Source organism: Nicotiana attenuata, chromosome 3, assembly GCF_001879085.1.
Source record: "Nicotiana attenuata strain UT chromosome 3, NIATTr2, whole genome shotgun sequence".
NCBI lineage: Eukaryota > Viridiplantae > Streptophyta > Magnoliopsida > Solanales > Solanaceae > Nicotiana > Nicotiana attenuata.
In genome coordinates, this window is record NC_031991.1 from 15500822 (window position 1) to 15572910 (window position 72089).

Sequence of the window (72089 nt, forward strand, 5' to 3'; positions counted from 1 at the left end):
TTCGACTCCAAATCGAGGTCCAAATCTCACTTTTCACTCTCCAAAATCATAGACAAAATCCCTAAATATATCCTTAAAAAGTCATAATATATGTGTAATAATCCATGGGTAATCAAAATATAACGTTAAAATAAAGTAAAACTCATTTACCCTCTTAACTTATGTGAAAATACCCTTCAAAAATCGCCCCTCTCCATGTCATTGGCTCAAAATATAAATAATGGGTCTAATACCCAAAATTAAACAACTTATAATTCTTCCCAGTGATACACTACGTGAGGTTCGTGAGCGCTGCCCAAGCCTCACGTTCTCGAAGCACAAACTGACCTAAGCCCAAAATTTCTCTTCACGAATGTGGTCTGCCACCTGCGAACGCGGTGTTCAAAATCAACTGGCCTACATGAACGCAATCAATTCATTGTGAAAGCGAAGGCTTAGCCCCAGTCGGCTCCCAACCAAGCTCTCCTCTATGTGAACGTGAGCCCTTCGCCCACGAATACGAAGACTAAGTGCTCCAATACATCTCGAACGCGACGCCCTCTTTGTGAACACGAAGAACAATATTGCTTCTCCAAAATAAGTATTCGTGATTGTGAAACCTGCTCTGGTATTGGGAAGCACACCAGCAATCTTCAGCACTACAACAAGCTCAAAATGATCTGAAATCCATCTGAAACATTCCTGTGCCCCGCAGACCCCGTCCAAACATACAAACCAGTTCCAAAATATAACATGGACCTACTCGAGGTATCAAACACACAAAGTAACATTAAAACTATAATCACAACTCAATTCAAGCTTAATGAACTAATCGACTTCCTACTTTTAAAACTCATACCGAACGAAGCCAAACCAACTCGGAATAACTCCAAATTTTTCACACATGTCCCATATGACGTAACGAACCTATTCCAACTCCCGAAACAATAATCCAAACCAGATAAAATCAAAGTCAACTACCGGTCAAACCTATAAATCTTCCAAACCTTCAAATTTCTAACTTTCATCAAATAGAGGCAAATCAACCTAGGAGCCTCCAAATCTAAATCCGGACATATTCCTAACTTCATAAATCACAATACAAACCTATTGAAATCAAAAAATACCATTCCGAGACAGTTCACATAAAAGTCAAATCTTAGTCAATTTTTATAACTTAAGCTTCCAACTTTGGATCTAAGTGTTCCAATTAACTCTGAAACTTTCTCGAAAGAAGACCAGCCATCTCCGCAAGTCACAAAACAAAAAGAAGCATATGGGATGCATCAAATAGAGGAATGAGGCTCAAATATACAAAATGATTGGCCAGGTCGTTGCATCGATGCACCAGAACCTTAATTGCCAAATGACACCAAAATGCTCTGAAATCATACTAAAACACACCCGGGGATATCCTCCCGTGGTGGCTGTTAGGCCAGTAGTTGTGGCCACTATCTTTGAGGAGGATCAAAATTTGTTTGATCAGTTCAATTTGATGGGTCCTCCACGTTTGATGGTGATCCTTTGGCAGATGCACGGGATTTATTAGATGGTTCCCAGGAGATTCTGCAGAATCTTCGTTTGGTGGAGTCAAATGGGGTTGCATTCACTACTTTTTAGCTTTAGGGGCCAGCCAAGAGGTGGTGGCAGTCATATGAACGTATCAGGTTAGCAGGGTCACTTTCACTCCCATGGAGTCTGTTTCACATCTCTTCTTAGAGAAGTTTGTTCCCCTCACGAAAAGGGAGGAGATGTGTGGCCAGTTCGAGCACCTTAATCAGGATCGTGTGTTTGTGACCGAGTATGAGATGAGATTTACTGAGCTTTCATGTCATGCAACTTTTCTGATCCCTACCGAGGTTGAGAAGGAGACGAGGTTCATGGGGGGGGTTGAATTTCGGTATCAAGATTGCTATGGCTTGGGAGGCAGAGACTGGTACTACATTCCTTTATGTTGAGGATATAGCGCACAGGATTGAGCACATTCGGGGTCAAAATAGAGAGACCATAGTGATGACGATCAAGAAACCCCGATATAATGGCAGTTTTAGTGCTACCTCATTTGGAGGTAGGGATCATTCTGGGAGAGGCCATCCTAGCAGGACAATCCCTTCAAATTATTAGCCCGCACGTGGTGCTCCAGTTTAGTCACCATTCAGTGCATTACCAGCTCAGAGTTCCTACAGCACTCCATCAGCCCTTGGTTCTTCTAGTGGGTACTTAGGCTATTAGAGGCAGCCTCAGATTTAGTAGCCATTCTCAGCTTGAGGTTGTGAGTGTGGAGAGGTAGGGAATATCAAGAGGGATTTCCCAGGTGTGGTATAGGCGCAGCACCACAGGTTCTCATGCAGTAACTCCAGTTCTAGTAGTTACACTACCAGTGCCACCAGCTGGAGGGGCAGCTCAGGTAGTCATGGGACATCCCAGGGGCAGAGGTCAGTCGAGCGGATGTCAGGCCTGCTGTTATGCATTTCTGAGTAGGCCCAAGGTAGAGGCTTTCGATGTAGTTATTACAGGTATTGTTTCGGTATATCACGGAGATACATCAGTTCTATTTTATCCTAGTTCTACATATTCTTATGTGTCATTGTACTTTGCATTGCATATGGATTTGCCCCATAGTTCTCTTGATGTTTTTGTTCATGTATCTACACCTGTGGATCTGGTGTATCTGTCTTGTTTGGTTACCATCGAGGGCTATGAGACCAGTGTTGATCTCTTGTTGCTTAGTATGGTGGATTATGATGTGATTTTGGGTATGGTCTGGTTATCTCCATATCATGCTATTCTTGATTGACATTCTAAGATCGTGACATTGTCTATGCCGGGGTTGCCAAGTTTGGAATGGAAAGGTTCTCTTGGGCATACTTCTAGTAGGGTGGTTCCATTTCTGAAAGCTCAGCGGATGGTTGAGACGGGGCATTTGGCGTACATAGAATTTGTTAGGGATGCTAGTGTTGATACTCTTACAGTTGAGTCGGTTACAGTAGTGAGGGATTTTCTAGATGTGTTTCTAGCAGATCTACCATGCATGCCACCCAATAGGGGTATTGATTTTGGTATTAACTTGGTTACGAGCACTCAGCCCATTTATATCCATCGTATCGCATGGCTCCAGCAAAATTGAAGGAATTGAAAGAATAGTTGCAAGAGTTGTTGGATAAGGGATTTATCAGGCCTAGTGTATCACTATGGGATGCATCGGTGTTGTTTATAAAGAAGAAGTATTGTTTCATGAGAATGTGTATTGACAACAGGCAATGAACAAGGTTACTATCAAGAACAAGTATCCATTGCCTCGTATTGATGACTTATTTGATCAGCTTCAGGGTGCTAGGGTGTTCTCAAAGATTGGCTTGAGATCGAGGTATCACACTTGAAGATCAGGGCTTCGGACATTCCTAAGATGGCTTTTAGGACTCGTTTTGGGCATTATAAGTTTTTGGTTAGGTCTTTTAGTTTGACTATTGCCCCAGTAGCCTTCATGCATTTGATGAACATTGTGTTTCAGCCATACTTGGATTCTTTCTTCATTATGTTCATTGATAATATCATGGTATATTCCCGTAGTGTTGAGGAGCACAAGCAGCATTTGAGGGTTGTGCTTCAAATTTTGAGGGAGAAGATGATGTATGCTAAGTTCTCCAAGTGTGAGATTTGTATGGACTCAATGGCATTCTTGGGCCACATGGTATCTAGTGATGGGATTAAACTAGACCCAAAGAAGATTGAAGCAGTTCAGAGTTGGCCCAGACCTTCTACTACTATTAAGATCAGGAGTTTCTTAGGCTTGGCTAGGTATTATCGTTGCTTTATGGAGAGGTTTTCATCTATTGTAGCCCCATTGACTCAGTTGACCTAGAAGGTTGCTCCATTCAGGTGGTCAGACGAGTGTGAGGAGAGATTTCAAAAGCTCAAGACAACATTGACTACGGCTCCAGTTTTGGTACTGCCCTCAAGATCGGGGTCGTACACAGTCTATTGTGATTCTTCGAGGGTTGGACTTGGATCTTTGTTCATGCAGAACAATAGGGTAATTTCCTATATGTCACGCCAATTGAATCCCCATGAGAAGAACTATCCAGTACATGATTTGGAGTTAGTAGCTATTGTACACGCGCTCAAGCTTTGGAGGCAGTACATATATGGTGTGTCTTGTGAGGTGTATACGGATCACCATAGTCTCCAACATTTGTTTAAATAGAAAGATTTAAATTTGAGGCATGGTTGGAGTTGTTGAACGATTGTGATATCACTATTCTCTATCATCTAGGGAAGGCCCATGTGGTAGCTAACGCCTTGAGTATAAGGGCAGAGAGCATGGGGTGTTTGGCATTCATTTCAGTTGTGGAGAGACCATTAGCTATTGATAATCAGGCTCTGGCTAATAGATTTGTGAGATTGGATATTTCGGAGTCTAGTAGGGTTTTATCTAGTGTTTTATCATTGCCTTCCTCATTTGAGCGCATTAAGGCTCGCCAGTATGATGATCCCCACATGTTTGTCTTTAAAGACACGGTGTAACGAGGTGGTTCTAAGGAGGTGACTATTGGTGATGATGGGGTATTGAGGCTTCAAGGTTGGATCAGTGTTCCCAAGAAGGATGGTTTGAGGGAGTTGATTCTTCAGGGGGCTCACTGTTTATGGTATCCCACTCATCTAGGTGCTACAAAGATGTATCGTGATTTGAAGCAGCATTATTAGTGGAGAAGGATAAAGAAGGAAATTATTGGATATATTTACGGTGTTTGAATTGTCAACAGGTCAAGTATGAGAATTAAGATTAGGTGGTCTGCTTTAGAGTTTAGGTATACCTGAGTGGAAGTGGGAGCGTTTCACTATGTATTTTATGGCGGAGTTTCCATGGACCTTGAGGAGATTGATGATGTATGGGTCATGGTGGATAGACTGACCAAGTCTGCACATTTCATTCCGATCATGACTTCCTACACTTCTGAGCAGTTGGCTCGGATTTATCTTAGGTAGATTGTTCGCCTGTATAGTGTGCATGTGTCTATCATTTCGGATTGAGGTACTCAGTTTACATCGCATTTTTGAAGAGTGGTGCGGTGTGAGTTGGGCACATAGGTTAAGTTGAGTACTGTATTTCACCGTCAAATAGACGGGTAGTCCGAGTGGACCATTCAGATCTTGAGCTTGCGTTATTGTCTTTGGGGGCCAACGGGATCAGTTTCTACCGTTAGCAAATTTTGCATACAACAACAGATAGCAGTCGAGTATCTAGATGGTTCTGTATGAGGCCTTATATAGGAGGCGATGTCATTCTTTGGTTGGTTGGTTTGTGCGAAGGCTAGGTTGTTGGGCACCAATTTGGTTTGTAATGCTTTAAAGAAGCTAAAGTTGATCCAGGAGCAGCTTTGTATAGCACAGTCTAGGCAGAAGAGTTATGTTGATAGGAAGGTTCGCGATGTAGCTTTCATGGAGGGTGAGAGGGTCCTTCTTAGAGTTTCACCTATGAAGGGCCTGATGAGGTTTGGGAAGAAAGGCAAGTTTAGTCCTCGGTACATTAGTCCATTTGAGATTTTAAGGAGAGTGGGTGAGGTAGCTTACAGGCTTGCTTAACCACCCAGCTTGTCGGGAGTTCATCCGGTTTTTCATGTTTCCATGCTTTGGAAGTATCATGAGGATTAGTCACATGTGCTAGATCATAGTTTGGTGCAGTTTGATGATAATTTAGCTTATGAGGAGGAACCAGTGGCCATTCTGGATAGGCAGATTCGAAAGCTGAGGTTGAAGGACATTGAATCAGTGAAGGCTCAGTGGAGAGGTCAAACGGTCGAGGAGGTGACTTGGGAGATCAAGCATGATATGCGGAGCGGATAGCCTCCTCTTTTTGGCATTCCAGGTATGTTTTAAAACTCGTTCGAGGACAAACATATGTTTAAGAAAGGGAGAATGTAATGATTTGGCTGGTTATTTTATGTATTTAAGCCTCGTATCCCTATTTGATTCTTCCTGTATGTGTGCTTGTGGTTTTGTGACTCGAAAGGGTGGTTGGTTTGGCTTCCGGAAGGTTTGGGAGTGAATTGAGACACTTAGTCTCAATTTGGAAGCTTAAGTTATAAGAGTTGATCAAGGTTTGACTTTTGTGAAAATGAACTTGGAATAGTGTTTTGATGGTTCAAATATGTTCGTATGGTTATTTTGGATTATACGTATGTTCAGAATTGGATTTGGAGGTTCCTAGGATGTTTTGGTGCTATTTGGCGAAAGTTGGCAATTTGGAGTTTTGGAGAGTTCCTAAGTTTGACCGAGGGTTGACTTTGAGGTTATTGCATTTGGATTATTGTTTCGAAAGTTAGGATAGGTTCATTTTTTCATTTGGGACTTGTGTCCAAAGTTTGGGTTCATTTCGGATTGGTTAGGCTTGAATCGGACGCTTGGTTTGAAGTTTTGAATTTCATGAACTTTGAATCTCAACATGTATTTTGGTCGTCGATTCTTGGTTTTGTCATTTTCTTTGCGTTTGAACATTTGGATAAGTTTGGATTAGGTATTGAAACCTGATTGCATGATTAGACAGAGTCCCGTGGGTTCGAGTGTGGTTCGGGGTGGTTTCGCACCATTTTCCCCTTGTTTTGGATCGTTGGTTTCTGGTGCAGAGGGGATTCTTCGCGATCGCGGAGTGGAGATTTTGGCAGGAAAAGCTTCACCCCATCGCGTTCGCGGGAGAAGGTTCATGTTCACGGAGGGATAGGATATGCTGCTTTATGTTCGCGCTCAAGAGACATATTTGCGATGGCTTGTGGTTGGGCAGGAGGTTTGCCTTCGATCGTGGGTGTGAGGCCATGTTCGCGTAAGCTTAGCTGGTGGAGTGGTCACGTTTGCGGGGTGCTTTCACGTTTGCGAAGGGGAGTTTCCAGCTGAGTATTTTTGGCCCTCGTGATCGCGATGTTGGACCCCCGATCGTGATGCACGGGCCTGGGCAGACTACTTAAATGAGAATTTCGGGACTTTTACCCACTTTATCATATTTTGAGACCTAGACTTCGAGGGTGGGTGACTTTGAGAAGCTATTTAACTACATCATTGGAGGTGAGCAATTTACACTTTGATTTGACTTTATATCATGATTTTCCATGAATTTCTACACCTAAAAGCTTGGATTTTAAAGTAAAATTTGGGAACTTTTGGCAAAACTTTTGGAAAGTAAATAATTAAGATTTGAACCCCAACTTAGAGTCGATGTTGGATGAAACTTATATGTTTGGACTCGTATTGAATGGGAGCTCGAGATTTGTGAGTCTTGCCGGGTAGCGGGCTGGGTTGACATTTTTATTGACTTTGTGTATTTGATTAAATACACAATCTTTATTGTTTGGGTTCGATTTCAATTACTTTGTTTGATGTTGTTTGGTTGTATTTGACTAGATTCGAGCCGTTTGGAGTTGGATTTTTGAGGATTTCATATTTTGGTTATTTTTAGGCTACCAGGTGGAGGTATGTCTCTTGGCTAACCTTGTTAAGAGGGAAACCCCTAGTATTTGACTTAATTTCTATTTGTTTGAGATATTGGGGTGGTGGATATATGTGGTGGCGAGCGTATACGCACTTACCGAGTTTATATAATGACCAGAGTAGAATACGAATGTTGTATGCCTTATTTTGACTATGTGCCCATTCGATTCATGATTTATTTGACTTACGTAACTATGTTTCCTCTCTTATTCATCTTAGAAATCATGCCAAGGTTTATGATTAATTATGAAGGCATGGGAACTTATCCTTGATATGTTGAATTCTAAAATTGTCCATAGTCACATAAAGATTCCATTAGCACATATTCGTATGATGTCTATTAAGTCTTCGTGCATCTTTTATCTGTAATTCTTGAGAATATGCATACATTTTTAATAAGGACACTTGATTTGGACTGAGAATTTTGGCACGAAAGGTAAAGCGTGCAGATGAGATACAGTTATGGCACATTGTACATGATGATCAGATATTGATTTAAGAGTGATGCTATTATGCTCCTCTTTGTGCTTGGATTTGGATTCATCCCTCTGGAGTCAGGTGATAACCTATGTTACTTTGGTCCCTATAAGCATGGTCGGTGCATGGTTTTTGTACCGGGTCGATACATAGATTTTGTATCGGATTATGTTGATACATGGATGGTGTATCGGGGTACATGCATCTTGTACCGTTTTGAGCATGCATTCATATTATTGACTCACATAGAAAAATTCATTTAACTGTTAATTGTTACTTGACATCCTTATATACTAATTGGGAGTCACATTGCTCCGTGAATTGAGCATGCCATCTTTTATTACTATATCTGAGCAGCATTTTGGTTAATTTTGTACTGGAAAGCATGCTTAGTTCCTTCCAACTCTTGATATCTATGATTCTTATTATTTATGACATTATCTACTATTTCAGTTCTTAACCAGTGTGGTAAGTATTCGGAAGCATCAAGCCTCGCCACTACTTCTTTAAGATTAGACTTGATACTTACTAGGTACCGATTGTGGTGTATTATACTACGCTTCTGCACATCTTTTTGTGCAGATCTTCAGGTGGGTCCTAGAAGAGCTTCTTAATTGAGCTTGGGTGACCGCACGAAGACTTAGGATGAGCCGCACTTCATGGATCTACTTCTCAGTTCTCGAGTTCCTGTTCCTTTATTATTCATGTCTATTTATATTTCAACAGTTAGTTATGTATACAGAAGTGTTCTTATTTTCATAGTTTGCTCATGTACTTGTGCCACATAGGCTTGGGGGTTATACCGTATTCTCCATGTTTAGGCCATGTTTTGGTTGAATCGGCTATTATTACTATTTTGAGACTATTTCCATCTTTAATTGTTATATATCTCTGTTAATTAATGAAAATGGACTATATTTGTTGATTGTGAGTTGGCTTGTTTAGCAAGTTCGGCTAGGCTCCATCACAGCCTTGATGTGGGATTTTGGGTCGTAATATTTGTATAGGGTGGAGGATTGGCTAATTAAGAACTCACACGTTCAAGAGATAAAAGTAGCAAAAATGAGGATGTTGAGATAAATGTTCTGGAATACTATGAGAGATATGATTAGGAACAGAGGATATACAAGGCAAAGTGGGAGTGGACTCCATGGCGGACAGGATGAGAGAAGCAAGGCTGAGAAGGTTCAGCCATATAAATAGGAGATGCACAGATGCCCAGTGAGGAGGTGTAAGAGGTTGGCAATAATAGGTCTAACAAGAGGTAGAGGTAAGCTAAAAAAGTATTGGGGTAAGGTGATTAGACATGACATAGCACATCTTCAATTTACTAAGGACATGACCTTAGATAGAAGGGTATGAAGGTCGGAGATTATGATAGAATGTTAGTAGATAGTCGAGGATCGATGTATCACTTTCCTGTGGAGAGGCATGGTGACAGTTTGGAGCACCTTATCTGCTCCTCCTTCTACGTATCAGTAGTATTAATATTATTCTCGTACTATCCTATTCTGCAATTTCTTATATTACCTGTTATTTCTTTTATGTTGGCTATCTTATTATTGTGATGTCGTTATTGTTTCTTTTCTCCAGTATCTCTAACATAGCCTCTTCTCTACTATTTTTTTCCTCAAAGTCTCAAACTTGCTCTATTTTTTCTTTGAGCCGAGGATCTATCGAAAATAGCCTCTCTACCTCATACAAGATAGGAGTAAGTTCTGCATACACACTACCCTTTTTAGACCCTACTTGTGAGATTACACTGGGTATATTATTATTTTGTTATTGTACATTTCACAAATTAAAAGTAGAATTAGAGAAATAATCAAAGATGATATTTGGTATTAACTAGGATATAATTAACAAAATTTAATATTCATGTCAATCACAACCCCAGAGTTAGAGTACTTAGCCACTCATAGTCATGGAAAAATTCATACAAGTATTGAAAACCATAGAAGTGCTAGACAATATGCCTCCAGTGGTAGATCTCCCCCCAAAATTAGGTGTACAAACCCTTTTATACAAGTTACGGACATGTAGGACCAAGAAAACCTTCTCCAAGACGCTGTAGGACAAATTCCAGAATTGGGCACCACGGCCACTACCTTGTGCCAGCCTAGGTGATGGTATCATGTTGAGCCCCGCTGCCTCCAGCGCCACAGGTAGTGTATTGCGCTGTCTGGGCACTGGCCTTGTGCCTCACATTTCCTTCTCTATTTCCAGCAGTACATGTGGCGTGCATTGGGCTAGCCTGGGCCCTGAGATTCATCTTACTCCATTCTTCTTCTATTTTAGCTCCAACTCATGCGCATTCACTTTCATTTATTTCTAATTGACTTCCACATTTATAAATACCAGATTAAGCTCAAGTCGTCCCAATATACATTCAAATTAACAATAGTAGAGCACGATGTGAGACAATTTGCATACAAGAATATATTTTTTAGCCGAACATCAATACCTAAAATACTTTATGGTGACTCAATAACTGTAATCAACTTTATTGAGTTCCACGAGTTGTATTATGTTTAACCAGTATAAAATAGGATAAAACACCTATAATATTATACTAGCATGAATAAGAACTCAAATATTCATACAATTGTAAATCAAGTAAAACAAGTTAGACATGTGAAGTTTATCCCTCTACCCAACCACAGAGCATATGTCATACATATATACGTTTGTAAACTCGCACATATCATACCCCCAAATACGTAGCATATAGCAAACAAGAAAAGTTGGAAAAAATTTCTCCATTGAAGTTGAAGTTTCAACTTAGCTCTAACTAGGTAAGCTTCAACCTTTAAATACCGCTTTACTTTACTTTGAAGCCTCCAAACATGCACAATCTAGTCAAAAAGCTCTTAACGAGGTCAAATTTAGTCATAGAACTCAATTTCATAAAATAAAAAATTAGATTTTAGTCAAAGCTAACAAAAGTTAACCCCGGGTTCACGTGGTTAACCACCAAAACAAAAAGTTAAGTCTCGATGACCCATAAGCTTTCGAGTCCAAATATGTAATTAGATTCTCAATCCTAGTTTAAATCTATTTTTAATTCATCAAAAGTACTTTCTTATATTCCAAGTCAAAACCATCGTTTATACTTTCTGATTCCTTAATTCTAAGAAAAAAACTGAAGATAGATTAAATTTATAATTATAGCTCCGAATTAGGATTACTTACCCCCAATGGTGTTGATAAAAATCCACTAAAAATCTCCTCAATCCGAGCTTCCTCGCTCCCAAGATAATAAAATGATCTTATGATATGAAATAGGGTTATATAAACAAAGTGCTAAAAATGCAGAATCTAAAGTAGATGTGTAGGGCCCTCACAATGCGAGCCCCATCACGTTCTCCCCTAGGTTGTCGCCATTCCATGTAACGGAAACCCCTACTGGTCTGCACATATAGTGTAGTTGTTTGCTGGTTTTTCAATTTAAAACCTCTCCCGAATACCTCAAAATTTACTTGAGCCCCTAGGACCCCTCCAGACCATCACGACTAGTCCAAATACACTACATGGACGTATTCAAAGGCTCAAAGCATGAAGGAAAATGCAACAACACAGATTTGAGGACTCATATTAAACTTAAGAATCTTAAGGTTCTAACTTTCATGCAATAGTGCCAAAATGCTCCTGAGCCCCTCGGATCCGAACATACGTACAAGTCCAATAACATCATATAAATTTATTAGAAGCTTCAAACCATGAACCGAAGTGCATATAATGCAATTGAGGGGTAAGGTTGCTATTTTTAGCTTTTAAACCTTCTAAATGGCCAATTGTGATCCAAAACCTTCTCGAACCCTTCCGGACCCCCCGCAGTCACAAAATACCAAATGATCCTACTAAAAATCTTAACTTAGGTAATAGAGTTTAAAATTAAGAACGACAGGTTAGGTCATTACATTTCTAAACCTGAGGACCAAATAGCTGGAGTGTTTACTAAAACATTAAACAAGGTTCATTTTGAGAAGAATAGGCTGAAAGTATGGTTGATTAAAGATCACATGAGTGATCATATTTCCTTTCCTTACTGCTTGGCTAGTATGAGCTGAATAGGAATTTTATTAATAATGAATTAAAATGTCATTTCTAGTCATCTACTGTAAAAGGGATGCACTGAGACCAACGTATAATATTTTTCACAAAGGTCTAATAATGCTATCCTTATTATCAGAAATGGATATTCATTACGAGCTGGAAAGAAACGAACAGAGAAATCAAGTTCACGATTGTTTAAGTAAGCACTTACTCACTTTAGAATGTATTTATGTTTTATTTTATGAAAACTGTGAAGATCAATTTAAAGCCACCTGAACCGGGTAATTGTTCGACCTAACGCGTATAGATAGCATTAGCTGTGTGCTGACTTTCACTGTCTGATTAATAAACTTTACATATAGAACATTGGCTGGGGTGTTTGATTTTAACTCCTTTTTTGGTCATTGTTCTTTCTTAAAAAAATCTTATATACTATACTTATGCTAAATAACCTAAATCTGCCCATGAAAATTTTGTATAACTAATTCAAACCCATGAATAAACCATACGATAAATTAAAAGAATCAAGAGAACTCAACCATTTTAATCGTTATTCTGATCATAAGATACTGCAAATATTATGCAACTTAATTCCAAAGTTGCTCCATACCAAGACCATCAATATGTGAAAAGAAGAACAAAATAATACTCCATCCGCTTCGATTTAAGTAAACATATTTGACTGAGCACGATGTTTAAGAAAGACATAAACTTTTAAAAAGTTATGGTCCTAAACAAACGATAAAATTTGTATGGTTATAAAAGCTTCACATTGTGAGTAGAGAAGTTTAAGCTAAATTATTTTTAAATTTAGAAAGGGGTCATTCTTTTTTGAACGGACAAAAAAATAATAATAAGTTCATATAAACTGAAAATAAAGTACTAGTAAGCAATAGCAACGCTTGACTTCACTTACACGGTTCAAAGAAAGCAAATATGAGGCGTAGGGTCTAGGTAATGTTATTGCTGCCTCCGTTATCTGAAAATACATGTCTAATTGACCAACCCAGATATGATGTACTCACTTTTGAGAATTTAAATGCAAATTGAGGAGCTCCTAATAGAATTGCCTTCCTATAGTAGAATCATACGGAAAACACGAGAACAGCATTTATAAACAGATTCTCGAGTGAACAATAGGGACTAATTTCACACCCACCTACCCACTAACCACGCGCCCCACCCAGGGAGAAGGGGAGGGAGAGGGGGAGAGGGAGAGAGGGAGAGAGGGAGAGGGAGAGAGAGGCCTTGCAAATCATGGGTAAGAAATATACAATTGTGACCAACTTTGCTGCCATCTGACCCATTAAAAATACATATTTTGCTAGTATTAGTCACTTGAATAAACATTTTCTATTTGTTAGCTTGTCCCAGACACATTAGCTGCAGAAACCTTAGGTGGATAATTTGTCAAGTCAACATCAATGAGAGAGAGATCATGGGACAATGAGACACTTGATGTATCTATCAGCAATGAAGAATTCACTGCCTCTGATCTCCCAGTTTGACAGCCAATCCCAGCATTTTCGGAAGTACTGCTAGCAGAAGAAGAGAGACTAGACAATTGTAAATATTCCAATTTGTTTGCAGATATCTTCTTGTTTTTCCTAGCAGTATCCATCTCTGTGCCAGTTGGGACAAAAGTCCTCGCCCTGTATTTTTTTGCTCCCTCATCACCCTCGTTATGATTATAGAGCACGTAATCATGATAAGTAGGAGCAAACTGCATTAGTGGAAGAACATAAATTTGTGAAGATACATTTGGTTATACAGTAGAAGGCAAAACGGAAAATGAGCATGTTGCCTGGTTTACCTGGTGGACAGTGTCATGGTAAAAGTCATTAAGTTTAAGGGCATGGCCAAGGCTAGCCCAAAAACCATGAGAAGGACCAACATTAGCCCCAGCATACTCCTTGTATGGAAAGGCAAAAAGATGGCCGGCAGCAGCAATAAGCATCTCAACACAAATTATAAAATTCTGAAATTCTGCAGCTTCCTCGGTGTCTTTAATAAATCGAGCCTTCGCAGCAAGAAACACCAGAACTCCCTGGGAGTCAGTTACGAAGAAGGATATGAGAACTTGAAGCTTGAAAAGGACAACTTTTAAACACAAGAATATATTCCGTGAACCAAGAGCCAGTACTTCTCTATCTAGGATTTCAATATAAGCTCTGTTACACACCATTGCATGACCAAAAAACAAAAGGAAAACCAGCCCTTTAAAAATACATGACTTATCCAAGTTAAGTTAAAAAGGTAATCCTCGCTTTGTCAGCAAGCAAACTACCACATTTCAAAAGCAGAAAAGGTAAAAGCAACCATTCCTCCTTAATAAAGATTTGTTATTTTATTTTATTACATAGGGGGGTAGGGGCAGCGGAAATGGGGGAGGAGATTACAAGGTGAGGAATCGAACCCTCACCAATAAGGTAAAAGTTCAGGTAGCCAACCAACTGAGCTACTAAGATTTCCCCTTTAATAAGACTTCACTTGAAAGGAAAATTAATAAGAGAATTTCATAATTATATCAAGATATGACTAAAAAGAATAATTACAACAAGTTACATTTGCAACTCACCTATGTAACACAAACCTCACCACAGTCAAACAAGAACAACAACAATAACATATCCAGTGTATTCCCACAATGTGAGATTTGGGGAGGGTATGTGTACGCAAACCTTACCCCTACCTTGTAGAGGTAGAGAGATTGTTTCCGATAGACCCTCGGCGCAAGAAAAGCATTTCTCAGCACGTTTGAACAAGAAAAACAATAGTGAAGAAGCCATGTTGAAAATACCGAAGACAAGAACAGCAACATCGAAATAACAAAGCAATAAAAAAAAATGGAAGCAAGTGAAACAGCAAGGTAGTAATAGAAATCGAAAAATAAGATAATACGAGAATGATAATAATACTGATATGGAAAATATGGATTAGATACGGTGTCCCAAACTCGATTACCTACTAATATTCTACCATTTTCCTCGACCTCCATATCCTTCTATCTAGGGTCATGTCCTCGCTACGCTAAAGAAGTGTCATGTCCTGTCTAATCACTTTTCCCCAATACTTTTCAGCCTACCTCTACCTCTCCTTAGACCCACAATTGTCAACCTCTCATACCTACTCACTGTGGCATCTGTGCATCTCCTCTTCACATGCCCGAACCATCCTAGTCTCGCTTCCCTCATCTTGTCAACCACGGAGCCCACTCCCACCTTGTCACGAATATTTTAATTAATCATATCTCTCCTATTATGTCCCCACATCCATCTCAACATCCTCATTTTCACTACTTTCATTTTCTGAGCATGAGAGTTCTTGATTGGCCAACACTATGCCCCATATAACATAGCTGGTCTAACAACCACTGTGTCTTTGTGGGACCTTCTTATCGCACTAGACACCGGATGCGAAACCACAGTCAAACGAGAATCAAGCAAAAATGGCCATCTAGTGAACAGCATAACAATTCTAGGTGTAACAGCATTCCCAATGGGCATCAATAAGCAGTTAAGGAAAGATAACCACTCACGAAAAAACACAATTATGTGAAGAAATACGTGTGCACCAATAAGCAGTTAGTAATAATAGTTCTGGAGTTTAATTGTTTTGCTGGACAATGGTTAAACGATACTAGGACAGAACCACTACTTGTGAAAGCAAATATTTAGCTAACAGAGCCAATGAAGCGAAAAGCATCAAACCATGCCAGATTTGGTGAAATAAGGCCAGTGATAAAAGATTATGGAAGGTTTCTTCACCAAACAATACAGAGGGTAAATAAATGTAATTAAGCACAATTTAATTTCAGTGGTGGATACAGAATGTGATTATATAAATTTATAGAAAGATGGACGATCCTACCTGCCAGTAAGTAAGGAATACAACAGATTTGATTATGATAAACTTTGGAACTGGATTAAATGGCTGGAGCAAATCTCTGCATGCCACGTAAAACAAGACCAAGGCATAAAGTGCCGTCGAGTATGAGATAGTATAGATAATTGTGAGGTAGAGGTAGGATTGCTTTGGACTGAAATTTCCATCCTCATATTTCTGTTTTGCATAAAGTATGAATGTGACTGCCACTAATATGGGCTTGAGGATCACAAACTGCAAACATCCCTGCTTGCACCTACGAATAAAGCGCCTGCATAGCTTTGACATCAACAGAAATGCAGTTTACCAAATATAAAACATGAGATGAAATCTTGAATGATCTAACAAAATTTATAGCATTTCTGCAATACCTATGCCATTAACTAAACAGGACAACATGGTGAAAAATAATCTGGTGGCAAGGATCAAGGGGGTCGTTAAGTGGCTCAAGACTACTGAAAATCCATTGACGGCCAAATATTAGATACAAAATAAAAAGGTCCAAATAATTAATTTGCATTTATATTGGAGAGAGAATACTATTTATTGACAAATTGCAAAGAAATGTGGCTTCCTGCAAGAGTATCTTACCCATCCAAAGGAATTGGAGGAAAGCAGCACATCATCAGATACCAATTAGGCTTTAGAACTCGGCCACTCAGATTTAGAACAACAGCTCCTGGGCCACCTACCCATGCCAGGCAGAGTGATAGAAAATTATATATGACCCAAGCCTCATATCTGAAATGGAAATTAGAAATATTAAATCCAAAAAGTTTATTATTTCGCTTCAAAGAGAGAGTTTTACGCACCATCTCAGTTCAAAGGATACATCGTATACAAATTTATAACCAAAACCCCCTTTACCCTAAAAACTATTTCTTTTGGCATGCTTGAATAGGATGGAAATTGACAAAGAAAAGATTGACTCAATTACACGTGAAATATGTACAAATGAGCTAAAAATGTCAAACAATGAAGGCAAAACAACAAACAAATATAAACCAGACTCTCCCATATTGATGTAAATTTTTGAAGATAATAGGAGTAGAAGGGCTATGAGTGAGCCAAATATGTGAAATCCAGATCCCGCCATCCCGGGGAGCCCATGCATGAAGACATAACTTATTCAATGTGTTTAATGTAAATTTGGGACAAAACATTGTGTTAATACACAATATTTATTTCTGTATAATTGAGCAATTGAGCCAATGAAATCTACCAGGGTTAGAGAGTTCCAACTAAATAGGTACACAAGGCATTTAGCTTTGAGAGTATGGATAGGAGTCGAAATGCCATCAAAACATCTGTGATTCCTTTCTTGCCAAAGGCACCAAAAAATGCTTGTTGGGATCATCTTCCAGACCTTCTTGATGGTTCTGTCAACTTTCCAGCTGCTCCAACCCTCCACTGCCTCCCTGATACCTTGTGGTTGTGTCCAGCTTATACCCAGTATAGGTTGAAACATATACCACATGTCTGCTGCCACTGGACAATGCAAAAATAGGTGATTGATTGATTCAAAGTTTTACTGACACACGTAGCATCTATTGACCAGCTGAAAACTTATTTTACAGAGATTGTCTTGGGTGAGGCAAGTTTCTTTGAGTGCAGTCCAAGTGAAGCAGTTAACTTTTGTAGGGAGCTTTGTCCTCTAAATAAGCTTCCAAAGCCAAGAGTCAATGATTCCATTGTGCTCGCACAGCGCCTGTAGCCTGACTTCACTGTATATGGGCCTGTACCACACCCTATGCAACTAAGCCTCTCTTGGGTTTGCTCATTTATGGTAGAATTTCCTAATCTACCAAGCAGAACAAGTAGACTATCCAGCTCCCAGTCATGCATGTTCCTTCTGAAAAGTGGAACCCAAGAGTTTCCTGATCTATATTGACGTACTGTGGAGCTTCTGTCACTAGCAATTTGGAATAGCAGTGGAAAACTCTCTTTCAAGGGGCAGTTGTCTAACCAACTATCTTCCCGGAATCTTACATGCAACCCATTCCCAACCTTGAAAGAAATATTCTGACAAAATTCCTCCCAAAGGCTGCTGATGTATTTCCATGGCCCAACACCATGGGGGGTCTACTGAGTTTGGTACACCAGTGGCTCGGTTGACCATGCTTGGCTATCACCACCTTCTTCCACAGGCTAGTGTCTTCCTCACCAAATCTCCGTACCCATTTCATTAACATGCTTTTGTTGTGCTTTGCTAGGTCTTTAATTCCAAGTCCACCAAGGTCTTTAGGTTGAGTCACTTTGGCCCATTTAACCAGGTGAAACTTATGTCCCCCACTGTCCCCCTTCCATAGAAAATTCTTCCCGAGTTTGTCCAGCTGCTTCAGCACTTTGCTAGGCATAGGATATAATGACATGAAATAGGTTGGGATATTGTCAATTACGCTGCTAATAAAAGTTAGCCTACCACCCATGGAGAGATACTGCATCTGCCATGTCGCCAATCTCTTCTCCACCTTCTCTAACACCCCATTCCACACTTTCAGCATATATGAATTTGGCTCCCAATGGTAGGCCAAGGTATGTGGCAACGAAGGAGCCAATACCACAGCATAGAATATCAGCTAGAGCCTCTAAGTAGGGAACTTCATTAACTTGGTATATTATGCTTTTTGCCATGCTGATGTGAAGTCCTGGTATAGCTTCAAAAATGCGCAGAGTTGGATTAAGATATTGAACCTGAGATTTTTCAGCACCACAGAAAACTAATGTGTCATCTGCATGGAGCAAATGTGAGACTGAGATTGGATTCCCTTGAGGACTTCCAACACTAAAACCATCTAACCAAAGTAACTGTTTTGCTTTGTCCAACATCTTGCTAAGACCCTCCATAGCTAGGATGAACAAGAATGGGGACAAGGGCCCCCCTGCGTTAAACCCTTTTGGGTTGAGAAGAATCCTACTGGGCTCATATTTATGAGAATTGAATATTTGACCGTAGTCAAGCTGTATTTAATCCACCTGATCCACCTGCTACCAAATCTCATTTTCCTTAGCATTGAAAACATGTATGACCAGTTAACTTGGTCGAATGCTTTCTCAATATCCAGTTTGCACAAGATACCTGCACTTTTTCAGCACCCGAAAGCTAGTTGTATCCTCATTTCCAACTGTGACGGAATCATCTCATCCTTTCATTGTACTTTTTTACATAAGCTACACCATATGATTGAGTGGTCTGGTTGGGTCCTCTGCCGCTCCTCGTCTCTTCCTAACTTCATCCAGAACCTTTAGAGGGAATTACATTGTTTCCCAATTTAGAAGATGGTTTTTTTTTCCCCCACATACACCATAAGAAGCTTCTTGTAAAGTTTTCCAACCGTTGTGCCAACGTAAATGGCTTGGGTAGACAAAAATGTAGTATTTCAGCATGCTAGAGAGACGATAGAGTGCTCTTTCTCAAACGGGAATGACTCCACTCTCAGTCCCAGTGTGGCTTAGACTAGTAGAAGGCGTAAGGATGCTAGACCGCTGCTCAATACTGGATAATCCACGTTCATCGGTCTGCAGCAAGCACTGACTTTTAGGGGGCGGCAACTAAAGAGGTAGCGAGACTAAGCGCAATTTCAGGAACCTTTAACAGATACCTCTTTGGTCATCCAGCAAGTGTCTTTTCAACTCTCTCAACAAGTGGTTCTCTACGATAAGTCAGTCAGTTACACCCACAGGTAGTTCCAAATAAGTCACATGGATGGAGCCAACTCTGCTCCGTGGATTTGAATTTATGGAAGGATGTGGTCTATTTGAATTTCAATTATCCTACATCTCAACAAGAGCCTAGCTAAACAGTTTTACCTTTCTTTAATGAACTTTAAGGCCTTTCCAGCTGTCCCACGTACTCCTAGTCGAAGCTTCTTGAGAAGCTTTCGCTTTGTTGACCTAATATGTTGTTGGAGGCTTTAAAGTTGGACCGCTAACTTGGTAGTTCAACAACTATAGCACCTACAACAGCATATCAGCTAATTTCCGTTATATTAGTTATTATTACTTTGAATGTCTTCATGTTTGGTTGACCCAATGCGTTAAAGAATGATTTTACGTCTTTGATATGGAAGAAGCATCCATAATCCTTTTGCAGTAAATTCAAGTTTAGCTTAAATGTTATATATCATAACATATTGTCTGTTAAGGTATTATATATGTTTCAAAGCTGAAAAGCAAGTATAGACATAGTAACCCGTGTCATGCCTGCTCATCCGTTGGCTCAATAAACACATTTCAGAAAATCAAGGGCATTGCAATTTTAAACCCTAACTCTGCACTCAAGTCAATAATAGCTTCCTAGCCCATTAACAAAGGATACAATGTAGAGTATTCAACGTAATCAGTACCAGTCTCATGAGACCAAAACTATAGGAATCAAAAGTTCATTGTATTTAACTATACATGCATGGGATTTAAAGAACTAGGAAGAGCCAACAACCAGAGAGAGTAGGCTTGTGAAAAAGAACTTGCTATAGTGAACAACTATGATTATGTACATAACTAAGCTATTCACTATTAATATCATCCCATCTAGCCTTCATGGTTGCTACTAGTTGCAAAATTTATAATCAGATTGGCAAAAATAGCAGCAAAATAATAGGAACAAACAGCATGTGATCTTATTATAGTAACATGAAGAATAAGTATGTACATCAAACCCACTAAATACTAAATTGAACCGTACTTACATTTCCCGTATGGAATTAAAATAAATGGCGTTCTTATTTAGAACGAGTGACAAGAATGACATCAGCGCATAAACCTGCCAGGGAGACAAGGAGAACAGCTTTAATTTATCAAAGTGATAGCAAAAATTGCTGGATGGAATGTAACTATAAATTTCTTAAGGATTTCAGAAGTCAAGCTTGTTAGTTAGCACCTAAGTACTGGGAACATTCATTTGTTACCAACATTAACACCATTGTGTCCAGATATAAATAAATAGGATGACCTTCTGGAAATAAATGCAAAATTTGTGGGCTAATGCAACATACTCTAACAAGTCCATAAAGCTAGAGTACTCACTGTGAATAATAGCACCTTGAATTTATAGATTTGAGGGAACACAATAATATCCTCTACGCAATAAAGCACAAAATCCTACAACTAATTCTGCCAAATTAGGCCCTTTAGCATGAGATGGAGGAGAAATTTGTCCCATTTGACCATAGTGTCAAGATCACCAAAAACTCAAAGGAGTGACTCTAAACATGCTACTCAGGAACACAATCATCTCAGTATATCAGCCATGCACTCTTACATTTCAAAATCAAATTTGTAGTCCTAGCTTTCAGTGCCCCGAGAACTTCCTTGCCCCAGATTGGACGCCAGGTACTAACCTACTAAATAGGATATGTTAACACTTTCTTGTTAGTTGAAGGCCTGACGTACCCGGCCCCAAGGTGTACCCCTTTTTATAATTGCAAAAGTACAATAAATTGCTTATTCTAATTGGGACTTTTTATCTCTCAAGCTTATTGCAGTCAATATCAATGCTCGAGAACCTAAATGATTATCCACTTGCGTAGCACATAACTTCACACGTTGTAGCTGTTTTATAGTATTTTGTACCTTGCTTGAGAAGTAGAGAAACCCTCCCTAGGAGGTGTGCTTCTTACTTCTCAGTAAAGGCATAGTGGAATCTGGTAGTTCATTCCTAGATAGCTGTCTGAGGCAGCCACAGCTAAGTTCCCTCTTGTTCTTTCTTTCGAATGGATGGAAAGGCCGGTCCATGTATGAAAATAGAGTAAGAATACTCTGAGAAAGTTAGCTTATTGTAGTGCAAAAGTTTTATGAGTTATAAACAGCTAAAGTTGGTTATACACTACTTGATGATTAATAAAAAAGTTTAATTACCAGAAACTTCACAAGCTTAACACTGATTTTTGGCCCAAAAACTTCAACTGGCCCGAGAGCTCAGTGAATTTTGGCACAAAGCAAAATAGTTATAATAGAATACAAATGGCCTTCTGACATATAATGGTGCATCATTATAAGTGATGAATCTCAAAGGCAAAAGACATGTTCTGATGAATGAGGTGTATCAAACAAGCATAGAGGCAAAGATAAAGCTCAAGAATATGTGAGTCATTTGCTAAAGATTAATTCATGTGGGAATTAAACTAGAATACTTGTCGTATAAATTATATGGAGCCCAAGTCAAGCAACAACTTTGATTACTAAATTACACTAGTATCTTTAGCATATCATAGCAGACTGAATAATAAATAAAAAGAAGTAGTCTACAGTTGCATGATGCTCAAGAGTACATTAACGTATTACTTTAAAGGTGATATTGAGAAGAAGTTACATAATCTCAAACTACATAAACATACTAATTTCAAAGCTACTTTTTTTAACTTTAAAGGTACTTATCAAAGAAAATATTACTTTATAGGAGAGATTGAGGAGAAGACTAAGAGTCAGGAAACACTTACAGGAACCATAAAGATGATCCGGACAATGTATCTTTGATAAGTTGGCTCAGTGTAATTCAATAGGTGCCTGTATATGTGCACAAGTGCCAGCGCTATGGCACCAATGGTGCAAGGCAATGCAATAAGGATGTAATATATAGGGCCCATTTGCTCAGCTGATTACCAAGCATCAAAAAACACCCTCCTCTGAAACCTCAGGAGATAACAAAAATGCAATAGTAAAACTGGTTGATCAAACAAAGAAAGAAACTAGAGAATATTATATGTTTGGTGATGGCTGGATAATATTTTCAACGAAGAATAATTTTAGAGTAGTTGGTTAGCACAAAAGAAAACATCTTTTGCCAAAAGGGAGAAATGACTTCCTTTACCAATAGGCACAAGTCATTTCCTTTACAAATATCACAACTCTCACTCCATATCACTTGCAATCTTATCCCATCACACTTGCTTCAACCAACAGGTAGGGCAGCCCGATGCACTAAGCTGTCGCTATGCGCGGGTCCGGGCAAGGGCCGGACCAGAAATATTTTCAATCTTTTAAACTACAAATCATAACGGGACTATTCTCATACCCTATCTTCCATCTTGCATATGTCACCAAACATACACCGGAAAATATGCAGAAGATGATATAGTAGTAAAACATTTCTACTGGAAACGTTTTCTTCCACAAAAAGAGCTCACGATTACAAACCTAAAGAAACAACAGCTGTTCTCTTTTTCACTTGATGGGGTTACAATTCAAGTCTTGATTGGAGATACCACTGCCGTCAGAAAAAAGGAAAACCCAATCCCCCAAGGGTGATTCCCTGTAGCAAAAAGTCAGAAGTGAGGAAAGTGTTTGATAGAATTACAAAGTTTATTCCGCTCTTTTTGTGCTCCAATACCCAAAGTTTGTCTAGAGTACAAGCAATTGGACAACATAAATTAAAATTGCAAACTAGTTAGAAGTCCAACTAACCTTGTCAATGCAATTGGGGAAGAAAACTGAGTTAGAGTCCAATCGCTCGAAGAAGACAGTAGAAGGATAGATCTAATTGTTTGGTTTAAGGAAAATATCAACAAAGTGTCGAGCAAAAGTTAATTTGCTGGTTCTCCATGTGGACAGAGGAGGAGGCACATTTGCAAATGATTTGACTGCAGGAGGGCATTTATTCGGGCAAGCCGCTGGGCGGCGTTGCTAAGAGGAGTTCAATTTCAATAGTGTGACAATGAAAACATATTTTGTTTCACTTGCAAAATAATAAATGTCATGAATATTTATACGGTAGAGACTATAGAGATTTTAGGGTTTGTTACTTAGTGGCTAAGTCATTTTCTATTTTATTGTAATTGATTCCAAAATCAATAATAATTCTCTCTCCTTACTTTTCTTTGCAATACTCTTCTTCTTTTATTGTTTTATAACATGTTATCAGCACGAGACTCTAACCAATTGAGTACAAGCTTTGGGATTGAGCATAATGATTGTCAATTGTTCCATAAACTTCCTTCATGATTAAATTCTGGATTTAAGGTAAGTATTTTACTTTATTTTTCTCTTTTAAATTCTTGATATTCTATAATTTGATTTTAAATGCAAGCAAAGACAATAAATTTTGATTGTAACTCTAATGGAGTTTGAAAGAAATTATAACCACCCAAAGTGGTAAAATTTCTATGTCTTGTCATGATCAAATTCATGTATGATTATGGGCACAAAAAGTGAAAACACGTCCCATTGACTTTGCTCATTCTCATTCCCTTAAGAGAATGTGATAGCAGTATGTGATAAGTCTGAAAGAAGACAAAATTACTACTATGAATGTATCAATGGATGTGGACGTGGCCATAGATGAAATTATAATAGTCATCATTGTGGTAATGAGAACAATAAAGATTCTCAAAATAATCTTTCACTTTGTGAAAGTAATATTTGTCATCGATTTGACATAAGATTTTGTATAGCACATATAGATGATTATGGTCCATTCATGATGTGAATGTGACAACATGTAATTTATGAATACATATTCATTCTTGAAAGAATATGAATGTGCTAGTGGGAATATACCACACTTACCTTTAAAAGGAGGTTTGAGATAAAATAAGAAAATAATTTTATTATTATGGCATGAATGGTCATTGATCACGTACATATTGTGATTATGCCAAAAAATTTTGGCACTGTGATTATTAAAGGACAACAGTAATGCAAGAAACAAATCTAGCATATAATTTTGACCATGACCATAAATGTATAACTTCTCTTTGAGAGAGATATTCACCGTACAAATGTTGATGAATATATGGTAGTACAAAATTAATTGAGAGCTCTAGAAGAGCCAATTATACTATTTTGGAGAAATTGATTATCAATAAGACGGCGTGTTGTAGTAAGTCTAAAAGAAACTTATTTGAGTTTCTAAAGTATTCGTGAAAAGATTGGTTATATTGAGACTATAAATAAAGGAAAATTTAATATCTTCTAATACTACAACTTGTAGCGGGGTTATATGTATGTGAAAGCTACCCGCTTTATTCTCCAATTTGTACTACACAAACAAAAAAATGCCACAATAAGTGGAAGTTTATCGATATAAAAACCCATATCATAATAAACTTGGAGTTTATTAACAATTGCACATGTCATGGTGTTAACCTGATGTTTATCAATATTGATAGTTTCTCCAATTGACATAATTGGTTTAGCCATTAATTTAAGTATGATGTGCAAAATAAAAGAGAATTCACATGGGTAAATATTAAAGAACTAGAAAGTTCTTTACAAATTCTCTTATGTTGCATGTTCTCATTAATTAATATACCACCTAAAATTGGGATTGAATCTCATGAATGTTGGAAATATCAAAGGTGAATATGGGCCCATTCATCTGCCATGTATACCACATAAGATGCATCTATGAGATGGTTACATGTGCGATTATTAATAACCCGCAACTTGGCCGATGTTTGCGAGGTAACTTGCACAATAATTTAATTTCGAGCATAATTTCTAGATTTTCAATTCAAGACAGTTCATCTTGATAAGTTGGTTTACAACACAATTGTTTTAGCAAAATGATTTATTGAGTGCCTCCACTTAATAGCTAAACTATTTCTTATGAGAACAAAGTTATATATATCAGTTTGATATACGGTATATACGAAAGTAATATTAATTTCTCCCCTCACAAGTAGTTCGGGGTCAGGAAAAATAATTCCATCTTATTATTATTGATGTGCAGTGTATATTTTGATTAACACCATAATGCACAAAGGTGGGTTCTCAAAGTTGAGGAAACAAGTTAGTTATTCTAACATGAGGGGAAGACATGATAAACAATTGAGAAAAAGTTACGTGGAATGAATTATCATGTGTACATCTAGATCCTCGAATAAAATAATGTGAACTTGAAGTTCATAAAATAATAATTCATTTGCAATATATTGCAAAGCATGCCAGACGCATTTGCTGACCCAAAGAAAGTAACTATATTCTCATTGCAAATGCTCATATTAAGTCCTAGAAGGACACAGTCTATGGTACGCTTAAAGCATATAGACAAATTGGTTTCAAATAAACTTCTTAATAAAGAAGATGAGCAAATGATCAAAAGATGATCATAATAAGGAGGCAAGTGTTGATACCCAATTTTTCCCTAAGTATTTTTATGTACTCAAAATATCCTCAAAATAGCATATACATGCCTATATAAGCATTCCCAAGAGTTTTGGTATTTTTCCTTATTTTAAATCAATTTATTGTCTATTTTAACACTACAAAATCCAATAATTATTCCCAAAATTATCATTTTTGTGAATAACTTATTTTATTCTCGTATTTACACATAATATAATTAAGGTAATTTTTTGTATATTTTTACAAATTTCTTTGGTATTTTTAAAGTTAATTGCATATAAAGGCAATTATAGCCTATTTTACGATTAATAATGTTTTATAATTGTAAAATTAGTTCTAATATTTTTAAATTAATACATATATATTATTAATTGGTTCATCATCTTCAATTTTCTTTTAAAATTATTTTCACTATTTTTATAAAATAACAGGGGAAAACTGGCTATTTCAATTTTGGCCACATTTTATTTCAATTATAGCCTCAATTTCATTTTAATCTTAAACCCAATTGGCCCCAATCCTAATGCCCAATTGGGCCAGCCCAATTCCAATTTAACCCAACCCCTGACCCATTAAACTAAACCCGCCCGGGATCCCTTTAAATCCAGGCCGTTGATCCTTTTGATCAACGGCCACAAATAACCCTTTCCTTTTTAATTCCAAATGACCTAACCCTAACCCTCATTTCTCTCAGACAGCCGCCCCCAAACTCTCTCCTTCTCTCAAACGCTCCCTAGCACTCGAAACCCTAATCGCCTCCGCCTTCTTCTCCGAGCAATCTCATCGGAGTCCATGGCTTCTCCGGCCATGGACATCCTGTGCTTACCTTCCTTTCCCCCAAACCGTGGTTGTTCGAGATTTCGAGGCCTGACCTCGATAAAGTCAGTTCAGATCCGTTGTAGATCTATGGTTCTATGGCTTCTCCGGCCATGTCCCGGTGTGTTCGAGCTTTAAGAGCCTAGCTATGGCTCAGATCTGTTCGAGACCAGACCCTTTCCACGCCTTCTCATTTCTAGGGTTTCTCAGAAACCCTAAACTATTCGAGGTTCTTTCTTTGTTTATTTGCCTAGATCTGTGTTGAACCTATGCTATATTTGACGTTTCTGAGTGTTTTCCCCAAATTTCCTTTTCAAAATCGTTGGTTTTTCAAAATTAGGGTTTCTGAAAGTCTTTCGATTCTTGTTGTTCTTTTCTTTTAGAAGTTTGTCTGTATTATGCTCGTATGTTTTCCTCCTCTATTACGTATGTATTGTCTTTCTACTTTTATATGTATGCTCACATGATTAGTCTGTTTTTCTCACTCTTCTACCATGCATATTTACTACTGAGTTTCTTGATGTTTTGCTTTCCTGAACTATGTTGTGTTCTTGTTAAGCATGTTTTCTTAAATGCGAAAGTTTTTCTGAGTATGTTCTTCATGCCTTAAAGTGGTTTCCTTTCTTTGATTGTTTCAAGCCCGCCATTGTATTTGCCTGATTCTCATGAGACTCCTTGAGTCTGTTCACTTGCCTTCTCGTTTCTGTGTTTGATTCGATGGGGAAACCCTAGAATTTGGGGGTTTTTCTTGGTAAATTGAATTAGGGTTCCACTTTGGGGACCCTGTACCTTCAGACTCACTATGAGTCTCTGGTTGAACTCGTATTCTTTTGTTCACGATTCTAAACACTTCAATGTTAAACTCTTCTGTATGAATTATTTGCTTTATATGCAAGAAGCTCCTCTTCCAAGGTTTTTGGTGATTGCTTGATTGATTTTGGATCCCTTTGATAGGGTCTTGATTGATTGCCACTGATTTTCTTTGGTTAAGCCCTCTTTACCTATTTCTGGTTTGGTTCATTCGATTTAAACTTAGTACTTTGATTTTGTTAATTGTTTGATTGATTCCCTTTCCTTTCTCTTTACAAATCAAGTACTATTGAAACCTTTCCTTAAATATACCTCGTGTATTTTCCCTTCTTATGCTACTGTGAAGGATTTTATTCAAATTTCCTTTCCTTGTTTACACTTTTCCGTTTGAAATTAAATCCCTTGACTAAAGGGAGAATATTTGAGACTGATTTTTTTTAAAAGGGTTTTCTTACCTTTCTTGTTTGCTTCTCTACACTATAAAGGAGGCTACCCTTCTACACTTTTACACACGAACACAGAATACCATCTGAGTTCACAATTCCCTTTCACTCTCTCTTTCTGATACTCACACTGCTGTGGACTTTGCTCGCTTTCTTCTGCATTCTTTACTTCTATACCGGTATGTTTCAATTAGTTTATACGCCCCAAGAACAATGTGTTTAATTCTGTCCACATGTTTTCTAGCATATTATAACGTGTTTCCCCTTCTCTTACAGTCCAGCATTTAAATAATCTGTGCAGTTGTTTGTTTGTTGTGAATATGATGCTTTATGAATTCCCTTACCCCTTTTACCCCTTTGTATGTGAGTTTATTGTTCAGGGCATAGCAGCACCCCAATATTGCTGTCTATGATCCCGAACTGTGTTCATTGAACTCCTTAACTCAATCAACTCCCACTTCCCATTTTTCCCACTATGTGCTTGAGCCTTGACTTAGGTTTGATAGTGTCCTAATCACTATCCAGACCTTTGTCTGACCATCAAAAGGTCTTCTCCTAACTTGTTCATCTAGCAAGTGGTCAGGGGTGTGCCAGCCTACCTTATGGCTAGGTATGACCACCACTTGTCATCTCCCCCTTAATTCCCTTTCACTTTGCACTTACTCCTAGCTCTAAGTTCTGCCCCCCTCTTGCAAGCCATGCTTTGGGACCCCTGAGCTCCCTCTGAACTTGGATGCCTGAGGGTTGGCTATTCCATACTGCACCATCCTGTTCATAATGGCATCCTGGGTGTAAGCAATGCCTGGAATCCCTGAGGTTCCTTGAAACTTTGAAACACCCTGGATAATGAGAAGGCTTTGGAGATCTGGACCCCGGAGTTGGTTAAATACATATTATTGGACATTAAGATTGAATCAGGCTGCTTGGATCTAGCTGTTAGTTTTTGATGTATTTCTATTATTTCAGTTGATTCATTGGGTTGTAATAACTTGTATAGAACTCGGGGAATCTAGTAAAAGGGTGTGGGAGGGGTTTTACTTTCTTGCATCAATAAAGGGTAGATATCATGACTTTAGGACTTTAATTTTTTCACTAGAAATACTGCACATAAGATGGTTCGATGTTTCTGATTCAAGTCACCTAGATACCATGCCTATAGGGTTTAACGTTTAACTATGATATAAGTCATCTAGAAATCCTGCCTATAGGACCTTAACGTTCATGTAATCAGTGCATATAGAAATCATGCCTATAGGGAATGCATATGCATTAGGCAAACTGTAGGGTAATTAAATAATTACCTCTTCTTACCAGTTCTTAACAGNGAAAAGGAAAATAAATTTCATTTCACTCTGCCCTCTGTGCATCAGTGTTTTCGACGATTACCAAATGCCTGAGTAGTTTATAAGAATTCACACATAAAACTAGACAATAATTATTTCCAAAATTATCATTTTGTGAATAACTTATTTTATTCTCATATTTACACCAAAATAATTAAGGTAATTTTTGTATATTTTTACAAATTTGTTTGGTATTTTTAAAGCTAATTGCATATAAAGGCAATTATAGCCTATTTTACGATTAATAGTGTTTTATAATTGTAAAATTAGTTCTAATATTTTTAAATTAATACATATGTATTATTAATTGGTTCAGCATCTTCAATTTTCTTTTAAAATCATTTTCACTATTTTTATAAAATAACAGGGGGAAAATTGGCTATTTCAGTTTTTGCCACATTTTATTTCAATTATAGCCTCAATTTCATTTTAATCTTAAACCCAATTGGCCCCAATCCTAATGCCCAATTGGGCCAGCCCAATTCCAATTTAACCCAACCCCTGACCCATTAAACTAAACCCGCCCGGGATCCTTTTAAATCCAGGCCATTGATCCTTTTGATCAACGGCCACAAATAACCTTTCCTTTTAATTCCAAACGACCTAACCCTAACCCTCATTTCTCTCAGACAGCCGCCCCCAAACTCTCTCCTTCTCTCAAACGCTCCCTAGCACTCGAAACCCTAATCGCCTCCGCCGTCTTCTCCGAGCAATCTCATCGGAGTCCATGGCTTCTCCGGCCATGGACATCCTGTGCTTACCTTCCTTTCCCCCAAACCGTGGTTGTTCGAGATTTCGAGGCCTGACCTCGATAAAGTCCGTTCAGATCCGTTGTAGATCTGTGGTTCTATGGCTTCTCCGGCCATGTCCCGGTGTGTTCGAGCTTTAAGAGCCTAGCTATGGCTCAGATCTGTTCGAGACCAGACCCTTTCCACGCCTTCTCATTTCTAGGGTTTCTCAGAAACCCTAAACTATTCGAGGTTCTTTCTTTGTTTATTTGCTTAGATCTGTGTTGAACCTATGCTATATTTGACGTTTGTGTGTTTTCCCCAGATTTCCTTTTCAAAATGGTTGGTTTTTCAAAATTAGGGTTTCTGAAAGTCTTTCGATTCTTGTTGTTCTTTTCTTTTAGATGTTTGCCTGTATTATGCTCGTATGTCTTCCTCCTCTATTACGCATGTATTGTCTTTCTACTTTTATATGTATGCTCACATGATTAGTCTGTTTTTCTCACTCTTCTACCATGCGTATTTACTACTGAGTTTCTTGATGTTTTGCTTTCCTGAACTATGTTCGTGTTCTTGTTAAGCATGTTTTCTTAAATGCCAAAGTTTTTCTGAGCATGTTCTTCATGCCTTAAAGTGGTTTCCTTTATTTGATTGTTTCAAGCCCGCCATTGTATTTGCCTGATTCTCATGAGACTCCTTGAGTCTGTTCACTTGCCTTCTCATTTCTGTGTTTGATTCGATGGGGAATCCCTAGAATTTGGGAATTTTTCTTGGTAAATTGAATTAGGGTTCCACCTTGGGGACCCTGTACCTTCAGACTCACTATGAGTCTCTGGTTGAACTCGTATTCTTTTGTTTACGATTCTAAACACTTTAATGTTAAACTCTTCTGTATGAATTGTTTGCTTTATATGCAAGAAGCTCCTCTTCCAAGGTTTTTGGTGATTGCTTGATTGATTTTGGATTCCTTTGATAGGGTCTTGATTGATTGCCACTGATTTTCTTTGGTTAAGCCATCTTTACCTATTTCTGGTTTGGTTCATTCGATTTAAACTTAGTACTTTGATTTTGTTAATTGTTTGATTGATTCCATTTCCTTTCTCTTTACNTTTCAGATTGTTCGCACTAAGTACTTGACTTCTTCCTACTTGCACTTTTAACTAAACTGCTCCTTCCCTAAAATTCAGCACTTTTTTAACCTTTTGTGCTCCTTATTTGTAATAGTTTTCTCGTATTTGCAATGCTTGCTTGTTTACTTGTTTGTTTGCATTCAAAGTCACAATTGTAGCATGGCCGGGAACCACACTAGTGGATCTTGAGGGGTGCCTAACACCCTTCCCCTCGAGATAATTTCTAGCCCTTACCCAAACTCTGGTTCTTCATCTCAAATTCTTCCTTAAAGTGTCCTAATGCACTATAATCATTAGGTGGCGACTCTTCAAACTAAAAAACCCAATTCTCGCAAGGGAATAGAGTTGTCCTCCCGAATGTCGTATACCCGATTCCGAACTCCGTTTTGGAAGAAAAAGGGGGCGTCGACAGCAAGTGATCTAGAAGATCACATGACATAACACTTCATAAAATCTCATGAGAGATTCAGGTACCTGAAAATATGAATGAAGAGATCTCTATGTTATGTCTTTATGGAAAAGTATTAGAACTGATATAAAATGTTCGTCGACGACATCTATCATAGCGCTAAGTATATATGAGGACCTCAAGTATGTCCAATACAAACACAAAAATATTGGCCAAATAGAAGAGACACAATTCAAGTAGAATTGGTTTCATATGAAAGACATGCAGTTTTGGGCCTGCAGTTCAAATACTTGAAAGTATAAAGTCAATGGTATGGACAATCAGTTTTGGATATCTTATTTGTCTAGCATGACACGAAAATTTGATATGCATCTAATTAAAGTCTGTTTATATGGCTTATATGACTTAACTTATATGACAATCCCCGAAGGATATTGCTTAAAGCATATAGAATTCTTGGTCATGAAGTACTACATCCTAAGTGCAATTTGTACATATTTGTATCGTGCTATAATTATAAGCATGATAATGTGATAGCGAGAATTTGCAAGGTGGAACAATTCATTGGAGTTAATATGGGCGATTTATTCACCAAATCTCTGTCGACGTCAACCTTCAAGAAGCTAGCACAAGATTGGGATGCGAAGGCTCAAGAATGTAAATTGATGCTCTCATCATGGGGAATTAATACGCGTTGTACTCTATTTCCCTTACAAGGTTTTGTCCCACTGGGTTTTCCTTGCAAGGTTTTTAACGAGGCAACCAAAAGGCGTATTGTTAGATATGTGTAATCTTTTTCCTTTACTAGAATTTTTTCCCATTAGGTTTTTATTTTAGTTAAGGTTTTAACGAGGCACATTATATGTTGAATAGACATTTAAGGGGGAGTGTTATGAATAGAATTTTAAGGTGAATGTCTATATTCTAGAGAGATTCTAGGGTTTGTTACTTGGTGGCTAAGTCATTTTTCCCCTATAAATAGAGCGGCTCTATTCTATTGTAATTGACTCCAAAACCAATAAGAATTCTCTCTCCCTACTTTTCTTTGCAATACTCTTCTTCTTCTTTTATTGTTTTATAACAGGTTTAATTGTTAATAGCATAACATTTGAATATTGTCATACACGGTATAGAATTTATGTTGGAATGCGGATGTCCACTACTCCCACTACTTTTACTACTCATCACTATTATGTTTGTAACTCACACACCTCTATAACCCTTCCCCATCATCTTCTCCCATGATTTCAATTGTTAACGTTATGTTTAACACAATCCTTCTGTAACATTCTATGTAATAGTATAAATAGAGGCGTGAAATGTGATATGGGACACACTTGCACACTTGATGAAATAAGAAATGTATCTCTTCTTCTCTTATTCCATTACTTATCTTCTTATTTTATATTATTACTTTGAGCTATATTTTCTAATACGTTATCAGCACGAAGTTTTTAACCTCAAGGTTAAACTTTAATCTTCTCCAAGTTAAGTTCCCACTCTTGTATCCGCAAGGTATATACTTTTAACTAATCATGTTCATATTTCATTTAGTTTCCATAACTTTCTTTTACACTCAAATATCTATATATTTAAATGATGATTGGTTATACTAGTCGGTCCTATTTTTGCATCTTAAACTTTTGCATATTTACTGTTTTATTTTTTCGAATGACCTAAAAATCATTTACTTAATAAAATAGATACAACATGCTTTATACTAAAAGTTTGTCAAAAATAATGTGAAGTTCTTATAAGCCTAACTAGCCTATTAGGATATTACTTGTGCAGAAACTGTTTGTTAAAAAGAAATTTTTTTCTTTTTAGAATTGTTAATCATATAGTTTATATAGGTCACACTTTTATAATTAAGTCAAATTATTTCGTTATTCTAATGATTTCTAATATAATTATTTTCTTTGATAGTTTTCACTATGTCGAATTTGTCAAAGCATGAGTTTGTGGCACTTCACATTTCTGGAGAGAATTATCTATCATGGATTCTCAATGCTAAGATTCACTTAGCCGCTAAAGGTTTTAGTGACACCATTACTCAGCGTAATAAGGCATCACGCCAAGACAAAGCGAAGGCCATGATTTTCCTTTGTCATCATCTGGATGAAGGTTGAAGGTTGCATATCTGACAGTGAAAGATCCACTTGAATTTTGGATTGGCCTGAAGGAAGGGTATGATCACCTTTAGGTTACGGTATTGCCAAGGGCTCGATATGAGTGGATGCACTTACCGTTGCAATATTTTAAGACCATAAGTGAGTATAACTCTGTTGTATTTCGAATAACTACCCAATTAAAATTATGTGGGGATATTATGAATGATGAGGATTTGTTGGAAAAGACACTTGCGACTTTTCATGCCTCAAATATGTATTATAGCAGCAATACCGTGAAAGCGGTTTCAAAAAGTGTTCTGAATTGATCTCATGCCTTCTGGTGGCTGAGCAACATAATACCCTTTTGATGAAAAATCATGAAGCCCATCCCACAAGGTCAGCTTCAATTCCTAAAGCGAATATGGTAGCGAGACGTGATAAGTTTTGAAAAAGATATAATAATTATCATAGCCATATAAATGTATGTGGGCATGGCAATGGCAAAAGACGATATAATAATCATCATCGTGGTGGTCATGGCAAATGAGAGAACAATATGGGTTCTCAAACAATCCTTCAAGAGGCAAAAGCGGTAACTGCCACCGTTGTGGCATGAAAGGTCATTGAAAAATTGAATGTCGTGCACCTGAACGTTTTGTCAGGCTTTATCAAAACTCCATCAAAAGAAAGGCAAATAATGTTGGAGCATCTTCTCATATTGTCCCAATGGAGTCTCACTTGACCTTTAAAAATAATTTTGAGGTAGGGCCTTCAAACAAAAATGATGATAATGCCAAGGGAAATCTTGCTTTGAATGATGATGATTTTAAAGGCCTCGGTGATCTTACTCATTTGGAAGTTGAAGATTTCTTTGGGGATCAAAACTAAAGTTTGATCATTTTACTGGGGAATGCAATTATGTTGCTATTTTTATTTTCAGTATTTTTTTTGTCTCGTTCTAAAGTTATTTTTATTTTTAAGTAGTATTAAAGTTGTCTTATGTTGTTGTTGGTGTTGTTCATTTTTTCGTATTTCTTGTGGTGTACTTTTATTTTTTTATGAAGAAAATAAAATTTTCCAGTCTTCAATCGGATACAAGATGACTAGTGAAAATTTATGCCTTTTGGATAGTGCTACAACTCACACAGTATTAAGAGAAAAGAAATTTTTCTCTTACATGATTATGAAAAAGGCCTATGTTAATACAATATATGGTAGTATAAAATTAATTGACGGCTTTGGAAGAGCGGCCTTATTGCTACCTGGAGGAACAATATTGACTATTAATAATGCATAGTATTGTAGTAAGTCTAAAAAAACTTGTTAAGTTTCAAAGCTATTCGCCAAAATGGCTACCATGTTGAGACCTCTAACGAAGAAAAGGCTGAATACCTTTATATTACTGCAATAAAAGCAGGAAAAATGTGTGTATGAAAAATTACCCGCACACGCGTTTTAGCCCCCTTATCTGTAACGACCCGAGCAGTCGTTTTGACCTTTAACGTTCCATTCGGTAGTTTGAGATTTTGAGTAGCTTCATATTATGTATTATGACTTGCGTGTATTATTGGTTTTGATTTTCGAGCAGTTCGGGATTGATTTGGAAGATAGATTCTCGTTTAGAAGTTTTAAATTGGAAAAGTTGACCAATGTTTGACTTTTGGGTAAACGGACTCGGAATCTAGTTTTGATTATTCCTATCGGTTATTTCAACCTACCATTCCTCGGTGACTAACGATACTCCTAAAAATGTTTATCAAACAAAGGATTTACAACTCATTCCATAATCTTTTACACGTCTTTTTATTTCATTGGCACTAGTGTCCACAACGTAATATCATTCTTGGCACGTTGGCCGTATTTCATATTTCATGCTCACCTCTTTCACTTTCAAACATCATCATGGATTATCAATGACAAGGCATTTCTATTTAAGACATTAAGTACACATGTGAGCAAATAATAGTCTTAGGCACATTGAGATTTCTTACACAATTTGGCAAACTAGCTTGCAATGGAAACATGACTTTAAATCGCAACACCTTCAATACATAGGTCATACTTGATTTCGTTTCCGGTGGGAATCATGATATGATAGGAACATTTGAAACACATTTTGAGTACACACATCCTTCAACACAACACTTAATTAGAATAGTCAAATTTATTAGGAAGGACTCAGAACATGAGAAATAAGAACTTGAGCCAATCACAATCGCAATATATGAGGACATCATAGAATTCAATTCTACAAGAGGAGTTTAGCCAACTTACCTTGCTTGAGTTTTCTTTAATTTACTACAACGTTCCGAATCTCCCAGCGACTTCAATCTAATTAAAGACATGACAAAAGTTAACTATAATTAGGAAGATTCTCGAGGGTTCAGCTCATTTGAGCATTTATCAAGCACTAGGTGTGCAGTAAGGGTTGAAGGTCCTCCTATGGTGGATTCCTTTACCCGACAATCAATCCCCACTTCAATAGGCCACTTACAAATACTCCACAACCTCCCAACAACCTTTATTAGTACATGCATGCATAAATAACAACTCTTATTCTCAAAACCTTCCTCCCCATTTTCTATTCCTAACCCAAATTTTGAAATTGAAGGTTGGGGCTAGAATCTTACCTCTTGGCTGAAGACCTTGTGAGTTATTCTTGTGAATGCTTCAAGACTTGGGCAAAGATTGATGAACAAATGGCTTAGGAATTCCTCTTCTCACTCTAGACCACTTTCCTCTCTCTAAAATATCAGTTAGAACCAGCCAAAGTAAACCCCAAGTTGTTTTCATAAAAATGGGCTCGGGTGAAATTTTCCAAAACATAAACTCTACGAAGCTAGGTCTGCGTTCGCAGACCGGACCACCAAACAGGTATGCAAAGGGGACCATAGAAGGGTCCTGAAAACTGGGCAGGGCTTGACAGGTCTGCGATAGATCTGAGGTCCGCAGATCAGTTCTGCGATCGCATAATGGACTGCGGAACCTCCTTCCAAAGGTTTCTCATGTTGGTTCTGCGATGGATTGTGCGGCCCGCGAAATGGTTATGCGGATGCATAATGGACCATATAATGGGTCCTCAAAATTATCTCAAGTCTTGCTTCACTCCGCGGCCGATCTACGCCCAGAAAGTAGTTCTACGGTCGCATAGTGGACCGCAGAAATGCCATGGTCTACAAAATGGTTCCTTTAACTCCCCGACCTAATGCACAACCCACAAAGTCCGTAATTTCTACAATCATCAAACACATTGTAATATAAGGTCTGAAGGAGAAGGTTAGTTACCGTCTAGATTCTCTGCTTGCTCTTCAAAGAGATGGGGATATCTGGACTTCATATCTTCTTCGGCTTCCCACATAGCCTCTTCAACCTTTTGATTCCTCCAAAGCACTTTCACTGAAGCAATTTCCTTAGTTCTGAGCTTGCGGATTTGGCGATCAAGGATAGCCATTGGAATTTCTTCGTAAGTCAGGTTGTCTTTAACCCTTATAGTCTCCGTAGGAACCACAAGAGAAGGGTCTCCCGTGAATTTCTTTAACATAGACACGTGAAATACTGGGTGTACAACAGCAAATTCTTGTGGCAATTCTAACTCATAAGCCACCTGCCTGATCCTTCGCAGGATTCTATATGGCCCAATATAGCGGGGACTAAGCTTCCCCTTTTTCCCAAATCTCATAACGCCTTTCATAGGCGAAAATTTTAGAAATACCCAATCATCCACTTGAAACTCTAAGTCTCTACGCCGCACGTCCGAATAGGACTTTTGGCGACTTTGAGCTGTCTTCAAATGCTCTTGAATCAACTTGACTTTCTCCATCGCCTGATAGACCAAATCGGGTCCTAACAACTCCGCTTCGCTAACTTCGAACCAACCAATTGGTGATCTACACCTTCGCCTATACAGAGCTTCGTACGGTGCCATCTTTATACTAGAGTGATAGCTGTTATTATAATCAAACTCAATGAGGGGTAGATGATCATCCCAATTACCCTTATAATCGATAACACATGCCCTCAACATATCCTCAAGAGTCTGAATGGTGCGTTCCTCCTGGCCATCTATCTAAGGATGAAAAGCGGTGCTGATGTTCACCCTTGTGCCCAATCCCTTCTGAAAGGATTCCAAAAGTTCGCTGTGAACTGAGCACCACGATCTGAGATGATGGACAAAGGAGTCCCATGCAATCGGACAATTTCTTGGATATACAACATGGCATAATCCTCTGCAGAATCTATAGCCTTTACTGGCAAGAAGTGAGCTGACTTGGTAAGTCGGTCTACAATCAACCAAATCGAATCATGCTTCCAAAACGAGCGAGGTAGACCTGTTATGAAGTCCATGTTTATCATCTCACATTTCCAAACGGGAATTTCTATACTCTGAGTTAAACCACCAGGCATGCTGACAATTTGGACACTTAGCCACAAAATTCGCTATGTTCGTTTTCATATCGTTCCACCAATAAATCTCTTTAAGATCATGATACGTCTTTCTGGAACCTAGGTGAATAGAATACCTGGAATTGTGAGCTTCTGACATAACCCGCTCTCTGAGCCCGTCTACGTCTAGAACCCATAGTCTGCCTCTATACCTCAAAGTACCATCATCTCCCCTTGTTCAAAGGTCGTAGTCTTATGTTTGTGAATTACCTCCTTCAGCTGCAATAACTAGGGATCACTGAACTGTTTTTCCTTCACTTCGGCTACTATGCATAATTCAGCCCTGTTATGAAGAACAACGCCACCATCTTTGGAGTCCAAAAGCCGAACTCCTAAACATGCTAAGCGGTGGACTTCCTTCATCATAGTTTGCTTGTCTACCTCAACATGAGCTAAGCTTCCCATAGAACGCCGACTGAGAGCATCGGCTACAACATTGGCTTTCCCCGGATGATACAGGATATCAACATCATAATCTTTAAGTAATTCGAGCCACCTCCTCTGACGTAGATTCAATTATCTTTGCTTGAAGATGTAATGGAGACTCTTGTGATCTGTAAAAATGTCAACATGCACCCCATACAAATAATGGAGCCAGATTTTAAGCGCAAATACCACAACTGCTAATTCAAGATCATGAGTCGGATAATTCTTCTCGTGAGACTTGAGTTGTCTCGATGCGTGGGCTATGACTTTACCATGATGCATTAATACACACCCAAGACCAACCCCTGAAGCATCACAATAAACAACGAACCCTTCGGTTCCTTCCGGTAATGTCAAGACTGGAGCTGAAGTCAACCTCTTCTTTAGCTCCTCAAATCTTTTCTCGCAAGCGTCCAACCATTGAAACTTGACTTTATTCTAAGTTAATCTAGTCAAAGAGGACGAGATAGAAGATAATCCCTCTACAAAACGCCTATAATATCCTGCTAGACCCAAGAAACTTCTTATATCAGATACTGAGGTGGGTCTAGGCCAATTCTTCACTGCCTCTATTTTCTGAAAGTCCACCTTCACGCCTTCCCCTGAGATGACATGGCCCAAAAACGCTACTGATTTCAACCAGAATTCACACTTAGAAAATTTTGCATATAGCTTGTGATCCTGCAGTGTCTACAACACAATTCTGAGATGTTCTGCATGGTCTGTCTCGCTACGGGAATAAATCAAGATGTCATCAATAAACACAATAACAAACAAATCAAGATAGGGCTTGAAGACCCTATCCATAAGGTCCATAAAAGCTGCTGGTGCATTCGTTAAACCAAATGACATTACCAAAAATTCGAAATGCCCATACTGAGTCCTGAAAGCTATTTTTGGGATATCGATTTCTTTAACCTTCAACTGATAGTATCCCGGTCTAAGGTCAATCTTGGAATAACATTGGGCACCCTGAAGTTGATCAAATAAATAATCTATTTTGGGAAGAGGGTACTTGTTCTTGATGGTGAATTTATTCAACTGACGATAGTCAATGCACATGCGTAAAGACCCATCCTTCTTTCGGACAAACAAGACCGGTGCGCCCCAAGGTGAGACACTTGGCCTTATGAATCCCTTATCTAGAAGATCTTTCAACTGTACTTTTAGCTCTTTCAACTCTGTTGGAGCCATTCTATAAGGTGGAATAGATATAGGCTTAGTGCCGGGAGTAGATCAATTCCAAAGTCAATCTCTCTAGCGGGAGGGACTCCGGGAAGATCTTCGGGAAACACTTCTGGGAACTCATTTACAATTGGTATCGACTGGAGAGTGGGAATCTGAGCATCTGTATCCTTAACTCGAACCAGGTGATAGATATACCCTTTGGAGATCATCTTTCTTGCTTTAAGATAGGAATTAAAACTACCCCTAGGTGTTACTGCATCACCCTTCCATTCTAAGACTGGTTCACCGGGAAATTCAAAACTTACTATTTTGGTTCTACAACCCACTGTGGCATAACGTGACTCTAACCAATCCATGCCCATGATCACATCGAAGTCTACCATCTCCAATTCTACTAAGTCTGCTACAGTAAGATGATGATACACTTTTACTGGACGTCCCCTATAGATACATCTTGTTATAAATGATTCTCCAACTGGACTGGATACTTCAAAAGGTTCACACAACTATTTTTGGTTCTATCCCAAATTTCTTAGCAATATATGGAGTTACATAAGATAGGGTGGATCCCGGATCTATGAGAGCGTAGATATCAAAAGTGAATATTGTTAGCATACCTGTGACAACATCTCCACGAGCCTCCGTATCCTGACAGACTGCTAGTGCATATAAGCGGTTCGACCACAACCTGCATTACTAGACTTTGCTGCACCACGCCCTTGTTGGGCCTGAGAGTTATGAGGGGTTGCTGAATTAGTGGACTGAGCTACATTGCCTCCATTGTTCTGCTTTGCTGATGGACAATCCCTCAAGAAGTGGCCCTGCTTACCGCACCCGAAGCAACCATTTGTGCCCAAACGACACACCCCCGGATTCTTCTTACCACACGTGTTGCAAGTAGGGTACTTAAGGCCTCTGTATCCCGCACTAGTCTGTGACTGTGAGCCTGATGCTATGAAATTTTGGTTTTTCTTGTTAAAATTGGACCTCTGAACTGGTGCACTAGCTGAAGATGGAGCAGGTCCTGATTTTGATTTCATGAAGAACTGACGATTTCCACCTGCTTGAGATCCCCCATGGCTGAAATTTCCTGCAGACTTAGCTCTCTTGCTGAATTCTCTGTCCTTCTCTCTCTGTAGCCGCTCTTCTTCCTTCAACCTGTCTTTGTTCCCTTGAACAAAGGCAACCATCTTAGTAATGGTCATGTCATTGTTCTGAGCAGCTATATTAGCATCAGCAAACAAGTCATCTGAAAGCCCCAAAACAAACCGCCTAACTCTGGCCCTCATATCACGTACCATTTCCGGAGCATACTTAGCCAGAGAGACGAACTTGAGGTAGTACTCATTCACACTCATATCATTCTGTCTCAGTCTCACAAACTCCAAAGCCTTAGCTTCCAAGACCTCAATGAGTAGAAAATGCTCAAGAAACGCATCTGCAAACTCCTTCCAAGTTGCAGGAGCCGCATCCTCCCCTCGGGACTCTTCCCATGTTTCATACTAAGTGTTAGCAACCTCCTTCAGCTGGTACGCAACAAGATCTATTGCCTTAGTGTTTGTAGCATGCATCACTCGAAATATCTTCTGAACCTCATCAATGAAGTTTTGCGGATCCTCATCCTTTTTGGACCCTATGAAGACTGAGGTTTCATGTTGAGGAATTCCCTGGACCTGGAACTACCCGTCTCATGAACATCACTTGTCCCCTGCCTTTGAGCTTGAGTAGCAACAATATGGGTGAGCAAATGGATAGCTCCCCTAACATCCATGTCTGAAGCACTGGGCACTGAGCCCGATGCAACCCCTTGGGCCGGAGTGTCCTCCTCCTGAGCAGAATTAGTTGTAGCCCCTTGGCTAGTAGCTGAGGCCCTCCTGGTGTACTTTCTTTTTGCAGGCATTTTTCTGAAACACATTCGCATGAGTTAGAAAGATTCCTGAAAGCATAGCTCTAACTGCACGATCTAGAGTACGAAAGAAATGGAACAATCCTAGATGTCTTGGTGGTCAACTGTTTACACGTGTGGCGCACGCACACATATAAAAGTGACCCCACTGGACACAACTTCATATACTTCCTAAGACTCTTGAACCTAGGCTCTGATACCAAGCTTTTTCACGCCCCGAACCATGTCCTGGGCGTAACACGACACTCGATGCCTGACTGCATGTGACCGAGCGAACCAACTGTATGGCTGGATCAACATGTGGTATAATTGTAAGCTAGATGTAAACGTATAACATGATGATTTACTAAAGAGTCTGACTGAAATATCATAGATGAGAAAAATACTGAAAATTCTGCAAGTATAAACGAGTAGCCGACAAGGCTAACACATAAAAGCCTGCTAACATCTGACTAACTGAACTATAGTCTATGAAGCCTCTAAAGAATACTGAAATGCTAACTTTTTACCGAGACAAGGTCTCCGGTATACCTTATTAACTGAAATACTATAATGACTGAAAAGGGGAGGGATAATGCCTCGAAAGACTGGGGCTCACCAATAGCTGATACGAGATGTCCTAGTAAGCAGAGTCGTCAACCTGTAAATAGTTACCTGTATCGCGAGTGCAGGCCCCGGGCAAAAAGGGACGTCAGTACATTTGAGTTGCACTGGTATGTAATAAACAACTGAAGGAAAGAACTGTAAATACTGAAACTAATAACTAAACTAAACATAGGAAGTAAGGTTATGAATAATCCCTCTTCTGAATGATGGACAACTTGTTTATCTGATAATACGGCCTCAGGCCCAAGTATACATATACATAACTACGGCCTCAGTCCCAATGATGCATAAAGCATAAATTACGGCCTCAAGCCCAAATACAGGTGTTCGACATTCAGGATTTAAAATAAGGAACTGAGAATCATGATGCAATACATGATACTGAAATACTGAAACATACTAACTTACATGATACTAAACTGCTGGATAGGACTCATCTGGAATGTGTATTCGTAATAAAGTGATATGTCATAACTGAGACTCATTGAATTACGAAACCACGTCATCTAGAGAATAGAAGTTCTACAACTATTCATGGAACTAAGGCATAATTACTTTCTGAGTAAACTAGTAGTAGTCATAATGGATGGGACGTAGGGAGAATCATTAACATTCCCAAACATAGAGAGTTAGCCTCACTTACCTCAATTTCGCCCCTTAGTGATACTACAATGATCCACAACACTAAGAACCTTCAATCCACAATAGCAATATCCAACGGAACCAATATTAGTAACAAATTCCATAACTTAAGCCATTTAGGCATATTATCAAACACCTTGTTGGCATAAATCTCTACATCCCATCACCATATATTTAGTTCATCCAACTACCACAATTCATCAACAATTTATCCCACCATCATGATTAACCTATTTATAACTTCCAACATCACATATATGACCATCCATCCACACCCAACCAACAAAGTTCCATTAAATAATCATCTATTCTATCTCTATAATAGTTACGTAATTAAATTGGGAATTTATGGTTTCCAATCACCATATCAAGAGTTCTATTACTTATTCATACTCATATTCCCTTAATAAATCCATACATTTAAGTTTAAGGGTGTAGGATTACCTTTTTGGAAGAAATCTTGCAAAGCCCTCCTTTGAGTTCTTGAAGAAATCTCTTGAAGATCTAAGTATTTTATGTGTAGATTTCATCAATAATAGTGTAGAAAATATGGAATTTCACACCAAGATAATGGGGATTTCTTACCTTGAAGATGGTAGGAGTTGGAGGTCTTGAGAGAGTGGAGGAAAACCCTAAGATTTGTCCCAAAAAAAAGGGAAAATGGACCCCGAAATTGTGTTTATAGGCCCAGATTTCGGATGCAGCCTCGGATGCTTCGCATCCCCAGTTCACTCCTCTCAGGAGCTCGGATGCTGACCCGGATGCTATGGCAGCACTTTACTGCCAGCCCCTCTTTTCGGACATGGCCTCGGATGCTTCGCATACGCACACTCCTCCGCCGTCCTTTGGTAATTTGGTCATAACTTCTTGTAGGAATGTCCAAATCACAAACGGTTTGAAGCGTTAGAAACTAGACTCAAAGAACTTTCATTTGATAGGTTGTGCATCACCTAAAACCTTATATATATATGTAGATATGCTCGTCCAAAGTGTGGTCTTGTGCTTACTGATTTGGAATTTTAGTCTATCATGTAATTTTCCAACTTGGCTTAGACTTAGGTCTCTCCTTGGACCCCAAATCACTTATGATATGCCTCGTACACTTATTATCATAACCAATTGATTACCATCACGTTAATACTCATTTAATGCATCCACAACAGATTCAAATTTACGGGGTGTTACACCATTATGGGAACCCCGTGCAGTAGGCTCACTGAAAGATGGTTGTCCGATACGAGTACTCTAGGGTCCTTGGCTAGCTGGAGCACTACGGGTAACCTGAAGTGCAGACTAAAATGGCCGACTGACAAAGCCCTCACCCTAATGGGTCAGAGCCGAAGAATAGAATCCACTAAATCCTCCAGGACCTCGAGGCCTCTTGGCCTCCCTATCCTCCTTCTCCTGATCATGAATATGCTCTAACCTCCTAGCAATCTCCACAACCTACTGGAATGGAGTATCAGTCTGCAACTCCCATGCCATCCCAAGTCTGAGACCATAATTGAGCCCCTCGATAAATCTGCGGACTCTTTCTCTAATAGTAGAAACCAAAGCAGGTGCATGACGAGATAGATAACTGAACCTCATAGCATACTCGGACACGGTCATAGTCCCCTACCGCAACTGCTCAAACTCAGTGCACCACACATCCCTGAGGGTCTGTGGACAAACTCCCTCAAAAACATATAAGAGAACTATGTCCAAGTAAGTGGTGTTGCGTCAACTGGCCTACTCTCCTCATAATCCTTCCACTATATATATGTTGACCCTGTCAGCTGGAAAGTAGTAAGATCAACCTCGCTCACCTCTACTATGCCCATAGTGCGCAGAATATGATGACGCTGATCCAGAAAGCCATGCGCATCCTCAGAAGTTGCACCACTAAAAGTAGGAAGATAATACTTCTTGAACCTCTCTAACCTCTTCTACTCCGCCTCTGACGCTGCTGGCCTGACCTTAGGCTGAACTGCGACCACTAGCTGTACTGACACGGCAATCGAACCCTGATTAACATGAGCCCGTTGCTCTTGAGTATGGGCGGCCGGAGTCTGAGCTCCTCCCCTAGCTTGTGAAATAGCTGGTGCAACTGGGATCAATCCCGCCTGATCCAATGTACCAAACATGCTCAGGAAGTGCGTTAAAGTCTCCGAAAGTCCAGGGGTGGTAACAAGCACCTCCGGTTCTTGCTCCTTGACTGGAGCTACTAGAGGCACCTCAGGTGCTGTAGCAGTAACATGTGCCCCTCATCTGCCTCAACCTCGTCCCTAGCCTCTCACGGCTCTAATAGGGGGCACGGGAGTCTGCTCAACTGATCCGGTAGTACGTGTTCTTACCATCTATGATAGAATATAAATACAAAGGCTCAAACTCTGAAATCAATAAATCCGCACAATAGGAATGAAAGTAGTGGAATTTTCCTAATAGTTTCGTAGCCTATCAAAAATAAGTACAGACGTCTCCGTACTGATCCGCAAGACTCTATTAAACCTGCTCGTGACTCGTAGAGCCTATGAACCTCGAGCACTAATATCAACTTGTCACGACCCAAAATCTCACCTTAAGCATCGTGATGGCACCTAGTCTCTAAAACTAGGTAAGTCGATCAGTAACAACAGCTAAACCAATTAAACATGATACTATGGAGCATAGTTTAATATAAAAGCATAAAGAAAAGGTGATACAAGCCGGCATGGCGATAATCACAATAAATCCCCAAGACTAGGTCATACAGAGTCACGAACTCTAGCTGAATACATAGAAATATCTCAAAAACAAAGATAATACTGTTCTGATCGAGAATTGACAGTATAAACATAAGGAAAGGACTCCAAGGGATTGCGATGATCAAGCAGCTCTGCCTTGAATCCTTGCGATCAAGAAGCTAACACTGCCTGGAACCATTGCCTCCAATACCTGTATCTGTACAAAAATGTGCAGAAATATAGTATGAGTACACCACAGTCGGTACCAGTAAGTATCAAGACTAACCTTGGTGGAGTAGTGACGTGGTTCAAGTCAAGTCACTCAATAATCAAGTAACCTATGCAAAATATCAATATAAAGCTAGCAACGAAAAGCAAGGTAAATAAATGGAACAAAGAGAAATCATTTGGTAAAACAGCAAAATGATCAAAGCACAAATAAAATACAAGTGAAAGAAATTAAGGAAAAACAACGACAGTTCTAATCAACAGACCATTCTGACACAGGATTTACAACAAGAGTCACCCCGAGGCACCACACCTCATAACCGCAAATCTCAATTCAAAAATCACGAATCTTATACACATAGAACCTCGTGTCCATAATATCAATCACCCTCGCACGGCCAAGAACTCGCCACCATATAAGTCATAATTGCATGGACAACTCACGTGCCAATCTCACAATCTGCCCAACGTGGTCACAGGCTCAATATCACGATTCGTTCGGCGTGATCACGGGCTCAATATCACAATCCGCCCGGAGCGGTCACATGCTCAATATCATAATATGCCCGTCATGGGAAAAGGCTTATTATCACAATCCGTCCGGGTGGTCAAGGGCTACCAATCCAAACCATATCGTAGAGAAAGCAGATATACAAGAATACATGTACATGATCAATGAACATCAAGTTTCATCCTCCCGGACTGGTACAGATGACATGTTATGGTGTATGAATGTGCAAGTGTACTATCACAGTTCAAATTATCATGTAATATTAGAGACATCGAGTAGCACATTAGGAACAACACAACCAATAACGTAATATGCATGACAGACACAAAGAAGTCATAAGCCCAAGAAAGAATACCCATTTTCATAAAATAAAAAACACACCCCCCAGGCCATCACATATCATCCCCACATAGACACCCTTATCTCACCGCGTTGATAATATCATAATAGCCACCCCTATCTCTCCGCCCAGACAATATATCAATAGCCACCTGCATCTCTTCACCCCGACAATAACACAATAGCCACCTGTATCACTCCGCCCAGACAATAACACAATAGCCACTTGTATCACTCCGCCCCGATAGTATATCAATAGCTACCCGTATCGCTCCTCACAATTAACAATAAATTCCACCCTTATGCTCTACACGATCAACAATAGTGAAATGCCATCCTTATGCTCTGCACAACATTAATCAATCCCCACAACATGTCCATATATGCCATAATATTGCCAAAATAATAATACCAATATTACAATAAAGCATAGCCCACGGCTGAACAACAATGTATACAGGAATTTCAACAACAACAAAATGAAACGGGAAATAACCCGGCAATGAAAGATATTCCATATAACAACAACTTCAATTAAGAGCATATTAATAACCTAAGAGTCTGAACCAATAAATTTCCACATATTAGCCCGGATACACAATCTTCACCTCGTATACACGTCTTTCACATAATTCAAATAATGCAACTAGACCAAAGCCTATGGGAAAGTTCCCCCACACAAAGTTAGGCAAGATACTTACCTCCAATAAGCTAAAATGATCCACAAATAAGCCTTCCCAACGTGAAACAACCTTCGGACAGCTCGAATCTAGCCAAATAAACTTAATATCATAAATAAAAGCCATAAAAATAATTTCGAATAATAGAGATTTGATTTTTAACGAAAATAAAAAAGTCAACCCAAAAAATCAACCCCGGGTTTGCACCTTGTAACCTGATAAAACTTACAAATTCCGAACACTTATTCCGATACGAGTCCAACCATACCAAAATCATCCAATTCCAACCTCAAATCGGCCTTCAAATCATCAAGTTATATTTTAGAAAAGTTTTTACTAAAATCTCCAATTTCTCCAATCAAATCATCAATCAAACACTAAAATCGAGGTTGGAATCACGAAATATAAATAAATCCGAGTAAAAAATACTTACCCTAATCCAAATCGTGAAAATTCCCTCCAAAATCCCCCAAAACCAAGCTCTCTAACTCAAAATGTGATAAATAACAAAATCCCTTGCAATAGAGTACTATATAAGCACTGCCTAGGTATACACATTGTGATCTCGGAATTACCTTTGCGATCGCGAAGAAAAAAATGCCCAACTGCCAAAAACCTCATACGCCAATGTGATGTACCGATGGCGAACACGATGCCCAAACTCACAATAGCTACGCAAATGCGGCCCAGACCGCGCAAGCGCGATGAACAAATGTGTTCCATCCTTAGCCAAACCTTCCCTCTATGCAAAGCAGCTCCCTGCTCGCGATCGCGATGCACTACCTCCCAAAAGCTTCGCTAACGTGTTCCTCTTTTCGCAAATGCGAAGAACAAAATCCACCTGCAACCAGATAGCTCTCCAAGATCGCATCTTCCTCTTCGCGATCGCGAAGAAGGAACCAGATACCAGCTAATGGCTATCTAAAACAAGAGGAAATGGCCCGAAACTCATGCGGAACACACATGAGGTCCACAGAACCCTGTCGAAAGACACCAACTAATCCCAAAACATACCACGGACCTACTCGAGGCCTCAAATCACACCAAATAACATCAAAACTGTGAATTGCACATCAATTCAAGCCTATTGAACTAATAAACTTCCATCTTTCAAAACTTGTGCCAAACCATATCAAATCACCTCAGAATGACCTCAAATTTTGCATACAAGTTCCAAATGATACAACAAGAGCTATAACAACTAACCACAATCTGAACCCAATATCAATAAAGTCAACTCTCGGTCAAACCTATCAACCTTCCAAACCTTCAATTATCCAACTTTCATCAATTCAATCCAAAACAATCTAGGAACCTCCAAATCCAAATCCGAACATACGACTGAGTCCAAAATTACCATTCGGACCTAACATGTCAAAACTCCGATCTGGGATCAAATACGCAAAAGTCAAACTTGGTCAACTCTTCCAACTTAAAGCTTAAAAAATGAGAATTATTTTCCAAATCAATCCCGAACCGCTCGAAAACTGAAACCAACTAAGAATGCAAGTCATAATACATCATATGAAGCTATTCGCGGCCTCGAACTACCAAATGAAAATGCAAATAATCAAAACTACCGGTCTGGTCGTTAATTGTGTCCATGTCCTTGATAAGTAAGAAGTACGTTGACTTCGTGAGTCAATCCACAATCACCCGAATTGAGTCAAACTTACGAGATGTTCAAGGTAGACATACTATAAAATCCATGTTGATCATCTCCAACGTCCACGTTGGGATTTTTATATTCTGTGTCAAGCCACCGGGTCTCCAGTGTTCAACTTTCACCTATTGGTAATTAGGAAATCTAGCCACAAATTCAGCTATATCTCTTTTCACGTTATTCTACCAATCAATATCCTTAAGTTCATGTACATCTTTGTGGAACCTGGTTGTACTGGATACCTGGAACTGTGAGCCTCGGTCATGATTCTCTCTCGGAGGCTTTCTATATTCGGGACATATAATCTACTTTGGTACCTTAGCATACCATCATTCACCTCAAGAAAAAAATTCCATGGTCTTGTGTTTATGAATTCCCTCCTTAAATTGCAGCAAAAATAGATTATCATATTGCTTCTCCTTAACATCCACTACCAGCGACGAGTCGGCTCTATTTTGCACAATCACCCTACCCTTGCTAGAGTCCGCGAGCCTGACTCCTAACCTTGCCAGCCGGTGAACTTCCTCGGTCGTCGGCCTTTGGTGTGCCTTCATGTGAGCCAAACTACCCATAGATTTCTGGCTAAGAGCATCAATCACAATATTAGCCTTCCCCAGGTGATAGAGAATGTCGATGTCATAGTCTTTAAGTAACTCAAGCTATCTCTTTTGCCTCAGATTCAACCCCTTCTGCTTAAAGATATACTAAAGACTCTTATGCTTCGTGCATATGTCCACATAGAACCCATACAAGTAATGACGCCAATTCTTCAATGCAAACACCGTTGCCGCAAGCTCTAAATCATGAGTTGGATAATTTTTCTCATGGTTCTTGAGTTGCATTGAGGCATACGCGACCACTTTGCCATTTTGCATTAGCACACATCCGAGTGCAACCCTTGAAGCATCACAATATACTAAAAATCCATATGTACCTTCCGGTAAGGTCAACACAATTGTCATGGTAAACCTTGACTATAACTCTTGAAAGCTCCTTTCACAAGCATCTGGTTATTGGAATTTAGCTGCCTTTTGTGATGACTTGGTCAACAGAGAAGCAAGAGAAGAAAACGCCTCCACGAACCTCCATTAATACCCAGCTAAGCCCAAGAAACTGTAAATCTCTGTTAGAGTCTTAGATCTAGGCCAATTCTTCACAACCGCTACCTTTTAAGGATCAACCTTGATTTCCTCGCTAGAGACCACATGACCTAAGAAAGTGACATACTCCATATAAAACTCACATTTCAAAAAATTTGCATACAACTTGTGTTGATCCATAGTTTGAAAAACCGCCCTGAGATAATCAGCATGATCCTCCCGACTTTGTAAATGCACTATCATAAATGAGTTGATGAATAGCTTGAAAACTCGTTTCATAAGATCTATGAAATTTGTTGGGGCATTCGTCAGCCCAATAGACATCATCATAAATTCAAAGTGCCATATCGGGTCCTAAAAGTTGTTTTCAGAATATCCTTCTTTCTTATCTTCAATTGGTGATACACTGATCTCAAGTCAATCTTGGAGAAGTACTTAGCACCTTGCAACTGATCAAGCAGGGCATCTATCCTTGGTAACATGTACTTATTCTTGATTGTGACCTTGTTGGGCTGTCAGTAGTCGATGCACATCCTCAATGAGCCATCTTTCATCCTTAAAAAGAGAATCGGTGCACCCAAGGCGACACTCTTGGTCGAATGAAACCTTTCTTTAGCAAGTCTTTCAACTATTCTTTCAATTTCTTCAATTCTACTGGAGCCATTCTGTAGGGTGGAATTGATATAGGTTGTGTACCGGCAAACATTGATCCCAAAGTTAATCTCCCTGTCTGGTGGGAATTTAGGAAGCTCGTTAGGAAAGACCTTCAAAAATTCATTCACGGCGGGCAGGACTGAAGTGTTGGCTGTCTTAAGGTAAGAAATAAACCTACCCTTCGGCACGAAATCAGTCCCTTTCCACTCAATGATTAGCTTGTCTAAAAACTCGAACATAATTGTTCTGGTTCTGCAATCAAGCTTGGCATACCATGAATAAAGCCAACCCATACCCATTATTATATCAAAATTCGCAATTCACCAATTCATTGAGATCCACTAGGGTTTCCCGACCATGCACGGTGACAACACAATCCCTATAGACCCATGTGACCATAATAAATGCATCAACTAGAGTAGATATGGAGAACGACTCACAAAGTTGTTTCGGTTCTATCCCGAACTCTATTGCAACATAAGGAGTGCCATATGATAATGTACAACCTGGATCTAGGAGAGCATACATATCATGAGATTTAACTATCAATATACCTATGACAACATCTAGAGAAGCCTCTTAACTCTGGCAACCTATTATAGTATAAAATCTACCGGGTCCTCTCGAACCTTATGCACTACCTCTAGATGAACCATGCCTCGCTAGTGCCGGAGTACCCCAAGCTGGGGAAGGTGCATACCCTGAGAAGGGGGAGGTGCTGCAAAAGTAGTAGCCATTGAATTGGCCGGCTGCACCATACAACACTAGCATTCTGTCGGATGAGGGGAAATACTTCTAAATTTGGCCCTTAAGGCCACACCCGTAGCATACACCTAGGCCCATGCAACAAATCCCTGGGTTCTTCCTCCCACACTTAGAACATGAAGGTCTCTATTTTGGATGAGAGCTCCCTCTAGACTGGACCCGCTGAAAGGATCTCCTACTACTCTAACATGGCCTGACATGACTCTATTGCTACTGATTGGGCCCTGACGGTGGTGCACTAGCTTAAAATTGAGCGACTGACTATGATGTTTTGGATAACCGCCTCCTGAACAATGCCTTTCCACCACCACTATAAGAACTAATTAAATTACCTGCTGACCGGGTCATTTTGTTGTTGTATCATTCCATCATGCTTTTCAACTTTCGGGTCTTCGTGGATTGAGAAAATGATACCATCTTCCTATAATTCATGTCAGAGTTCAGGCGGTGGTAGCGGCCTCATTAACGACCAGAAGACTAAGGCCTTGCACAAACCGACACACCTTAGCCTCTATGGTAGGAAACATGTATATAGAATACATCGAAAGGTTCACAAACTTCATGCAATAATCCCACACACTCATATTTCCTTGCTTTAGATTCTTAAACTCTCCAACACGGGCTGCTCTAGTCTCAGCAAGTAGGAAATGATCAATAAAAGCATCGGCGAACTCAATCACTTCGTTGGAGGGTCACCTTTCTTGCGGGACTCTTCCCACATCTTGTACCAAGCATATGATACTTCCCTTAGGTGATAAGAGGCAAATTCCGCCATTTCCGTCTAAGTGGCATGCATAATTCGGATAGTCTTATGCATCACAATAATAAATTCTTGTGTGTCCTTTGACTTAGTACCCGTGAAAACTGAAGGACCCAACTAATGGAATCTTTTCACCCTAGAACTAGCTGAATCCCCTTGGTGGCTGGAAGAAGTGGATGTAGCATTCAGCCTCTGAGCTTAAGAAGCCACGATCTGAGTCAACAACTAGATGGCTCCCCTAAGGGATCTGTCGGAAGCACTAGGATCATAGAATGAAGCTGGAGGGGGAGGTGGAGTATCATTTAGGGGAGGCGTATGTGCATTCTCAGTCGAAATCTAGGCAGGGGTACCAGAAGTAGGAGGTTCACTTGTTGGGGGAGTGCCTTCACTCCTTGCGTGCACAACCGCAGGATCGGTCACTGCATTAACTGCCACTCTTGGGGTGGCACCTTTCCTTTTGGCTACTCTTCGCATTCATCCTAGGCTCCACGTTCTGAAAATTGGAATGACGCACAAGTTTAAAAAAGGCAGTCTTATAGCCAAGCTCTATCACACGATCTAGAGTGTCGAAGAAGGGTACAACAATAACAACAATAACAACAACGAACCCAGCTTATTCCCATAAATGGGTTCTAGGGAGGGCAGTGTATACATAGACCTTATCCCTACCTCATAAAGATAGGGAGGTTATTTCCGATAGACCCTCGGCTTAAGGCACAATGGAGATAAGGCAACAAGTAGCAAACAATAGTAACAACAATACATTAAGGTAACGTGCACGAATGACACAACATGTAATAGTAAAAAATCATGAATAAGATAACACAAAAATAGTCCTAGTACTACTGGTAAACCTAGGATGAACACACTACTAACTGTCAACCTTCAACCCTAATCCTCGACCTCCACGTCTTTCTATCGTGGGTCATATCCTCGGTAAGCTGGAGGAATAACATGTCCTGCCTAACTACCTCTCTCCAATACTTCTTAGGCCTGCACCTACCCTTCCTCAGACCTGCAATGGACAACCTCTCACACCTCCTGACCAGAGCATCTATGTCTCTCCTCTTCACATGCCCGAACCATCTCAGCCTCGACTCCCGCAACTTGTCCTCCATAGATGCCACTCCTACCTTGTCCCTAATAACTTCATTCCTGATCTTGTCCTTCCTAGTATGACCACACATCCATCTCAGCATCCTCATCTCAGCTACTTTCATCTTCTGGACATGGGACTTCTTGACGGGCCAACACTCAGCCCCAAACAACATAGCGGTCTAACCACCACTCTGTAGAACTTGCCCTTAAGTCACGGTGGCACACTCTTATCACACAAAACCCCCGAGGCAAGCCTCCACCTCGTCCACCCCGCTCTAATACAATGGGTAACATCCTCGTCAATCTCCCTGTTGCCTTGAATAATCGACCCAAGATACTTGAAACTATCTCTTTTGGGGATAACTTGAGTATCAATCTTCACTTCCACTCCTTCTTCCTGTATCCTATCACTGAATTTGCACTCCAAGTACTCAATTTTTGACCTACTCAACTTAAAACCCTTATACTCCAGCGTCTGTCTCCAAACATCCAACCCCTAGAGTGTCGAAGAAGGGTAGCATTCCTAAATGTCCAAGTAGCCTCCTACTTATAGATGAGATTGACTACACAGTGATAAGAAGGACTCTACTAGACATGACTTCGGGACATCCTAGGGTATTTTAAAACCTTAGACTCTGATACCAAGCTTGTCACGCCCCAAACTTGGGGAGCGACACTCAACCAAGGTAACCCAAACAAGCAAGCCTACATAGTGCCTAGAAATAATACGTAGTATACCGCCAAGAACATAGAAACACACAAGTTTATTTCCATTACTTATAGAGTCTCATTGATAGTTGACAAAAAGTATACAAGTCAATAGTTTTAAGTGGAAGCAATATGACAAAAAAGTATTTAAATTTTCCATACATACATAACCCACAATTTGTCTATATAGCCTCTAAACTATCACGAGTAAGGTAAAGAAATGTCGGTGACAAGATCACCACAGTCAGCTGAAGAGAGGGTACACTTCTATCATGAATCTATTAAAGATGCAGTGATCCCAGCAAAAGAGACGTTTGTACATATAGAATAGTACCAGTATGTAAATCTAAGTACCCTCACATGAAAATGGAATGTCAACATAATAAGAGAATACATGGAAATAGGGAGAAAAATCAATAAAAATGAGTGTGTCATGTTAAAACATAAGAAAAAAGTGTAACATGAGTAAAATCTTCAAATAAATAGTTACATTTAGTTGGGAGATCATTAGTTACCGATATAGGAACATATAACCACCATTGTATAGTATGGTGTCTGATCTCAGCCCGATCGGCTAAGCCGTCTCACCACAATGCCATATGGATCGACGTGTCTTTGCTAGCGATACATTCATCCCAATTAAGGGGCATAATCTCATCATAGTGCGAGTGGAATCATTCCCAATCGTCTTCTTACACCGGCACGTGCAGTTTTGTGTATAGATATTTTGCAACCTATACCTTCTCGGTTACATAAAAATACTCCCAAAAGATATTTCTTCAAGACTTCTGATAAAACCTTTTCTTTCATTCACTTTTGGACATACATATTCATTCTTATTTTAGGCAAAAATGATCACATATAATCTTCATTCTTTCATTTATTCACATGCCATGAAATGTTTTGAAGGTCATAAAAATGTATCTAAAATATTGAAAAGCTATATCTACAAATACATGAGTACATGAAAGCTTAAACGCTTGAAATAAATTTTAAAGATGAGAGCATAACGATTTCAAGTGTAACATAAATCGAGTTCATATACATTTGGCAATTCAAACATTTCAGGCAATTCAAAACAAAAGGGATAGGAACTTGAACACACAATGCTTGGAGTTGATAAGGAGTTCATGGAATCTAATTCTATGGGAAGAGTTTAGCCAAAGATACCTCAATAAGCTTGTTAGTGATCCTACAACCTCCTACTACTCTTACAACTTTAATATACAACAACAAAATTCAATTAGACCAATATTACTAAGAATTTTCATATTTTGGATCATTTAGGCTTTTTATCAAACACATAATATGCATATTTATATACAACCTCTTTCAATAGAATTTGTTCATCTAACTACCACCTTTCATACCAATAATTCACCTTAAAATCATTCTTAGGCAACCCACAACCTCCATTAGCACATGCATGCCCAACAATTCACTCCCAACCCATCAATCTCATCAATTAAACCATTTTATAATCTCTACAACACCAACACAATTTAGGTTAAGCACTAATATTTTCGATCACCATGGCGTAAGTCCTAACACATATTTCTTACATAAATAAATACCATAAATTAGTTAGAGCTGGTAGACATACCTCTTGTAGTCAAACTCTTGAAAATCTCAACTTGTGGTGTTCTTGACCAACTTGAAAATTTCAATGAAAACCTATGAATTTTCAAGATTAATCATTGTTAATATATGTGTTTCGGAGTAGTAATTGACTCAAAATACTCCAAAAATATTACCTTAATTCATGGAGGAATGTATAGGACGGGTTCCCTTTGTTAGACCAAGCCCTAGCTCAAAGAAATGAGTTAGCCACTCTCTCTCCGTGACTTTGGGGGATATTTATAGGGTCCCCGTGACAGAAAAAACTTTCTTCTATGCGTTGTTGTTCACTTGACAAGCCCAATGCGCAACTGAGTATGCACATGGGACAATGTCCCGTAAAATAGCCATAACTTTCTGTAAAAGTATCCAAATGACAAACGGTTTAATGTGTTAGAAACTAGACTCAAAGAGCTTTCATTTGATAGGTTTGCCACCATATAAATCTGTATACTTTGGGAGTGGTACTCGTGTGAAGTCAGATCTTGTGTGAACTCATTTGAAACGTTAGCCCTTTGCATAGTTCCCTACTTGGCTTAGTTTTAGGGCTCTCCTTAGACCCTAAACCACATCCAATATACCTCCTATATTTACTATCATGATCATCTAAGTTTGTTGTGGTCCATAATCTCTTATCGAAGGCAAATCAAAAATTAACCGACTCATGAACGTGCTTTAAGTTCTCAGATTTATAGGAAATTTTGAGGGGCCTTATGCCTATATTTACTTTTGTCAAATTTTTAGCCATTTTCCTCCAGTAGTAATGACTAGCTATTTTGTTTTGGTGACCATAAATTTTTTCATGAGTATTCTAGTTCAAATAATTATGAATTAACCTAAAATGGGTCACATTTGGCAAAATATAAAGAGAGCACCAAAAGTTAGGTTTATTCAAGGGATTTTTTACTATTGGTACAAAAATTAAATAATAACTTGGTTTAGTGAGATTTGTGAGTTTCAAAAAGTAGCTTGTGTTTTTGATGTTTAGCTTAAAGTATATATATTTTTATGTATATCGCCTCATATTTTACTTTTGTTTCGTGAATTTAGGATGTTAAATGTGTTGATTTATGTTAATTTGATGTGTTTTTATGTGTAGGAATGATTCGGGAGCAATTGGGGGCGAAACGCGCAAGATTTGAGCCAAAACGGACGAAACCGGGAAACTTGCGAATTTGGGCGCAGGTGACGCGAATTTTGTCCTATTTTGTCCTATTTTGCCCGGGACACGGTTTATTCGGCCCTAGACCTATCCAACACGTATAAAGGCAAGACTAAACCTATTTTTTTGAGGGAGGACGCCACTTTTGAGGATATCTAACATTCTTTGAAGGGAGTTTCACGTGGGGGAACACACACCACGCTTGGAGGAGGCTTCTAACTAGTTTTTCTTCTCTTCTCTTCTTTTAGTTTCATAGTTTATTTGTTCTAGAGTTGTTGGGTGCTACATGAATGTTGTAGTTTGAAGCTTGAATTGTTCTTATTATTTTATAATATTGGTTTATTTATTCAATCTTGCGCTTAATTATTTGATTGCTTGATCACCAATTGAATACTATCTACGAATCTAGGATTGAACTCGGGAGAGGGAATTCTAGATTGCATATAAGATTGAGTAGAGCACGATCTTAACTCTTAGGGGGAGCGAATTTGCGGTTAGGATAGGAATATACCTAATCGCCTTGCTTGGTTATTATACGGGAATTATAAATGCGTTCTTGTTAATCCTAATTCCATAGGAATATAGGCGTTAGGTTAGCTTGAATAGGCGAGTTGTACTTCGGGAGAAGGCTACGAGCAATATTAACCCCATCAATCAATAAACCAGATAAATTAATTAGACGATTTAAGTAGAAATCTCAACGGAATTGTTAGCTAACCCATAGCTCTAGAATATTCACTCACATTGAATTCGTCTCTATAATTCACCAACTTGTTTTCTTTAATCTCTTAGTTTACTACTCTAGATTATCTTTAGTTAAATATTCATACGTTAGGATTCGCTTGAATAGATTTATTGTTTGGTTTAATTTAGTTGACAGTTAATCACTAGTCCCTGTGGGTACGATATCTAGACTTACAATCCTATATTACTTGTCGACCACGTATACTTGCGTGTGCGTTTGGGAGCAACACTTTTGTTATAAAATATGTACGAATTCGGTCAAAATATATAACTTATATATGCTCTTTTGATAATTTTTTGTAATATAAAATCCTGCTAAAACATAAAACTTGCATATAATTTTTGTTGTATACAAATTTGATCAAAACATATAACTTCCATATAATTATATTATTGTATGTATTTTGCCTTCCTCTTCTAATTTTTGTCCAAACTTTTCAGCCAAAATCAACTCTAATCTTCACCAAGATCCCATAAATTGAGATATAATCTTCAATGGATATTCCTAACTGTGTGCTACAATCAATCAAAAAATAATAGTTTTATAAAACTTAATTTTCAAATTTAAAGCTTCATAGCTTTTTAATATCAATGGAGTTTAAGCTTCTGTTTTCACGTTGCACACAACAAAACAAAGTCTAAGTTTTTTAGTCGTTGGAGCTTTTAATGGAATTCGTTGCCTCTTAATATTGAAACAAACACAGATCTAAGAGGACACGCACGAGTAAATCTGAAACAACGTTAGAAGAAAAAAAAAGAGAGAAAGTCCAACCTCTCTCTACTACCCACTCAGCCAACCAGGTATGGCCACATCTCCACTCCCAGCTAGTGACCCTCCCACCGAAAAACCACTGGAACCCCCCGATATACCAACTTTAGATCCAAACTCTGCTATGAGGAAGACAAAGAAGATAGAAATTTCTTCAAGGAAGCCCTACTCGATAAAACACTTGCCTCCTCTAGAAGTTATGATCCATTTCAATCTGGTTTACACACAAAGGCCTTTGAATTAAACTCGGGAAACATACCAATCCCATTATTAGTTGAGGACAAAATCAGGCTCTACAATCCGTGGAAATACTCCTTGATTATCAAAATGTTTGGGGGGGAAATTCCACATCACTTACTCAAGGCCAAACTCTCTAATATATGGAAACCAAATGAACCTCTCAACCTAATCGATCTAGGATGGATTTCTTTATTGCCAAATTTAACAGAGAGAAGAGTATGAGCAAAGTCCTAAGTGAGGGGCCATGGTTTGTAGCTGGGAACTTCCTATCAATCCGTAGATGAGAACTGAACTTTGTTCCAACAGAATCTAAATTAGCCATAACAGTAGTTTGGATAAGACTTCCACAGTTGCCAACGGAATTCTACGACAAGGCAATTTTAGAACAAGTAAGCAACAAAGTGTGAAAGCTTATGAAAATTGATACCTGCACCTCCTCTACCCTACAAGGAAGGTACGCTAGAATATGTGTCCAAAGTTCCTCTGGACATTCCGGCAACAACGAATGTCACTATTGACACCCACAACCAATTGCTCATTTACGAATGGGAAGGGATACTTTGTACAGGATGTGGGAGAATTGGCCATACCCTGAGAAGCTGTGAGTTTCCATCACCCACCACCCAAGAAAGCCGTACCAATGACACCAACAGTGAAGGTGCCACAAGGGAACAAATCTCTCAATGGCACAGTCCCTTTTTCAAAATACAGACGCCATACAAACAAAGCCACTCAAGGTAACACCTAGGTAAGGAGGTTCAATGCCTCCTCCGGTATGTTCCTTGACCCCAACCAAAAATCGACCATGGAATCTGGCAAACAAAATCCAAAACAAAAGGGGACTATAGATGCCATGGGGCCCATTGGGCAGCCATTGAACCCACCCAAAAGTGGGATAAAGGGGGAACAAAAGATGGGCCTGGGCCATTATGGCCCATCTCCTACCAGCTCCGACAGGTCGTTTTGAGATTTCGCACTTTGCTCGCCAGTTCTCGGGCATGACTTGCCCCGTGTAGTATATTATGGCTTATGTAAACTGTCGGTTTTTGTTTCCAGGGTAATCGGAATGAATTTGGAAGAACAGTTCTCAGCTTTAAGCTTGAAATTTGAAAGGTTTGACCAAGATTTGACTTGTTTGTATATAATTTCGGATCAGAATTTTTATGATTTGGTTAGATCCTTTAGGTGATTTGAAACTTGGGAGCGTGATCGTAATGCATTTTGGAAGTCCGTGGAAGGTTTAGGCTTGGCGAAATTGAGATTTCGGTGTTTTCCGGTTGTTAGGTGAGATTTTGATATAGAGGTCGAAATGGAATTCCAGAAGTTGGAGTAGTTCCGTTGTGGCATTTGGGATGTGTGTGCAAAATTTCAGGTTATTCGGACGTGGTTTGGTTGGGTTTTTGATCAAAAGTGGAATTCGGAAGATTTTTGAAAGTTTGGCTTGAATCTGATGTGTTTTGGATGATTCGATGTTGTTTGAGGTGTTTGGAAGATTGGAACAAGTTTGAATAAGGTATTGGGTTATGTTTGTGCTTTTGGACGAGGACCCAGGGGACTCGGGGTGATTTCGGATGGTTAACGGAGAAGTTGGAAGGTTATTGCAGCTGCTGAAGTTTGCTGCTTCTGGTGTTTTCGCACCTGCGAATGGGGGACCGCAGGTACGGCGTCGCAGGTGCGTTGAGTAATTTCCGTAGAAGCGGTGGTATGACCGCAAATGCGGTACCGCAGAAGCGGTTGGAGAGTCGCAGATGCGAAAATTCTTGGCAGAACATATAAGTTATTTCATTACGCGAGTTTGAGCTATTCCACCATTTTTAACCTCGGCTTGAAAGCTTTTGGACGATTTGGAAGAGGGATTTCAAGGGAACTTCGTTAAGGTAAGGATTTCAAACCTAAAACACAATTCAATGGTAGTATTTCATGAATTTAGGGCTGTAATTAAAGGAATTAAAGGGCAAAAATGGAGGATTAGGGCTTGAGTTTAAGAGGCCCTTAAATGGGGATTTGAGGGGTCATTTGGACTCCGATTTTAGTATTTTTGATATGTATGAACTCGGGGAGATAAGGAACCCGTTGGTGTGAAAATTTCTGAATTTCGAGACGTGGTCCCGGGGGTCGGTTTTTGGTAATTTTGAGATTTGTGCCCTTTATTGATTGTTTTCGCTTGGGCTTTGTTCCCTTAGCATATTTTGATGCCCTCGTTCTGATTTTGGATAGATTCGACGCGCGTGGAGGCCGATTCGAGGGGCAAAGGCATCGCGAGCTAGAGTTTGGACCGAATCGAGGTAAGTAATGATTGTAAATACTGTGCACCGTTGGGGATTGTGACTTGGTCCGTCCCGTACGACTGCTAAGTCGCGTATTTGATTTAAAATCTTATGATATTCCATACTAGAGATTGATATTATAATTGGGAATTATGCCATGTTTGGGACCTTGTGCCGACCTGTTGAGACCTTTAGGGGCATTTTTACTATTTTTCCTCACTCTATTTGTTTGAAAGCATAACCTCAGTCATGTTTTACCTGCTTATTGTGTAAATTTGGTTTTATCACTCTACTTCTTAAAAATATGAAAAAATTGTTTGGGCTGAGTTCCCTGATTTACTGCTAGACCGAGGGTCTGATTGTGAGATTGATGATGGAGATAGACCGAGGGTTTGACTGTGAGGATAATGTCTGAGATAGACCGAGGGTCTGATAGTGAGGGTTTTATATTTATGGATCGGGCTGCGCCCCGCAGCAATATATATATGGATCGGGCTGCACGCCGCAGCGATATAGCGCTTGGGCGGAGTCTGCACACCCCCAGTGAGCGCAGTCGACTATATATATGGATCGGGTTGTATGCCGCATCGATATATGGATCGGGCTGCACGCCGCAGCGGTTACTATATGCTACCTATTGAGTGTGAGTGCTGAGGTGTGAGCGCTGATTGGTAAGAGTTGAGTCACGAGCGACTAAGAGGCTTGCCCGAGGGGCTATATATATATACATGTACAGGAGTGATGTTTTGCCTAAGGGGCTAGTTTTGAATTTACTGTTTTCACTCCTCTTTAAAGTGAGTTTCCATTAGACATGGTGATTTAATTACTGTTTTTACTCATCTTTATACCGAGCCTCTATTGAAAGTGTTGAACAAATGTTTTGAATAATCTTTCATTTAAACTGAAATTTAAGCTACGAAAAGGATTGCGAATTTTCCTTTATGCACGAGGGGCTTTATACAAACTATGTTTCGCCCGAGGGGCCGGTGATGGTTTTCATCTATTTTATTATAAATGGTATTGAATCCCTACCGAAACTGTTGGAAAGCATTTTTTTCAAATGATTTTACTCAAAAGCTGGATTTTAAATGAGACGATTGACTCGTATTTTGATTTGAAAGCCTGTTGTGCTTATTGAGTTTATCATAAATGTGGATTCATCGTTTTCCTACTGCTCAGTGTTTATTTTCTCTTATTACTTACTGGGTTGGAGTACTCACATTATTCCCTGCACTTCGTGTGCAGATGCAGGTATTTCGGAACCCGGTAGAGGGTGTTGATTGCTCGGAGGCGGAGGTGTCGGAGTTAGCAAGGTGGTTGCACGACGTTCGCAACACTGCTTTCCTTCCGTCTCATTTCCATTTCTGTATTTAGCACATTTTTAGACTCTTGTCGTATTCAGACCTTGGTAGATGCTCATGACTAGTGACACCCCGGTATCAGGCTATGTTGGGTTGTATTCCGCGAATTGTTTTGTATTATCATTGTTATTTCTAAGATTATATCATGTTTTAGATGTAGTGCTTATTGTTTAATTACTTAAGAACTAGATTGGAAATGTGTTGGCTGGCTTTGTCTTCACGAGAGGCGTCATCACGACCGGGTTTGGGTTAGGGTCGTGACAAGTTGGTATTAGAGCCTAGGTTACATAGGTCTCACGAGTCATGAGCAGGTTTAGTAGAGTCTCGTGGATCGGTACGGAGACGTCTGTATTTATCCTCGAGAGGCTGCAGAACCTTTAGGAAAACTCCATATTCTTGAAATTCTTATCGTGCGTCCTTGATTTAGCTTGAAATATAACTCTTTGAACTCCTTCCACGCATTCGTATGCGCGAATGAGCTCTCAGTATCAGATGTGCATCGATGGCTTGTGATTCCCTGATCGAGGGGCGAGATGTGATCTTTGTGTGTTGATGTTGGGCCAGTCTAGAAAGACTTGAGGCCGGATTATTACCTATAGCTTGAGCCCTGAGCGGTTGCTTGCATGAGCACGTGTTTCTGGATCTGTATGTGTTGTTGTACCCCTATTAAGGGAAGTGATGACTGGTTAGTACGTGATGAGGGTGATGTGACTGCGAGATGTGATCATATGATTTGGAAGCGACTAGAAGGGTCTGCTGGAGGATAGATGATCTATTAGGTGGTTGATTTCCATTGTGATTGGATGTATAGCCCCGAGTTACGGGTGTGTGAAGAATCATGTTGCCTAGTTGGGAGTGAAGTAAATTTCATGTTACGGTATGAGTTCAGACTCAGGAAGACTAAGTGACTGCGTAATGGTTATGACGGTGGAAGGTATATATACATGTTAGTTTATGGCAAAGCAGGTGGGTTATCTCCTGCGAAGTGTTCTGGAGTTGTGTGATCCTTATGTTGTCGGTTAGAAGATCCCACTTACAAGTGAAATATATGTGTGAATTTAATTTGGGTCGCTCAAGAGAGTGGGTCTAATTGCTACAAGAGTAAATGCGAGATTTGCAGAAGATATGAAGTACCAGATGGTCTGTGTTCCATGAGCTTAAGAAGGGTTGAGTAAATCTCACTATGGTATTATGGCAGCAATAAAGTATATGCATTATGAATTATGGTGTGTGTTTTGATCTATGGCTTCGAGCCAAGTGGGGGAGTCTGCTATTGAATAGTTGATTGCACGGTTATATGCTATAATGGTTCCAGTTCGAGGCGTATTTGTGAATCAGTTATGGCTCGAGTAAAGGAAATTTCAATAAAGGTTATGTTATGCTTTATGGGTGTATGAGAATCTGGGAATGACTCGAGTTGTTGTTGGTAAGGAATGCTCGGTGCATAGGGCAGGAAGTTGCTTGGTTATATTGGAATTAGGTTACATTCTGCGGGTCGGAGTGCTAATGAAGCACAGGTTGTTCGGTTCGTTTAATCAATCTAACTATGGTTTGAGTAGAGTGGATGAATCTAGATACTGGTTCCATTGTGTTCAAAATTTTGCATGCAAGAATTGGAGGCTTTCAAGTTGTACTTGTGGCTAGAAACTGAGTTTTCAGTGGAAGATCGCTAGACTTGTGGTAATTTCTATATTAATTATGGGATTCTATATATCAGTATCGGAAAGGTGAAAGTAATGGCTTTGGATTCGCAGTAAGTCCTTCCAGGGTAGGTATCTTGAATGTGGTGCTTTTGGAAACATTTAAAAGAGTATTAAGCGGGTTGTGAGCCTTAGGCTATATGGTATTATGCTTGGGTCTCGTGTGGTAAGTTTGGGTTGAGGAAATGTGATGTTATAGCAAGAAGGAGTATCAAGTGAAGGTAAACCAGAAGGGAGCTCGGATAGATGGGGTAGCTTGGTAGTAGGCCATATCGGTATGGTAAGGATATGATTAGTTCTTTGGGTGTTTACGAGGTAATGAGTTCTGCAAGTGTTTCACGACAATGCTCTTGGGTGATAGTGGCCTGCGTAGTTTGGTTGAGTTAGAAGGACTCAGACCCGATGGTTCAATTTTGTGCAAAAGGAATCAGGAGAGTTCTTGACGATTTCTACCACGGTTAGAGAGGTATATTTTCTGCTGGCGTGAAGAGCATGGGATGTGTAATGATTTTATTCTAGGTGGGATCAATGGGAAGTTCTTGACTAGTGAGTACGTAGATGTTTGTGGCTCGGAAGGGAGATGAAGTTCTCATGTTATCCTAGGATGGTATGGTATATGCGGTATGTTGTGGAGGATTAAGATTTGCGTGTGCAAGGTTACAGTTCAGTTCTGAAAGGAAGGTCATAAAACTCTTAGGCAGCGGGCAGCTTCAGATAAATAGAGAAATGAGCTTGAGATGATTAGGGAAATGATCTTCGGATGATTAAGGAAATGGTATTGCTAATTGGGGTGATTTGATGAGAGAATATGTTTCAGGAAAAAGGCAATGTGATTAAGTTGATAGTACTTCGGTAGTATGGTGGCACTTTCTTGTTGGATCGACTGCTGATATTCGAGTTTGCTTGGTGGCACAGAAGAATTTTAGAGTATCTCTCGTAGAATGATTGGGATCAGGTATGGTGATTTGTGTGCTATATGGAGTTAGAGACTGGGAGTCCTCGTGTTCAGGTTATGTTGTGGTTGTGGGTCGCGTGCATCGGCGCTGTGTAGTGGTTATCGGAGTTTAGAGACTCGAGTGGATCTTTTGCTGCTTGGTATGTTAGATTTTGGATGTGATATTGGGTATAGACTGGTTGTCGCAGTGTTGTGTCATTCTGAGCTATTGCGCTAAGGCGGCGATGTTGGCTATGCCGGGGATGCCACGGATTGAGTGGCGAGGTTCGATGGATTATGTTCTAAGTAGGGTGGTTTTATATTTCAAAGACCCAGCGAGGGTTGGGAAGGATTGCCTGCCTTGTTTGGGCTCTCGTGATGGATGTCAGTGTAGAGGCTCCTCATATTGATTCAATTCCGGTGGTGAGGAACTTCTCGGAAGTGTTTTTTGTGGCCGGGCATGTCGCCAGGCAAGGTCATTGATTTCAGTATTGATTTGATGTCGGGCACCGTACCGTATGGCACCGGCAGAGTTAAGGGAGCCGAGGGGGCAGCTTCAGGGTTACCTTGATAAGAGGTACGTTGGCAGGCCAATGTGGGTATGTATTCTAATTTGAGTCGGCTTGGTTGGCTCCGGATTGCATTATTGAGGGATGTGATGATTCGATTGTTATTGAGCTTATTAGTAATCTGGGGAGGTCTATGAGTTACCTTTCTGTGTTGCGAGGTGTTGTGATTTGTTGGTTATAGGCACATATGGTGCGGTTCTATTGAGGTTTCATAGTGGAAATAGAGCGGGAAGAGTATTGGATATTGCTCGGTGGATGGCATATCGGTTATGTCCTTTCGGGTTGTGTGGTGTGTGTTGTTTGCTTCACCATAGGGATGGTGATTTGTTTTGGTTCCATACATCAAATTGCGTGTGGTTGTCTATTTCGAGCATGGGGAGCTTGAGGTTCAGCTCTTTCCATTGAGTCATTTTCATGATTTGAGTATGTTCGAATTGTTGCTTATTGGTACGCGTATTGCGCAAGTTGTGACTTTAGTCTGTATTAAGGTATCATGTCACCAGAGTAGTTGTGATGGAATTAGATAAGGTCGTTGGGATCTTTAATGAATACAACAGATTCGATTTCAGCATGTTGGAAGGATAATATCGAGGTTCGGCTCGGAAATTTGCTATGGTCTTTGCCGAAGGAGAAGTGGCTTCATGAATGGTTGATCTAAGAAATGGTTATGGCTTACTATGTGTTTTAGCTATCATTGGCAGTATATGAAAGTGTTGGAATGAGACTTTAGTGGATAAGAGGTTTCTACCGGTATTCAGTTGTTGTGTGCGGCTGTTATGATTAGAAGTCATCGTTGCAAGCATTTGGTTATGTGGTATATCATGTAATTTCACCTGAGGTTGCAGGTATGGGTTATTACAGCTTGTTCGGGCTTATTCAGAGTATAAATGTGAGATCCTGATCGCATTGAAGGTTTCAGAAGCGGTAATGTGGTTCTATGGTTTATGGGCTAGATTGGATTGTGAAATTTCAGTTTCTATGTGTTATCGGACCTATATGAGATAGGGTGACGTGGGATCACCCCCGGGTATGTGCATGGTAAGGTTATTCAGCAATTGGTTGGCTTGTGGAACAACTCTGGGCACGTTCGAGGACGAACGTATGTTTAAGTTGGGGAGAATGTAACGACCCGACCGGTCGTTTTGAGCTTTCGCACTTTGCTCGCCAGTTCTCGGGCATGACTTGCCCCGTGTAGTATATTATGACTTATGTAAACTGTTGGTTTTGGTTTCCAGGGTAATCAGAATGAATTTGGAAGAACGGTTCTTAGTTTGAAGCTTGAAATTTGAAAGGTTTGACCAAGATTTGACTTGTTTGTATATGATTTCGGATTGGAATTTTTATGATTTGGTTAGCTCCGTTAGGTGATTTGAGACTTGGGAGCGTGATCGGAATGCACTTTGGAAGTCCGTGGAAGGTTTAGGCTTGAATTGGCGAAATTGAGATTTCGATGTTTTCTGGTTGTTAGGTGAGATTTTGATATAGAGGTCGGAATGGAATTTCGGAAGTTGCAGTAGTTCCGTTGTGGCATTTGGGACGTGTGTGCAAAATTTCAGGTTATTCGGACGTGGTTTGCTTGGGTTTTTGATCAAAAGCGGAATTCGGAAGATTTTTGAAAGTTTGGCTTAAATCCGATGTGTTTTGGATGATTCGATGTTGTTTGAGGTGTTTGGAAGATTGGAACAAGTTTGAATAATGTATTGGGTTATGTTTTTGCTTTTGGACGAGGTCCCGGGGGCCTCGGGGCGATTTCGGATGGTTAACAGAGAAGTTGGAAGGTTATTGCAGCTGCTGAAGTTTGCTGCTTCTGGTGTTTTCGCACCTGCGGTTGGGGGACCGCAGGTGCGGCGTCGCAGGTGCGTTGAGGGAGGTCGTAGAAGCGGAAAGGCTGAGGAAGTCAGGGGCCGCAGAAGCGGTATATTGGACCGCATCTGCGGCATCGCAGATGCGGAGGGATGATCGCAGGAGCGGTTTTGGCTGGTTAAGTAATTTCCGCAGAAGCGGTGGTATGACCGCAAATGCGGTACCGCAGAAGCAGTTAGAGAGTCGTAGATGCGAAAATGCCTGGCAAGAACATATAAGTTATTTCATTACGCGAGTTTGAGCTATTCCACTTATTTTTAACCTCGGCTTGAGAGATTTTGGACGATTTGGAAGAGGGATTTCAACGGAACTTCGTTAAGGTAAGGATTTCGGACCTAAAACACAATTCTATGGTAGTGTTTCATGAATTTAGTGCTGTAATTAAAGGAATTAAAGGGCAAAAATGGAGGATTAGGGCTTGAGTTTAAGAGGCCCTTAAATGGGGATTTGAGGGGTCATTTGGACTCCGATTTTAGTATTTTTGATATGTATGAACTCGTGGGGAGATAAGGAACTTGTTGGTGTGAAAATTTCTGAATTTCGAGACGTAGGCCCGGGGGTCGGGTTTTGGTAATTTTGAGATTTGTGCCCTTTATTGATTGTTTTCGCTTGGGCTTTGTTCCCTTAGCATATTTTGATGCCCTCGTTCTGATTTTGGATAGATTCATCGCATATGGAGGCCGATTCGAGGGGCAAAGGCGTCGCGAGCTAGAGTTTGGACCGAATCGAGGTAAGTAATGATTGTAAATACTGTCCTGAGGGTTTGAAACCCTGGATTTCACATCGTTGTGCTACTTTGGGGTGACACACCCTCTATCTTCTTCGGATCCACCTGAATACCCTCTGCTGAAACAACGTGACCCAGGAATGCAACTGAACTCAATCAGAACTCGCACTTCGAAAACTTAGCATACAACTGACTATCCCTCAAAGTCTGAAGAACGACTCGGAGATGCTGCTCGTGCTCCTCCCGGCTGCGGGAATAGATCAAAATATCGTTAATGAAGACAATCACGAAGGAATCCGAATAAGGCCTGAACACTCGGTTCATGAAATCCATAAAAGTTGCAGGGGCATTTGTCAACCCAAATGACATCACCAAGAACTCATAGTGCCCGTACCGAGTGCGGAAAGCTGTCTTAGGGACATCGGATGCCCTAATCCTCAACTGATGGTAGCCAGATCTCAAGTCAATCTTCGAAAATACTTTGGCACCCTGAAGCTGATCAAACAAATCATCAATCATCGGCAATGGATACTTATTCTTGATTGTAACCTTGTTTAATTGCCGGTAATCTATACACATCCTCATCGATCCGTCCTTCTTCTTAACAAACAACACCGGCGCACCCCAAGGCGAGACACTAGGCCTAATAAAGCCCTTATCAAGCAAGTCTTGCAACTGCTCCTTCAATTCTTTCAACTCAGGTGGGGCCATGCGATACAGCAGAGTAGAAATGGGCTGATTACCCGGAGCCAAATCAATGCAGAAATCAATATCCCTATCGGTGGCATACCCGACAGGTCTGAAGGGAAAACCTCAGTAAACTCACGAACAACAGGCACTGAATCCATAGAAGGAACCTCAGCACTATAATCACGAACATATGCCAAATTGGCCAAACACCCCTTCTCGACCATATGCCAAGCCTTCATATATGAGATAACACGACGGGTAGAATGACCAGGAGTCCCTCTCCACTCTAAACGAGGTAACCCCGGCAAGGCTAAGGTTACAGTCTTGGCATGACAGTCCAAGATAGCGTGGTAAGGTGATAACCAGTCCATCCCCAATATGACATCAAATCAATCATATCCAAAAGTAACAAATATACACGAGTCTCAAGACCCCCAATCATAACTATACAGGAATGAAGGACACGATCTACCATAATAGATCACCCACCGGTGTAGACACATATACAGGAGCACTGAAGGAATCACTAGGCATGACCAGATACGGTGCAAAATAAGATGACACAAAGGAGTATGTAGATCCAGGATCAAATAGAACTGAAGCATCTCTACTACAAACCAGAACAGTACCTGTGATAACTGCATCGGAAGCCTCAGCCTCAAGCCTGACTGGAAGAGCATAATATCGGGACTAGGCCCCACCACTCTGAACTACATCTCTGGGACGGCCTGCTGCTGGCTGGTCTCCACCTCTAGCGGCCTGAGCTCCACCTCTAATACCTCTACCTCCACCTCTAGCACCTCTACCTCCACCTCTAGCTGGCTGTGCGGGCTGTGGAACACTCGGTGCCTGAACCATGGCACGGGAACCCTGATGCTAAGAGTTGCTCGATGCTCATGGGCAAAACCTAGCAATATGTCCCGTATCGCCACAAGTATAACAAGCCCTCGGCTACTGAGACTACTGACCCTGACGACCTGAATGACCACCCCGAAAACTCTGGAGCGGTGGTGCACTGATAGGAGCTGGTGGTGCACTGTAGAACTGCTGATCAGAATACTGCATATGAGAACCATGACCACCTGAAGCACCGTGAGAAACCTGAAGTGCTAACTGAAAACGCCTATGAGGATGGCCTCTACCAAAAGAATCATTGCCTCCAGACGAGGCACCATTGAATCTGCCTGAATGAAGAGGCCTCTTGTCAGACCCCTGACCACCCCCCTGTGATAAAACCATCTCAACCCTCCTGACCACATTGGCCGCATCCTGAAAGGAAATCTCGCTCCCCGTCTCCTTGGCCATCTGAAGTCGAATAGGCTGAATGAGTCCCTCAATGAACCTCCTCACTCTCTCTCTCTCAGTGGGAAGTATAAGAAGAGCATGACGGGCCAAATCAATAAACCTGGTCTCGTACTGAGTAACAGTCATAGAACCCTGTTGGAGACGCTCAAACTACCTCTGATAGCTCTCCCTCAGAGTGATAGGAAGAAACTTCTCCAAAAATAGCTGAGAAAACCGATCCCAAGTCAAAGCTGGTGACCCAGCTGGTCTAGCCAAACAATAATCTCTCCACCAAGTCTTGGCGGATCCAGACAAATGAAAAGCAGCGACGTCGACCCCATTGGTCTCCACTATCCCCATGTTCCTGAGAACCTCATGACAGCTGTCTAAATAATCCTGGGGATCCTCAGAAGATGCACCGCTGTAAGTGGTAGTGAAGAGCTTGGTGAACCTGTCCAATCTCCACAAAGCATCAGCAGACATAGCTGGCCCCTCTCCGGTCTGTGCCACAATACCAGGCTGAACTACCCCAATTGGCTGAGCTGTTGGAGTCTGAAACTGGGGAGCCATTTGCTCCGGAGTGCGAGTAGCAGGAGTCTGGGCTCCTCCTCCAGTCTGAGAGACGGCTGGTGCCACAGGAAGTAAGCCTGCCCGGGTGACACTCTCCATAAGGCCCACTAAACGGACCAGAGCATCCGTGAGTACTGGGGTAACAATGAACCCCTCTGGGACCTGAGCTGGGCCCACCGGAACTGTCTGGGCCGGAACCTCATCATCAAACTCAACCTGAGGCTCCGCCGCTGGTGCTGCTGCTCTGGGCTGAGCTCTGCCCCTGCCTAGGCCTCTAGCACGGCCTCGGCATCGCCCTCTGCCCCTTGTGGGAGCTACTGCTGGGGGCTCGGGCTGCTGATCAGTTGATGAGGAAGCGCGTGTTCTCGCCAACTGCGAAAGAACAGAGTAGAAGTTCAATTAGCATTGAGAAATCAAATCGCACGACAGGAAAGAATAGATGTGAAGTTTTTCCTAACTCTGTAGCCTCTGGGGGATAAATACAGACGTCTCCGTACCGATCCCTCAGACTCTACTAAGCTTGTCCGTGAATTGTGAGACCTAAGTAACCTAGAGCTCTGATACCAACTTGTCATGACCCGGATTTTCTACCCTCGGGAGTCGTAATGGCGCCTACTAGTGAAAGCTAGGAAAGCCAACCATTTGTATTATTTACCTTTTTCCATTTTAATCCTTTAACAATTAAGAACCAACATCATATAAACAGCGGAATTTAATAAGGGAAAGACTGAAATGTAATATTTTAATAATGATACCAATACCAATCCATAACATAAACTACCCAGAACTGGTGTCACAATTTTATAGATTGTCTAGGAATACTACAAATAAGGGTCCGAAAGATAAATACAACGATGTCTCTGAAATACATAAAAGAAACAGAATGAAAGGATAGAAGGAGACGCAAAGGCCTGCGGACGCCTGCAGGACTACCTCGGGTCTTTGAATGGACTGAAGGCAGCAACCCAAAGTTAAGGTCTGTATGCTCCAGTACTGGGATCTGCACAAAAGAGTGCAGAGTGTAGTATCAGCACAACCGACCCCATGTGCTGGTAAGTGCCTAGCCTAACCTCGGCGAAGTAGTGACGAGGCTATGACCAGACTACCAAATAAACCTGTGCAGTTAAATCATGTACATCAGAAAATAAAGGCAAAACTTTACAATTAAAGATAGGAAGGTCATGCTACGGGGAACAACAAGTATCAACAGATAACCAACAGTTGAATGTAGAGAAACCATAACTCAGTTATCAACAAGAATCATGAAAATCAAGGACAAGTGCACGGCATCACCCTTCGTGCTTTTCTCTCGTCCTCACCAAAGAATCAATATAATCGGCACGGCATCACCCTTCGTGCTTTAACACTCTCTCACAAATAACATGCACGGCATCACCCTTCGTGCTTTACACTCTTCCTCACCATAGCAACAATCACAAAGC

The 72089-nt window shown here is 40.0% G+C and overlaps 2 protein-coding genes across 2 annotated transcripts; both read right to left on the minus strand.

The window, feature by feature from the left end:
• LOC109223339 (transmembrane protein 184A-like) lies at positions 13247 to 23536 on the minus strand. The gene is made up of 8 exons (XM_019387603.1): positions 23278 to 23536; positions 23011 to 23125; positions 22314 to 22499; positions 20565 to 20638; positions 16468 to 16617; positions 15862 to 16147; positions 13805 to 14038; positions 13247 to 13714 (listed from the first exon to the last, which is right to left on the minus strand). Exons 3-8 carry the CDS (start codon positions 22458 to 22460, stop codon positions 13352 to 13354), a joined length of 1254 nt encoding a protein of 417 aa, XP_019243148.1. The 5' UTR covers positions 22461 to 22499; positions 23011 to 23125; positions 23278 to 23536; the 3' UTR covers positions 13247 to 13351.
• Positions 68260 to 68682, minus strand: LOC109224528 (RNA-directed DNA polymerase homolog). Its single transcript, XM_019389098.1, has one exon. The coding sequence runs from the start codon at positions 68680 to 68682 to the stop codon at positions 68260 to 68262; it is 423 nt and encodes a 140-aa protein (XP_019244643.1).

Coding starts and splice junctions, on each gene's coding strand:
- LOC109224528 (XM_019389098.1), bottom strand. CDS start 68,682: ATGTGTATAGATTACCGGCAATTAAACAAGGTTACAATCAAGAATAAG.
- LOC109223339 (XM_019387603.1), bottom strand. CDS start 22,460: ATGGGCCCTATATATTACATCCTTATTGCATTGCCTTGCACCATTGGT. Junction 16,618..20,564: donor TTTAATTCCATACGGGAAAT/GTAAGTACGGTT, acceptor TTTCCATTTCAG/ATATGAGGCTTGGGTCATAT. Junction 16,148..16,467: donor CCTCCAATTCCTTTGGATGG/GTAAGATACTCT, acceptor AAAGCTATGCAG/GCGCTTTATTCGTAGGTGCA.